At 32.6% G+C, this 63372-nt stretch overlaps 5 protein-coding genes and 1 long non-coding RNA gene across 9 annotated transcripts; 4 read left to right on the forward strand and 2 right to left on the reverse strand.

The window, feature by feature from the left end:
* The first annotated feature begins 13341 nt into the window (after positions 1-13341).
* On the forward strand, positions 13342-17679 carry LOC100809892 (probable beta-1,4-xylosyltransferase IRX9H). Its single transcript, XM_003526472.5, has 4 exons — positions 13342-14497; positions 16437-16686; positions 16828-17029; positions 17254-17679. The coding sequence occupies exons 1-3, from the start codon at positions 13674-13676 to the stop codon at positions 16996-16998; spliced, it is 1245 nt and encodes a 414-aa protein (XP_003526520.1). The 5' UTR covers positions 13342-13673; the 3' UTR covers positions 16999-17029; positions 17254-17679.
* A 1803-nt stretch (positions 17680-19482) lies between these two features.
* LOC100810420 (uncharacterized) lies at positions 19483-44559 on the reverse strand. Of its 3 annotated transcripts, XM_014776176.2 has the most exons (27): positions 44106-44557; positions 43479-43638; positions 42860-42952; positions 41780-41882; positions 41427-41592; positions 35401-35575; positions 34633-34761; positions 33895-34521; positions 33163-33786; positions 32473-32538; positions 31348-31461; positions 31018-31263; positions 28861-28908; positions 28626-28772; positions 28043-28198; positions 27871-27933; positions 26971-27081; positions 26780-26863; positions 26642-26689; positions 24373-24447; positions 24031-24126; positions 22908-22988; positions 22759-22830; positions 22331-22375; positions 22170-22253; positions 21598-21701; positions 19483-20031 (listed from the first exon to the last, which is right to left on the reverse strand). In XM_014776176.2, the coding sequence occupies exons 1-27, from the start codon at positions 44306-44308 to the stop codon at positions 19917-19919; spliced, it is 4035 nt and encodes a 1344-aa protein (XP_014631662.1). In that variant the 5' UTR covers positions 44309-44557; the 3' UTR covers positions 19483-19916. The 3 variants fall into 3 exon arrangements, with proteins under 3 accessions (XP_014631662.1, XP_014631663.1, XP_006581044.1); XM_014776177.2 differs by lacking the exon at positions 28043-28198; XM_006580981.4 differs by lacking the exons at positions 19483-20031; positions 21598-21701; positions 22170-22253; ... (17 more) ...; positions 34633-34761; positions 35401-35575 and having other exon boundaries at positions 38924-41592; positions 44106-44559.
* Positions 44560-47579: 3020 nt separating this feature from the next.
* LOC100527748 (uncharacterized) lies at positions 47580-49090 on the forward strand. The gene is given in 3 exon segments (NM_001249881.2): positions 47580-47958; positions 48045-48106; positions 48801-49090. Coding segments are annotated over 3 exon segments (528 nt in total). The 5' UTR covers positions 47580-47625; the 3' UTR covers positions 48934-49090.
* Positions 49091-49562: 472 nt separating this feature from the next.
* On the reverse strand, positions 49563-53136 carry LOC100789390 (phosphoenolpyruvate carboxykinase (ATP) 2). Of its 2 annotated transcripts, XM_014776934.2 has the most exons (8): positions 52811-53136; positions 52360-52460; positions 51898-52196; positions 51610-51783; positions 51437-51502; positions 51079-51257; positions 50824-50993; positions 49563-50742 (listed from the first exon to the last, which is right to left on the reverse strand). In XM_014776934.2, exons 2-8 carry the CDS (start codon positions 52368-52370, stop codon positions 50541-50543), a joined length of 1101 nt encoding a protein of 366 aa, XP_014632420.2. In that variant the 5' UTR covers positions 52371-52460; positions 52811-53136; the 3' UTR covers positions 49563-50540. The 2 variants fall into 2 exon arrangements, with proteins under 2 accessions (XP_014632420.2, XP_040872300.1); XM_041016366.1 differs by lacking the exon at positions 51437-51502 and having other exon boundaries at positions 52811-53134.
* On the forward strand, positions 51067-51619 carry LOC121175043 (uncharacterized). The gene is made up of 2 exons (XR_005891967.1): positions 51067-51272; positions 51440-51619. It is a non-coding gene; the product is annotated as an uncharacterized lncRNA (long non-coding RNA).
* Positions 53137-57092: 3956 nt separating the features above from the next.
* On the forward strand, positions 57093-60180 carry LOC100810957 (glutamyl-tRNA reductase 1, chloroplastic). Its single transcript, XM_003526474.5, has 3 exons — positions 57093-57660; positions 58429-58670; positions 58747-60180. The coding sequence occupies exons 1-3, from the start codon at positions 57423-57425 to the stop codon at positions 59875-59877; spliced, it is 1611 nt and encodes a 536-aa protein (XP_003526522.1). The 5' UTR covers positions 57093-57422; the 3' UTR covers positions 59878-60180.
* Positions 60181-63372: the final 3192 nt, after the last annotated feature.

Genomic DNA, 63372 nt, shown 5'->3' on the forward strand with positions numbered 1-63372 from the left:
TGGTTGTGGGGAGAAAAAAGAAGATAATAGGTAAGAAGAAAAATAGGTAAGAAATAAGGTGGAAATAAGGATGATTTGATTGAAGAGAAATATATAAAAAAAAAGAATAAAAATAGAATGATAGAATTTATGAAAATATAATTTTACCCTTTTAAGATTAATATGTTTTTTTCCTGCACAATTAACTTAAGAAAGAAAACGAGGATAACAACGTAAAATACCAAATTTCCTTATCTGAGAATGGAAGTCTGCATCGGTGGATTGCCCCGGTTTTTTCAAAAGAAATCTCACTCTTATTCTTAACCAAATCACCCTGTCACCCTTTCATTCTTCCTCTTCCCTCCTTCACTTTCTTGCGCATGTACCTAACTTGCCAATAAGGGGTCCCCTGTTTTTTTTTTTTAATTCCATTTTTTAATATATGTAATATAATATTTTTATAATAAATTAGTTATTTTTATTTAAAGATTTTGATTAACGAAATAATAGTATTAAAGTATTAATTTTTTATTTTATTTTATTTCTTGAAAAAAATCATTCCCTTTTATAGTATTCATTAAAAAAATAATGATATTTGATGTTATTTATTTTCTTTGTTAGTATATTTTCCTTTTAAAAAATAAATTATTTTTATTTTAAAGGTTATAAATATTTACCTTTGTAACCAAATGATTTTATTATCTTTTCTTTTATATTGATTTGATTAAAATTAATTTGAGGAATTAATTGTTATTTATAATTAATCATAGACATTGTCTATCAGATAAAGTTATATTACACAAGAAATTGATAACCAAATTTTGGAGACATACTTATGAGTATGAGTGTATGAGTCTTTTTTTTCTTTCTAAATCACATATATCATCCATTTGAAGCAATTCTATTCAAGATGGATAGGATCATTATGAATATCAAAACTCTTCCTCCAAGTATTTAATACAACTGTTTATCCAATATTTGAATTTAAAACCTCTAGTTAAGTTTAAAAAAATCTCACATAAGTTAAATCACGTGTTTGATAATTACAATGTATAAGTCTAATTTTAAATTTATGAAACTAAACCTCATTATATAAAATTTAGAAAAACAAATTAAATATTAAGTTATACTATACCAAACATTTATTGAAATTTATTTTAATAAATTTTGGGTTTTTTTATAAAATAAATAATTGATTAATTTTTATATTTCAAAATCATCTAAATTATATTTGGCCTCCCTACTTTTTAGGGCTGGGTTCGCCCATGAAGACATATCACATAGATGTTTACCAAATATTTTTCATATTAGAAAATTTGTGAATGCCATTTCATCCCTAAAAATATATAAAGGTATAAAATTGGTGTGAAAAGCAAGTATATATAGAAATAATAAAACAGAAATTCTTATGAGGATGTTAAGTTGGCCGTGGGGTGTGAATGACAATGTCTGACATGGCCCTCCCTAAAGCTAGCCCTACATTTACGCCAATGTGCAGCAAAGCTCCCAACCCAAAGTCTTCGTTTACGGCCAATGATTTTCGAGGGAGCTCTTATGGAATGCACGTATCGATCGCACGGCTCAGAGATGGCAGAATGCGTTCCTTTTTGAACTAATATATTAGTACTAGTACTTATTACTTATTATTAGATAGATATAGATTCATGCATCCACCGTTCTTGCCTTCCATTTATTCCACCCATCCCATAGGGATTTGATTTGCTAATTGCTAGCTAGGTGTCTTGTGTAGCTAGAAGAACTTGACTAGCCAGGGTACCAATCATTGTAGTATAAGGCGCAAGATTATCTCTCAATTGTGACACATGCACCATCTTAGTTGTCAATTTGTCATTTATCCATAATCAACATCATCCATCAATGTTCACAACCAACAGAGAACTACAAACTACACTGATCATCATATTTTCATACTTATTAGCACGACATTAGTAAAAGTCATATCATTCTATCCTTGGAAGCACACATTTGTTCTATATATGAATGAATGTCGTGTTAATTTATAAACAAAAGATTTTTTTTAATTATAATATAATTTATATTTTCAAAATTATTTTTTGATATTATTGTTTGATTTAAAACCAATGGTACGTAGATATAAACAAGCTTGGGGACGATTTCAAAAGGATTGAGCATGGCATAGGAAGGGTTTAGTATGTTGAATGGTAGGAAAATTTGATAATGATCACCTCCACAGACTCTTTGACGCTCAACTTTGGAATAAGAGAAATAAAATAAAAAGTGAAGATTAAGAAGTTCATATATAAAGGGTAATACATCTTTATATAGTGATGATTTTGGCGGAAAAAATATTATGTACTCTGAGAGCATGTGACCTACGAAGCTTATTAATAAGGAGGAAATCCATGCAATTTTTGTGATATAGAGTAGAAAGTACATTTAAGAATGTGTTGCTGAACTTGCTCATAATTGAATGTAGAGTTAAAAATTCAGGTGAAAAGTATAAAAAGTAATGACATTATCTATCTGGATTCTGGAGAATGAATATGAGCATGAGGAGGCTAAGGCTATAGTACGCCGTGTTGACTAGAAGAAGCAGTAGGAGGAATGAATAATTCGAGTGAAGGACGAAGAAAGAAGAGCACGCTGCCAATAGAATAGGTTACTATGTGCAAGTACTATTCAACGTTGAAAAGATGCCGATCGTGTGGTATTCAGCAGTAGCATAGCATATATCACTAGATGTGTTTACTCATGGTGGCCCATTGCGGGGCCTAGTACATTTCTTATCATGTTAGTCCAGTATCATTTATCAGTTACACGCTGCCTGCGTTGCCCCACAAGTGGAGTTGTTTATAGATCTATTTTTACATTTGAAAAAGCAAGATGATTTAAACAAAACAAAAAGTATCAGAGATATTTGTGATGCTAAAAAAAAAAAGTTTTTTCGAATAATTATACGTTTTCGGCTATATTATATGATAATGTTAGACTACTTTAAAGAGATAACATGAAAATTTTAGGTATCTTTGATCATTACCCTAACATATTATATAAATTATTAAATAATATTGGCTGGTATTTGTTCTGTCAATTATAGATCATCGATCTTGCGCCAGGCTAGAGCAAAATATATTCAAACTTAATTTTTATTGACCTAATTTGCACTTTTTATGTAGTTATTTGGTGACTAGAGAGTGTTTAATTGGCCACTCTCTCTATATATAGTAGAATTTGATACATATAAAAATAGTATATAACATAGTGAATAAGTTTTATTTTATGTTTAATATATTTTGAAGTAAAACTCAAGACATAAAAACTAACATTATATATTTTAATTATAAAAAAATGTATAAAATAAATTGGTTCATTATTTTATTTTGTGTGCATAACACATCGCAAGAATGATATCATTGATATGAATAGCATTGGCTCGATGTTTTTTTTCTTTCTTTTCAAAACGGGTCCCTTCTACTTTACATGCATGGGCGTAGTACAGTTGGACCATTTTCATGCCTTCTGCCACATCCATTAAACGAACTGTCATATAGGAAAGCCATAGGATAAGAGAATGTAATAACTTTGATGGAGAATCCAGAAAGGAATTGTCATGCCTGGCAAAAGGCGCCTTTAAGCTTTATAATCGCTATGGGCCATGGAGAGGTTTTGTTCTTTTTATTAAAACAAGTCATTTCACTCCAAATGAGAACTGGCCCTCCCTTCATTTTGGGAAGAAGATGATGCAAACTATTTGTTTGTCTTCCAACAAGACGGGAACTTATCCAAGAGATCAGAAAAGGGGTTACTCTGGTTTTTTTTATTTTTTTATTATCATAATATTATTATTAGTGTAAAATATTTATATACTAATCAATGATTAATCTATGTCAGATAATCTGACTCGCCACTCTTAAAAATTAGAAAAATCTTGTATTTTAACCTTTAAAATTTAGTTTTGAGCCTATACCTTGAGTTTCTCTTTTGTTTTCTTTTTAAATATTACTTAGTTTCTTTTTTATTTTCTTTTTAATTACTAGCCTATTCAAAGCTTTTTAATTGGAAAAAAAAATAACAACTAGAAGTCCATAGTCAAAATTCAAAGGCTTTATAGTGTGAACCAATAATGACACATAATAGAGCCACACACTTCAGCCACTATCTTAATTAGGAGAAGAGAGAGGCGACACATAAACAAATTTTAGGTTTATAAACTTTTGGCTTACTCTCATTTCAGTTTTGAATATTACAAACATAACTCTTTTCTGAATGGTATAAGTAAATGTAAATCTATCTTAAAAGAGTACAAAATTAGGGAGAATAAGTGTTAGTCTTAGTGCGTACTGTGTTAGCTTATTAATTAGCTAGGATATGGATGAAGACGCAGATTTTCTGCAAAACACGTAGATATATATAGCATACAGTACGGTTAAATTAATTAAAGTGTGTTAATTTAATGAAAGGGATGTATGTCCCTTCAATAAGTCTAACTTAGAAAGTAAAGAGATACTCTGGAATTGGGAAAAGGAATAAAAGGGTAAAAATATATTGGGAAGTCGAGGAAGGTTAGATATAATTAGGCTTTGTTTATGCTATTCTCTAAATTATTTAGACGAAGTTTGTTATTATCGAAATAAAAACAAAACTTAGATTAAGTTCTTTATATTTTTATCATCAAATTTTTTAATTGGTATCTTTTTAGAGGTAAATTTGTTTAAAACACAATTAGGCATTAAATATAAATATCTCTATTAATACATTGTGTAAGAACAGTTCTTTTTACTAACTTAAAACGTACATGATTGCTTTGCCCATATAATTTTGTTTTAGTTGAAGTGAAAGTAAAGCAAAAAGAATATGTCAAATTGCCAATTAATTGCCACCGCCTCCCCAATATAGTACGTAGTGGTTGTTTGAGATTTAATCAGTTTTTTTTTTGTAGCATTTGACCCATTTCCATTTGTTGTCGTGGTTTGACCATCTGTCTTGCTGGGGTCGGATGGCCTACTATTAAAATATGAGCATAATTAATTCCTTGAATTCGTATTTAATTAATAACTGACTGAGAATGAAAAACGAATTGAAGAAAAGGAAATCCGCTATATACACCAATCAATGTTTGCTTAGATACTAAAACTAATTCATTAAGAAAAAGCACCAACAGAAAGAGATGAAAAGTGATCAAACAGATTCTAACACAATTGGCATAGCTCTTTTTTTCCTTTTTTTTTTTAAAAAATAATTTGTAAGTGGGGTTTACAATGTGCAAAGGCAATAGCCATCATTCTAACGATATGTTATTAGCTACACATAAGAATTAATGATGATGACCTCGGATCTTCGTAGTGAAACGCAATGATTATAGGTTTTTTTAAAACGCTAACGATAAAAGATTAGAATTAAAATGTAATTTTTGTTTTTTTATTTTTTTTAAATCTGTAATTTTATTCATTTTATTTTTTAATTGAGACATTTTATTTTATTTTTATTTTTAACAAATCCATGTTTTTAATATTTCTAGTTTTTAATTAAGACGTTTTGTCTTCCACTTCTAAAAATCTACCACGTTAGATTTCTGGGTTAATTTCAAACTTGCTGACGTTATATTTTTTTTAATTCTTTTTTTAATAAATTAATTTTATTAGTAATTAAGTAATTTAAAAAAACATCTTGTCATGTGTATAATAAACAAATAATTGTCCGTAACATTTACAAAATACATAAATTAGCATTTGAAATTGGATATAAGAATTTTTAAAAGTGAATGATAAAATATTTCATTTAAAAAATAAAGGACTAAAATTGTGATTTAAAAAAATGAAGAATGAAAATTTTCAATTAAAAATTGGAAAAACTAAAAGCATGAATTAAAAAAATCAGAATGGTAAAAATTACATTTTAACCAAAAGATTAAAAGTCAAATTCTTGAGACTAAATTGAATGAATTGAATTGCCCTAGAAAATAATATGCCTTCTTTAAGAATCCTGCACACCTAGAAATTTGGGATATGGAAGTTCTGTACATCGTTGCCATGCCACCATTGGATTGCAACAAAACGAAAAATTCAAGTTCGAATTCTAAATCCAAAGAGTAAAGAAGTTATCCGGTTAAGGGTCCAATAACAACAAAATGACTAAATAAGATAATTCTCAGCTAAGAAATGAAAGAGAGGAAAAAAAAAAAGTATAAGATCATATATATCGATCTTTTTGTCTTTCAAGTAAAGAGTTTTGACTTGAATTTGGACCAAGTTATGTGGTTTGTGCGTAATGCATTCTTCTTGGCATTGAGTAATACAGAAGCATGCGTGCCTATATATGGTCATTAACATTCCAATCACCTACGTGCGTGTCAAACATGTATCTTAGAAGCTAAGACAATCAAGAAGAGTAAGACATGAACTCCGTCGACTAAAAGGCAAAAATATTATTTACATTGCACAAGTCAGATTGTTTGGATTAACCAAATCGATAACGGAAAGAAGGAACAGGCTCTATTAACTATACATTATATAGTGCAAAGCATAAACTTGTAGTTATTTTTATGAAGCTCTAGAATTTCTCATTTTTTCGAAAGATTGTTCAGCTTATCTTGGTTGATGATCGTAACAATGTAAGCCCATGAATTGAGAGGGAATGATAACAAACACAATATGAGTTAGAACTCTTAATTCATATAGGTAGAGGCTTTGTGAGTTGAATTGAGCAAACTCCTGCTAGTCTGCATATTGCACCAGTCCTTTGGACCGTGGCCTGGCCTGCATGAATTTCACATTAAGATTTAAGATAATTAAAAGTTTTTTCTAGCTAACCCCAGTCATAATATGCTTTCTTCTTCATTCCATGAGAGAGTGTGGATTGAGGAGTTCCTAATCAGGTCTCGTACGTCACTTTTACAAACATTTAATAATTAGTTTTCACATTGTATTAATAAATAAGATAGTATGATAAAATGATTAAATCTTATTATATGTCTATGATAAAATATAGGTTAATGTCTATTAGTAAATAATACATCAAAGAATATCTAAATTTTGTGAAATTTGATATACATAATCATAAATATAATATCAAATGATTTAATGTTAGATTGATTAGTTTCGTACAAAGGGAAAAGGTTTTTCAACTAGTATCAAGCTTATATGTGTTTGAACTTTGAAGTAAATCTTATATTTGGATTTCTAATTAAGGCTTTCACTTTTGTACGAAAACATGCTGGAAAAAAAAAAAGCTCAAAATTTGGTTTAAAGGTTTGCGGCCCAGCCTCATTTTCAGTAGCGATGCCTTTCGGCCCTTTCCTTTAAGATGGAGAGAGGTTGGGCTAAATGGCCTATGGATTATTTCATGCATAATTTTTTAAGGAAAAAAAGAGAGAAATTATGGTCATTATTTCCTGCAATCGGTAAATTACTTCCTGCACCTTCATAATTTTGTGTATCTCCAAATTGCCCTTCCATTGTCAATCCTTCATGTCCATCAACACCAGTAGCGCCCCTTCAAATTGCACCTTCTTTGTTGTTCTCTCGACGACCCAAATTCTTCAAAGTTCGACTTGCCGGTCTAAACTCAATGGCCATTAGAGATCCAACTCTATCCATGACAGCAATCTAACTTGGGATCGAGTCCGGAACCGTTGGAGGTGTCAACGACTCTAATGCAGAGAATAAGGCACAAATGGAGTTGGGGGCAGTAATAGAGGTGTAAAAGAAGAGCTCGGTGGAGTCATGGCTGCCTTGGCGTTATGTCTTGCCACGTGCTGCTTTGGGACTTTTAAGCACAAACACGACCCCATTTTGGCATTGCACCTTCATTTCCAGATACGTGAATTCGCAAGATACAATTTTTTTTATAATTCCATAAAAACAATTTTTAGACTTATGCTAATTGTTGGGATAAATATAAGGGAAAAATTCATAAACTAAAGTCTTAATATTTTAGGTTAAAATTTATTTATGAGATTGCTGATCTATTGATGTAAATCTGTCCGTGTTTATTCCCTTGATTACACAGTAATGTAATGTAATTTATCACAAATTTCTCCACAGGTTTCAAAGCAGAGTTACCAAAGAACATTATCCATTCCGTAAGACATCCAGTAACAAAACTTGCAGAGGAAAATAACAAGACTAGAAATCCAACACTAATCAAGCCACAAATTCCTTCCCGACATCAGAAGCCAATTAAAGTTTGTAGTAAAGTGACCGCACCCAACGGAACCAATATCGACACCGCGCACCAAACACTAGCCAACAGAGGAATTAGGTGACGAATTGAATGCCAAGTTAAGCTAGCAGAATCACGGTTACAAATTAAAGTGACACTTTTGCTCCCTCCCGGATTTCAAACCACGCCACAAACATCAATCGTCTCTAATCGAACCCCTCGTCAAAACAGTGCCATCACCGTTTAATCGCACCTAGACGACATCGACCCATGAGCAAACAAAACCAACCCGTGCATCTAAATGTGGGATCTATCTCCTTTCTTTAATTGGCCGCGTCATTATTCATTAACAAACACTAGTAGTTAACAAATAGCCACAAGGATATTGTTATGTACGAGAGTAGGTCTATCCAGTAATTTAGAGAGAGCTCAAGGTGTTCAACATCAACATTTATTATCAAAGAAAAGAGCGACGTACATCTAAGGCAGAATCTTTGGATGGAGCAAAAGAAGAAAACGAGTGGGAAGAAATTACTCTAGCGAGGTGTTATAAGGAAATTCTCTCAAAACGAGGAAATCATTTTTAACTTGTTATGATTGAGAAGGTATTCAGTTATAAAAAGAAATGCAAACAACAATAACAATGCGACGAATTCCTATCTGAGAGATTATTGATGGAGATAGGGCTCTGTGGTGTGTGTAAGTGCAATCTTTATGGGGCTCACATAGTCACATTCGCATGTCAGCCAGCATATATAAAAGCAATTACATGCTGGATTTTGATTTCTATTCATTTTTTTTTGTCGGAAGAGGATATGTACCGACACTTTAACAAAGTTATCTTAATGTTTTGTTTTATTTTATTTTATTGTTTCCTACGGTTATTAACTTATTATATTAAGGCAAGAAATGCTCATGATTATTATATCTAATCTAATAGAAGGTCAAACGTGTTGTCCACAAAAATAAATTAATGCATAAAAAGGAACAAAACTTGGAAATTCCCACGTTTTCAACTTAAAAGGTGTATTTCTCCTCACATGCAACTACCTAATTTTGGGTCATATAAATGGTTGCTTCTTTTGTTTTTTATCTTTTTAAATCAGACCCAAGATTTGGACAGTTTTTTTCATTTTATTTAAAAATATTTTAACTCTGAAAGAAAAGGATTATATTTTCGTTAAAAAAAAACAGAATTCATTGTGTGAATTTTTGTGTGCAAATGATATTTTAATTTGTACATAATATAAAAACTATATGCTAATCATAGTTGAATTAAAATTATTTATTTAATGCGCAAGGCAATCACTTATTGGCCACTGTATAACCCCATTTTGAGTCAAGTTGCAAACATAAATTACTAACATCATTTTTTAAAATAAATGAGAAAATTAAATTAAAAAATAAAATAAAGGATGACAACTCAAAGGTCTAATTTATCCATGATTGCCCCCTTTGTTATACATTTTTTGGATATATATATATATATATATATATATATATATATATATATATATATATATATGTAACATGTATTAAATGTATATACATATATATATAACAATTAATTTTTAATTCATAATAGATTTTTAACAAATATAGATTTATATGAAAATTTATATTTTAAAAAATTATTTATTGTATTTAATATATAAAACATTTAATAATACAGTTTAAGCTAATTGTATACTATATTTAATTTAATAAATATCGTAAGTGATATATCATGAGAAGACTTGACGTTGCAACAAAGTTAAATATATAGTATATAGACAAAGGAAATGACATTATTAAATATTTAAATATTATTTTCTCAAACATAATATATTTAATATTTTGAGGTTAAATTGTAATTTTTGTTTTTCTATTTTTTTAAATCTGTTATTTAGTCTTTTTAATTTTTAATTGAGATATTTTTTCTTCTACTTTTTTAAAAAATTAAAATTTTAGTTCTTCTACTTTAAAAAAAATTACAATTATAGAATCTTTTTTCAATTTCAGACTTGATTATGTATTTTTTTAATTTTTTTAAATAAATTAAACTTATTAGAAATTAAATAATCTAAAAAAAATATTTATCATGTGGATAATAAATAAATACATGTAAATCAATATTTACAAAATATATATATTAACGTTTGAAATTGATCACAAAGATTACAATTACAAATTTCTCAAAAGTGAAATATTTTAATTAAAAAATAAGAGATTAAAATCACTAATTTTTTTAAAGTAAAAGATGAAATATATTCATTAAAAATAAGAAGACTAAAATCAAATATTTAAATAAATAGAGGGAAAAAATTTAATTTTAACTTACTTCTTGTTATACACGGTATGTATTTAAAATGAGTTTATTTATATTTAAAATGCAGTCAAAAAATATGATTATATATTACATTCACTAAAAATATTATATTTATTAAATGATAAAACTTTGGAAATACATTGTTATACATTTATGTATTTTTTCTGTTTAGATATGTTTTATACAACATTTCTTTAAAAAACAATAATTCTTTTAATGAATTAAAACATATGTTACACTTATTAAATTTAATAAATAAAAAATTGTATAGCAAATGTAATAGTTTGTGATGATTATATAAAAAAGTTTTGCATTATCAATGCATTATTTTATCATAAGTCCATTATATTTAATTTATATAATTATATTTATAGGTTTATTTTTATATCATAAGTTCAAAAAATGCATACTGTATTTATTAAATTTAATAAAAATATTTGAATATCATAATAACTTTCTAAACTTCTTCTCGAGAAGGTTATTATCGAAACTTGCTATATATGAAAAGTGATATACATTTATTAAACATATACTAGTAATACATTTATTAAATCTAATAGTCGTGATAGAAATTGCATTATCCAGCATTCATATTAGATCATTAATGAAACCATTAGCGACAAATATTGAGAAACCGGAATTAATTCGGAAAGCCATGTATTCTTTCCATTAATCACGCAAATATAATGTTGTTAAAAAGCTAGTGCATATACTATGTAGTATAATACATCTATATATGTTTAGATTTTTTGGTTTTTCGGTTTTCTGTGGTTACACCTCTTTGCATGCGGGACTTTTTGCATTGGCACGTGTGCGAGAGTGATTCTAAAGTAGCTCTCGATTTGGTTCGTTCAGGAGTCAACAGTACACTCATCCTTATGCTCCGTTGGTTGATAGCATTCGGTCCTTCAATGGAATCTTTCCTTTAATCATATCTTTCGTGAGGGAAATAGTGTTGCTGATTGCTTGGCGGGGGATAGCCCCTCTCTTGACCGACTTGCCTACGAATTAAACTCAAATTAAGTTTTTGTTTACATGCATTCAAAATGAAATCCATTTTCAGATATCATGGTCTTGTTGATTTGAAGATTTGTTGAAGCCTCAAGTCAATGACCTAGTTGATAGTTATTGCAATGAGTGGCTATACTTATGCTTCAACTATAGGGATAGAACCATCATGAAATCACATGTTTGCTGCGACAACCTCACCTTCTGCATTATGAATACATGCATGCTCGCTCTTAGGCCACAAGCACAAGAATCGGATAGTACTATGCGTCAATATTGCACTTTAAGTTTAAGGTGTCCGTGGCAGTGTAATTTGCACTAATGTGTATCAAAAGATATACGAGTAGACTGGTGCTGCTGGGACACGCTTTCCACTAAATAATATCTTTCTCAGCACACAAAGATAAAGGAATTGGTTTCTCCACACATCATCATCCCAGGTCGGCGATGCCATAAACACTAGAGGCTGGAAATAAAATTCAATTGCTAGCTGCTACTTAAATTAATATCTAATAAGAGAGATCACACAATCATTCAGGTTCTCATCTTTTTTAACAATGTGCAATGTCGCTCCAACAAGCATATTGCAGCCAAATATTCATCACGTGCGAACAGCCAAAAAAAAAACATGCCTAGAAGATTCAAAATCAGTAGAACGAAGGGACATGTTACTTGACACTGAACTCCTTTCGTGGACATAGAATTTATAGTTGAATTTAGTATTAATTTCATCATTTATAATACAAAGACTATTCTTTTATTAATAAGTAGAAGAATTTTAAGAAAGAGAGGGGTAACCCAACTCATTCAAATCATACGTTAGATAGAGGTTATTAAATAATTGGTTAAGTTTAAATTTTAGCCTCCCTATAATTTTAAATATGGAATGGTGGTCTCCTATCTCTAAGTCTTATTATTTTAAAAAATAAGTAATTTTGTTATTTTTGTTAGTTGACCATTTAAAGTTAACTTTTATGTAACATGTTGATGTTAACGTTAAACTTGTATAAGCAATTATTGTGACGCTTATATAAGAAAAATTAAATAAAATAAAAAATAAAAAGTATTTTAATAAAAGTTAAACTCATAATTCTTTATTTATATACAAAGCAATAAACCATTAAGATACTTGTTTTATTTAGTTAAATATATTAATATTACTTTTTATGTATTATTATTCAAGAGTTATTTTTTCAAATTATAAAAATTTATAAATTAAAATTTTAATTTTACGTTAATAAAATTAGAGTAAAAATAATATATATATTAAAATCAATTTAAAAAAAATATGTAAATAATTTACATATTAATTTATGAAATTTAATTATAAACTAGTAAAATAAAAATAAAAAATCTAAACTATAGAAAATAAAAACATATAAAATGATATAAAATAAAATTGAAAAGATTTATATATTACGTATATTTTAATTATAATTTTTTTTATGATTTAAAAAAAATTAATAAATTTTGATTAATAATAAATAAAAAATAATATTAATGTAATTAACTAAATAAAACAAGTGTATAAGTGATGTATTATCTTATCTTGTTTATAAATAAAAGATCATAAATTCAATTTATATTTAAAAAAAAATATTTTTTTATTTTATTTAATATTTTTTTTTACATAAACACGGTATCAATTTTCTACCTAAATTCCACGTCAAATATAACCAAACTTGCTTACTTTTGACGACTAAATGTTTTAATTTAGCCTATATAATTTTAACGGACACAAGATTGATAATTTTTTTTTGGAAAATATATATTTTTAAAATTGGAGAATTTTTTGTTTATTTTATTATACTTGTACTATTATAACCAGCTTTTGTTGTTTGAATAAAAAAAAAAAAAAACTGGCTTTTATTGTTTTTCTGATTTTCTCGGTTGCCCTTGGCCACGTACACGTGTTTTAATTTTTGTTTCTGGGAGGCGGACCGGATCTTTGACCCGACTCCGAACCGGATGTAGATTTTGCAGTGATTGCTTTCTTTCTCGCTTAATCTGACTGAGAATACAGAAAATCGGAAGCAACTCATAACTCTGAACATTGAGCAATAGATCTCTCTTCTCTTTCTTTCCCGTTTCTCTCTTCAAAACACTTTCGCAGTGTTTTCGATCCATCGATCTTTGTCCCATTCTTTTCAACCTCCACTCGTTTCCCTTCCCTCCCTCGTGTAGCGGTTCTTTTCAATTTCAGTTACCGCCATATTTTTCATTTTTTCTTATATTAATGGCCTCGTTCCGACGGACTCTGTCGCCGGCGTATCCCGATCGCCAGTACCTTAACGGTTCGTTTTCAGTCTCCTCTCCGTCGCACAAGCTCCCGTCCTCAAACGCAAAATACTCCTCGCCGCTGCCGGAGATTGCGGCGGCGTTTCGTCGTCTCGCCGGCGGAGTGTTCACGCGCCGGCACGGTCGGAAAGGCCAGTGGAGGCGCGTGGCATTCAGGTGCGTGCTTTGCTTCTTCGTAGGGTTCTTGCTGGGCATGTTCCCGTTCGGCCACGTGTCGGAGGACGTTCGCTCGCACGAAATCTCGTTTGAGATGAAGCCGCCGCCGCTGCCGCGCGCCGCCGCGAACAACGCGCAGCAGCTGCTCCGGGAAGAACGCGTGCTGCGGAATCGCGTGGAGAGAGAGGGTTTCGTGGTCGATCCGGTGAGTTTAAGCGCCGAGAGGGAGTGGCAGAGCGAGAGGTTCGATTTCGCGCCGAAGAAGCCGCTGATTGTGGTGACGCCGACGTACGAGCGCACGTTTCAGGCGTATTTCCTGAATCGGCTGGGGCAGGTGCTGCGGCTGGTGCCGCCGCCGGTGGTGTGGATTGTGGTGGAGATGAAGGCGGCGTCGATGGAGACAGCGGAGGTGCTGAGGAAGACGGGCGTGATGTATAGGCATTTGGTGTGCAATAAGAATTTGACGGATGTGAAGGACAGAGGGGTTCATCAGAGGAACACAGCGTTGGAACACATTGAGCATCATAGGCTTGATGGAATTGTTTACTTTGCGGATGATGATAATGTGTATTCTCTCGAGTTGTTTGACGCCTTGAGAGATATCAGGTACTTACTTTGCTTCTCTCAGTTAGTTTATTGGAGTGTTGGTTTTTTGTTATTATTTGTATTTTTTTCCTTTGGATTTCTGATTAGTTCTGTCGTAGTGATGGGTTTGCATTTTGCATCTGATCCGTGTTAACTTACATTTTCTGGAGAGTTGGTTGTTGCGAGAGTATGAGACGTAGATTTTGCCTCTTGTTGGTTTGTTTGTTGCCTAAGTTAGGTACCATTGTCTGATTCGTCTCTAAGCAGTTGACATGCCTGTTTTTTTGGTGGCATTTGGCTTTTAGGTTCCGCTTCTTGTAAACATCTAAAAGGTTGTTCCAATTCTTGGGGACTAACGTGTTTTGAGGAGCAAATTAAGGAGTTTACTTCTTTTTTGTTTAGGTTTTATTTTAATAATTATATGGCTAAATTTGAATGATTTGTTTTAGGATATTGGCTTCTCTTGGTAATATAGAAGTTATAACTGCCCTTTTTTGCAGTGTTAATTCATACTTTCTTTTACTTTTAAAAATATATATAGGCTCAATATATATAAACTTTGCAACAAGCATTTTATAAGAAAAGAACTAGGAAGGTAAATAAATCAACCTTTGGAGAAATTAGACAAGAGTTTCTAAAATAGCTAAAGTGCATAAGTTGATTGTACTTTTGTCTTGGCAAAGCTTTTAATATACTTTTTGAATTCTTGCTCCAAATTCTGCTATGTCCCAGTTTTTTCAGTAGAGCAGAAACAATGGTGAAACACTTTTTGGTTTGTGGTTTCTTGAAGGCATGACATGAGCTATATATTTGGTAACTAGCATTATGAAACATGTATTCTAGAGTTCTGTCTTTCACTTGTGCTAAGACTCGGAGAGGATTTTTCTTTTTTGTGCATCCTTGAAGTATTGGGGAGCTTTTATTTTTATTTTTGTGCTCTCAATCAATCTGTTTTCACTCATAATAATAATGTTATCTTGTTTTTACTTTGTTTCCTGTTTTCAAGAATTTATAAGGGAAAGGGTGAAAACAACAAAAATCTAGTTTTCACCATTTTCTTTGCCAATTCTTGAAAACAGGAAACAAAGTAAGATGACATTTATGTAATCATTAGAGAAAACATGTCAGCTGAATGAACTAACCAAATGCACCTTTACATTTTCCCGTTTTAGTTAAACTAAAGTTTAGGGGGAAAGGAGGTTCCATTCCAATGTTAGAGCATGTCCCAAGCCTCAATGACAGTTCACAGTGGTACTAATAAATGACCTACCAATGAAGGATAACCTTTAAGTATAAACAGTACCTTTTTGCTAACGCTAGTTGATTTTACTAGTTGAGCCAACCATCGTTGACAATGACGTTATCCCTTTGATTATGTCTTGACTGCATTTCCCTTTTGTTGAAGAAATATAATCAAAATTGTCTTTTTCATAATTGAGGTAGGGCCAAACACAATTTTAAAGAAGTTCTAAAAAATAAAATTGAACTTTTTTCTTTAATGAAAGGAAAAACAAAAAAAGAACAGAGCTTCCATAGAGGCTAATTGGATGAAAATGAGCTTTGTTGGCAATATTGTCTTCTGTATGGTTTAAAAGTAGTTTTTAAGTTTTAAAAAAAACTAAACAATTACCTCACACCTTTATCTTTATTTATGAAGATTTCATTTTTAACACATAACATCTAAGTAGCTTTTAAGATTAAGAAAAAAAAGGTCAGGCCAGACACTACCTATTGTATAAATGAATTCAAGTATTTGGAATTGTTAATGCTAAGCTTTCTTTGAGTCATATCTATCAGTTTTCTACTTGTGCAGCATATATTAATGGTGTTTTCATGTCAACCACCGTTTTATCAGCCATTCTGCACATCATTCAATTTTTAACCATTCTTCCTTTATAAATTGTGTCCTCTCACTTGTACATTTATATTCCTATGTTCTAATGTTGAACTGGTTTTGTAGCCGCTTTGGCACTTGGCCTGTTGCCATGCTTGTGCCAAGCAAGAACAAGGCCATTTTGGAGGGTCCTGTATGCAATGCAAGCCAAGTGATTGGATGGCATACAAATGAGAAAAGTAAAAGACTTCGTAGATTTCATGTTGATATGTCTGGATTTGCATTCAACAGCACAATCTTGTGGGATCCAAAACGATGGCAACGCCCTTCTTCAAATCCCATACGACAGTTAGACACAGTGAAGGAGGGTTTTCAAGTATGCCTCCTATTGTCACTCTTTAATCTGTCCCTACCTATTAATATGTTCAGATGTCCTTGCTATTTCATATTTTTAGCCATTTAATATCATATGCAATTCTTATAATCATTAAACTGATATGACTTTTGGGTTTGACAGGAGACCACCTTTATAGAACAATTGGTGGAAGATGAAAGTCAAATGGAAGGTTCACCTCCTGGTTGTTCAAAAATATTGAATTGGCATCTCCATTTGACTGCCCATAATATAGTTTACCCAAAAGGTTGGGTGCTTCAGAAAAACCTAGATGCTGTCATACCTGTCAAGTAATCCTCCACCAATTTTATTGTGTGTGTGATAGGTATGACCTGATTTGTAATGTTGCATATAGAATCATATCTGTAATTCTTAGCAAATGCAGAATGCGGTTCACTTATAAATTCAAATTTTATAGTGATACTACAGAAAATAATAAGTTTGTCACCTCTTTGGCCTCACAACAACTTGAAATTCATGTAGTTTGAGAAATTCTTAATGGTTTAACCTCATGGAAGACGAAATTAACTTAGCTTTTGTTCATGACAGTTTGCCCATATTTGGTATTGGTTCATCACTGAATAGATGGACGCATGAGATAGCCAGCATTGGCACTAATGCATTGTGTCGCCGGGCAAGACAGGAACAGGAACAGGTTATTGATTTTGTTCCCCAAGTTTCTTGCACAAAAATATTTGCAAGGGAAAATTTTGTCTGTTGTAAAGTATGCTGCCTTATTTCTTTGAGAGAATTAGATCCTCCGAGAAGAACAAAAAATTGTTTTAATCGACTTGTTTGATTTTCAACATTATATACAGCTATGTATATAGGTGGATTCATCTGGGGGCTAAGTTGATGTTGAACAATATTGTTTCTGATTTAGGCCATACATCAATATTTGCTGAGGGAAATTTCTCAAATGTACTCCACTGTTAATATTTCTTATTATTCTTTCAATTGATGGAATTCTTCCCAGTACTTGCTTAATTTTGATGAACTTCATTTTAGTTTGCCGTGTACCATGCGAAGCAGTTGAAAAGGAAAAACCCAAATTCTGGGCATGTATCGCATTTGGAGACTGATAGGAGACAATTATCTATTTTACTTGTTAAAAGGACAAAAAAGCAAAGATAAAATTTGAGACAGCAAGACATAATGGCCAAATCGATAGATGCTATTTCAACTGCCATGCTAAATGAACCCTAATTTCTAAACCCTTAAATTTGAACCCATCTCAGGAAAAAATAGATGAGAATGGATTTTGACAATTTGCCCGCTACCCTATATACCTCGTGAAACAATTTATTTTGGGTTTAAGTGGAGTCAAAATTGATGTCGACATGCCAGCAAATAATTTTATCAGTTTTGTTTCAAAAACTATACTATATCATAGACAATTAGTTAAGAAAATTTAACTCAATTGGTTCAATAGAGTCTGCCAGTCATTGTAAAATAAATCACGTGACACTCGTTGATTCTCAAGGATATAACAAAACATCATAGGCAATTATGTCAAGCTCATGCATGCCCCATTAGTCCTTAATTAACTTAGAATATTTGAAGTCAAACAGCCTGCAATATTACGCTTGAGGCAATGTACCTCAAAATTGCCACTTTTTTTGTACAGTATCTTTTTTTTTTGGTAAAGTTGTTACTTTACTGTTTTAACTTTTAAGATAACTATGATTTAAAAATTACATATAAATATAATTAAATATTCTTAATTTTAAAAAATATATAATAATGTTCAACTAGATTATTTATTCATTTATTCCGTTAGTGTTCATACTTGATAAAAATAAAATATATAATTTACAAAGTTAATGTATTATAGTCTCTAGTGAAATAATAAAATAAATAAAATATAAGGGATGTTTATTTTAGAATAAATAAATGCTTCATAAAAACTAACTTTTAAAATTTTTATTTTGATATTTTAAATACTATCAATTTATTAATTTTATTTTTAATTTATTAATATTTTTATTTAAACATATGTGAGACCTTTTTATTTTTGTTTTTATTATTATTATCATTAACTCGACCAACAAACCATACTTTGCACAGGAAAGAATATCACGATATAAATTATAAATTAAAAACAATGCAATTTCAATGTAACAAAATAAATAAATAAAAAGTAAATCATGATAAAAAGTTACACAAGTTAATCTAGCAAAACAAAAGTGTTAGAATAAGTGAGTTATTGAGACTCCTTTTAAATTGATGCAAAACATAATTTGTTTGCTCACAATAATAATATTTATTATACAATTTGAATAACATTTTAAAACTAAAAGATGACAAAAAAAACTTATAATTTTAATGAAATTAATTCAAAATAATTTGTATTTTATTTTAATTAATAATTAAGAATAAAAATTAAAAAGACTAGTACCAAAGTCTTACTTTAAAATCATAAATATGATATATAACTTATTTTCGTTACAAACTTTTTCAGGTTGCAATTATCAATTGAATGATGAATAATCAATGTAATTATATATGATATACCACTAAATATTTTTATTTATACACATGAATATTTAGTGGTATATAATGTTGAGATGACATGTTAACAATTTATTATTATTCTCTCAAAAAAAAATCTTTCTGAGTAGAAAGACCCATTGTCTTTTTCACATTCTCATATTTTAACTGCTCAATTAAATGTAATAATTATTCCCCGAGGGTATAATTTTCTTCGTTTTGGCAAGTCATTCCCAAGGCGGGAAACAATTAAGACATGAAAATCAGAGTGAGACATTAAGGAAGGGCTTTCAGAGACTTAATTTCATTTTAGCATTATCATATCGCCTGGAGATGAGGACTATGCAACCACATACACGAGGATAGTTCATAGTTCATCCCCCAGAAAAGGCAGGAATATAACATCAAAATTGAATGAATAATATTACAATGAAAAAAAAAATAACCACAAAAAAGAAAGAAAACTATGATACATTCCTACAAGCAGGCTGGGGGTGGATGCACTGGATTTCCTGAAAACTTGATCCGACTGGATGCATGCCCCTATGTTCGCAGGGTCACAGACTCTAGAAAGGCGGGGCATTTGGGATCAAAGTCACCACAAAAATTGTTTGTGTATCATCTCTTTGGATGCCAAGAAACCCTAGAAGTCGATCAATCTCCTCGACAACAATTTTCAATTGGTCTGATTTTTCACTAAATTCCTGTTAGTAACTTTACTATCACGTCAGAGTTGCTTCGTGAAGTGAAGAACTTGTGTCAGAAGAGTGTAACGAAGATGACAAATGTTGCTGCACATGAGTTTCATTTGCAAGACCCAGAACTGCTAAAGTTGATCTGCACATGGTTATAGGATACTTTAGTTGACTACAACAAAATTTCGACCTAGCTTCTCACAGAATGCAAAGGAGAAACTAAAACTAGAGATTATAGTATGTTCGTTTATCTTCTGCTAGAATTTTTAAAATAACCACCCTTGAAAAGTTAATTAGTGCAAGATTTTGATTTACAGTGTCAAAGGACCAAGTAGACTAGAAAACAAATCAGGTAAAGATCTTATCCTTTGATCTTTGATACCAAAACATATTTACTACTTCGGTAATAAAAGCCAACAACATAAAATCATTAGATATTTATGGTATCAGTAGACCACATAAAGAACCTCTTGAGCAGTTTCTCCCACCTTTGGTTTTTGGCCCAAAAGTGCCTCCCACCCAACCAAATTTCATTTTCTTTCTAGATTTTAATTAATTTGTTTCCTGGGATCATATTACAAGCTTCAATTTAACATTCTAATTTTGAGATAGTGAGTTTTTTCCTTGAGCAGGAATATAAGCAAAGTACACAGTATACAGCTCCTGCTAGCAATTTAGGTATTAACACTCCATAAACTGAAAGGAAAAAAATATGTAGCCGGATGAGGTGTACCCAAACTTTACAGCAAAAGGTTCTAGGAAATTTTAACAAGAAACCAAAAATTTAGTAGTTATTTGATTGGCACAAAAAGCATAGGGGGCGTCAAAGATTAATTATAAGACAATGAGTTCTTTTTTGGTTAAGAAAGCTTTTCATTTTAGACTAAAAAATGTACTCAGAAGAGGCACTCAAAATTCACTGCACAAAAAACATTCATGAATGCCTCTTTTCTAACATTTTTTTTATCTCTACTATGACATACGAGCAACTTTGAAGTGATCCCCTAATAATTCTTTTACAAAATCAAATCCCTCAATTATTTTAGTTTAACAAGTCAAATTCTTCCATCAGCTTGCCATCCAATTGCTAATAGAAATAACTGACATAGCATACAATTTTTGGATGTGGCATAGTATGTTGTAGAGTGAGGGCTAGTTTGTTTAAACTTAAAAAGGTGATTTAAAAAGTGTTTTTTTTTAAAAAGCAATTTTTTGAGCAGATAGGATTTACTTCTTAAAAAAAGCATAAAACTACTATTTTTTTTAATAAAAACAGTTTAGACAAACATGTCAAAAAGTAGAAGACTACTTATTTTATTAAAAAATGTTTTTCTAAAATAAACTTGAACAAACGGTTAGTCACTTGATAGACCATTATGACTAGTAATTACAATGCATGATCCATTTTTTATTTATTTATGCTTTCATTAAATTATTTAATTATACATGTCACGGTATGTCCTTACAAACTCAGAAGCATGTTGTTATGATGTAACATCTGAAAATCATGTGTCGCGTAATAAGGCTATTGTTGTGTCATTTATTTCCTTAGTAAATGGGTGGTAGACTGACGGCAGGACCAAATTTAGCTAATTAGAAAATTTAGGGGGGACTTGATTGGAGCAAAAAAAAGTATTCAGGGACCAAATCACAGAGGAATAAAAAATGCAATTAAGCCTTTCAAATAATCATATCTAGAAAAGCTTACCTACTAAGTGATGATTTTACAGTTGGTTGGCTGGCATAAGAAGCAAGGGGACCTCTGAGATTAGCATGCCTGTTGAGTGCACTTTCCAGTTGTTGAGGTGGCAACTGTGAGGAGAACACAAAAAAGGTTATTGTTGGAAACTATTAAATGGCATCTAGATAAATGTATAAGCTAACAATAGTTTCATGTAATTACAGTAATTAGGATAGAATTAATCTGTGTATTTATTAATTTTAGTCCATATAGTTTATCACTGTTATGTAGTTTAGACACATGGATTTCAAAAATCTCGTTTTCTTTTCCTGTAACATGGTATTTAGATCCTAATAAGAGGCAACCCTCCCTAACATATGGTATTAAAAAGCATGTAAATAGTGTCTAAATACATTGTTATAGGCTAATAAAATCATGTAACTACAGTAATTACGATAACTTTGATTTGTCTATAATTCAGCTCTGCTGTGTGCTTTAGACGCACAGATTTCATAATGTATCTTGTTTTCTTTTCCTTTAACAGTTATGATTCAAGATAATAAAACAACAAGATGTAATGCAAGTTGAGAATGCACTACCTGCAATAATACATGAAAAGATCGTGGCTGTGTCTGATATACACACTTTAAGAAACCAACCCAAAGTTTTGGCATACGCCACACCTGCACTCAGTATAAAAGTAAAGTGTCAGCAGTCCAAAGTCTATTATCAGAGTAAGCTGAATTCCAGATAAGCATACCTGTCTAGACACAAGTTTTGAGAGTATCTCCATAACAAAGTCAACCTAAAAACAAAACATTGACATTAGAAGTATGAGTTGATGTTTTCTCCATGTCATCCCAGATGTGATCAACCTGAAAACAGACCTATCTTGAAAGGCAGGATTTCCTTTGAAAATAAAGAGAGAAATTGAGAAGAATCACTTATAGCATCACTAAAAGCACCACTCAGATACCTTTCTTATTACTGATCTATTATCAACTTCAGATTTTTTATATCATGAATATACTTGAAAATAAGGATTAAGCCAATTTTCAAGAAATTGGTTTAACCAATATATTTTGACACATTGGTTGAACCAATTTCTTAAAAATAAAAAGGCAGAAACTGAAAATATAGCATAATGAGCACAATGTCATAATACCAAAAGTTGAAAAATAAATTTACCAGTGCAGGAAAAGCATCAATTGCCTGAATAACTGTTCTCATGAAAAGTAGCGGCAGTGGAGTTTGATCAACCTGAAAATTTAAACAATAGAGCCATGAAGATTTGAAGTAAATCCAGTATTATTGGCCAATGCACTGAATCTCCTTACCATCTGGTTCAATGCCTTCGCCAGAACCTGTTGTGTGAACACTGTGCGTTGCTCAAAACAAGCCGAGCAAGCATCTGTTATCTGATGGTGCAAAAAAATAATTCAGAATTCACTGCTTACATTTTTTAGGTTGATAAAATATGACTTGTGCAACTAACATTGATGAATAAGATCACACAGCTAATCAGAATTAGGTTTTGTAACTGTAATAGCCTTATGGAAATATTTGGACTATAGTTGATGCAAAATTTGAATCCTAAGAACAAGTACACCACAAGACAATAATAGTGATTTGCATCTGCATTTTGTATAAACAATGCTAGAGCCTTTCAGCACAAGATAAGTAATGACTGCATTGTTTCAATACAATGCTACCATGACAAGTTGAAGGCAGCTAAAGAGTGGCAAAAGGTATTTTAAATTTCTAAGGGTAAGAATGCATGTCTTTTTGTCTTAAAATTGTGGTTTTTTCATGAGAAATTGAACCAGGTTATAAAAAAAAAGGCATCTGGAAAAGAACTGTTAACTGAACCAAGACAACACAACAGCAGTGCTTATGGGTGTTTTGATAGAGAAAAAGAACCAGTTTATTTATTTCTATTGAAGGAGGTGGGGGAGATCAGGAAAAACAATGAACAGTTAACTGCATGAAACATGATGAATCAAGGAAGGTGAGAGTTTAATGACCATAAAAAAGTCATACAGACTATATGCCAAACAGTTTAATGATTTGAACTACAACATTCTTAAGAAATACATTGACTAAAATTACAACAATACAGAGTTGTACATCAATTCAAATACAACCTACCAGATCTAATTCAATTAAAACTATCAATCGGATTAAGAAACGATCAGCTAAATTCTTTTAATAGCAAGGGACCTTGTTTACATCCTGATTATGATGCATCTAAAAAGTTTTTATTCTAACTTTAATACAAAACTCATAAGAATGTGAGATCCTCCAAAAGTATTGATAAATCACATTTTTCAGAGATCGTCAATAGTCAGCCATGAAGACAAAAACTCTTTTTTAATAAAAATAACATTTAATTTTGCCCCTAGATGCAGGGGAGAAGGGAAAGGGTACTTGAAGCATAAGTGTAGATGGTAGTAGACATGCCTTCTTAAGTGCAAGGCCATCCTTCTCTGGAACAATTCCATGGATTGCAACCAACACTTCTACAGGTGTTAAAGCTGGACCCGTATGAGCCGAACCCTGCCATCAACAGCATTAAATTCTTAGCCTATTGACGAAGGGAGAAGGTAAAGAAATGAACTTACAGTTAGAAAATTTTATTGGGGCGAACTTAAACACAAGCTCCCATGCACCCAAAAGGAACATGTATATTGATGCATGGAGTGTGAATGAAAGTGAAATCAATGCCCCAAACCCAAGGCATCCAAGAATGATAATCATAACAGATGATAAACTATGAAATCCAGCTAGAGAATTCACATATACCTGTAGTATGTGAGCAAGTGCTCTTTGAAACTTTTCCAATGGAAGATCAACAAGCCGAGGGAATATTGGTAAAACCTGCTACCATAAAAAAATCAAATTCAAGCTGATTAAAAAAAATATCTACTACTGATACGGCAAGAGCATGAGAACTAATATCACTATTAACATTTCATCATGTGCTTAAGATTACTGATACTATTTAAGGAGAAAATACTGAAACAGATGAAAATGACATCTTCCAACAAGCAGACATCAACTAATTTCCTCGGGTCAAAAGATGCTGGTAAGCAAACCAAGCATACTTTAACATAAATTCTAGTTCTAGAATAAAGTTTACCACCGAATCTAGATTTGACTTTGGAAAGATACTTTAAATAAATTAAACAACAAAATGAAAGGAAGCATATTGATTATAATCTTATCATCTGACAACTGTTATGGATAGGGATTCCCAATATATTTCATCTGATAACTTAAAAATGTTCTGGATAGGATCCTGAATCATGATACTAGTAACTGCTAATTATGAGTATAATTTGGAGATAAATTATACAGGAATTTGTAATTTTTCTCTCCTAATTCTTCCTTTTTAAGCAAATAATTGTTAAATTAACATCATTCAAGTTTTTGTGTAGAGAATATTAAAAGTGATGAATTTAGGATGCTTAGTGAGTAAAATAAAACCAAGAAAAACAGGATAATTAAGGAAAGCAAGGCTTATTAAGGAAAGCAAGCTAATTCAGGAAAGTAAAGGTAGGCTTAGCGCGAAAATCCCGCTTAGCACTAAGCTACTTTACACCTATAAAAGAAGAAGAGAGAAGGAAAAGACACAGAAATTCCAAGAGAATACAACTCCTTATCAAAGGCAAAGGCTAAAACAAGGAGAAACAAGCATTAAAAGTCATTTATTCCCTCCATTCGCTTTCTTATCTTCTTCCCCTTTACTAAATATTCTCCTCTTACAATTGTAAGGCCTCCATGACGATGAGAGGCTAATCCCCCTTTGTTGGGAACTTGACAGTCAATTATTCTTGATGTAATTTCTCTTTCTATCTATTTAATATTGTTACATTTGCATTATCCTTTCTTGTGCTTAATATTATTGTTTGTGGCTTGATCACCCATTTGCATGGTAAATTTTAAGGATAGTGTTGGGAAACATTATTTTCTAATAGAACTGGGAAAGGGTATCTAAATAAAGTCAATCACTAGGGATATGTTGATTTTTGTTTAGTCTGTTATACATCTCTATTCTTAATACAATTTACTATTTTAGCTCTGCAAAGGAATTTGGAAAAGAAAATAGATAAATTAGGTTCTTTCATGCGGGAGACCAAAATTAGAGTATATTAGTAGATGCAGGTGTAAATTAAAATATTTCTAAAGAAAAATCCTTAACATTACATCAAAGGATAATTTTGGTAGGCAAAGTTCTCAACATTCTCATCTTCTGAATTTACTTCTACAATATTATTGGGTTCTCTAATTTTTCTCTTTAATTAATCAATTTAAATTCTTGTTTAATTTCTCCTTTGATTTGATTTAATTTTCTGCCAATTTAAATTACCATTTTTTTCATAACCTTTTCAAATCAAATTTTCTTTAACTTCTTTTACTAATAAAATATTCATCTCTGCCAACGTACGAAGTCCCTATGGATTCGACACTCAGACTTTCGTTTTAACTTTACTACTTAGGACAAATTGGTGCACTTGTCAATCCATCAACAAATACCTTTTTTTTTCTAACCATGCATACTTTATGATGGTGAATGCCAGCATTTTTAAAAGAATTTACTGATCTAACTTTGTCAGATCTAAGAGTAAGAAGAAAGCAGAAGATTGTCTATAATGAGAAATAACTAAAACAAGATGTGAAATGAAACACCCTAAATGCTAATATAAAATGGATTTCATGATCCTTGCACTCACAATGGTTTGGAGATTAGTATGAAAAAAAAAAAAAAAAACTTCGTACCTCATTGTCCAGAGGCTCTTCGCTATGCGAAGGTATGGGGGAGGGATATTGTACGCAGCCTTACCCTTGCATATGCAAAGAGGCTGTTTCCGGATTCGAACCCATGACCAACAAGTCACCAAGGCACAACTTTACCGCTGCACCAGGGCTCGCCCTCGGAGATTAGTATGAAAATTCCTTAAATATTTTATATGCCAGAAGAAGAGGCCCCATACAATAATTTTATTTTAAAAGAAAATTTAGCAAGAATATAAATAGAAAAGTAATAGAAGAAGAAAGATATCAATATGACCTCTTGTTTGGAAAGCGAAGACAGTAACGGAACAAGAATTGTAACATCCTGCAATGGAGGACTAGCATAAATAAGAAAAGAAACAAAAATATAACCATTGGTGGAAAAGTTTACATTGCTTTTGGCTGCTATACATACCTTAAATTTAGTTTCATACAAACGTTTAACGGTAGATATCAAATCAGAAGATGGCGTCGTGTCTTGTGTCAATATTTGCAGTACCTTCAAGAAAACAACAGCAAAATTAATGTCCTCTTTTAATATTCTAGTAATCAACCTTCAATAATGGAACCAAATAGCCATAGTCAGGAATGAGAACAGGAAGCTACCAATGTCAGAAGATTTTCACTTCCTTGTGGTGGATCAGATATGATACGGAGCAATTCAGAATAAGATTGCCCTAACGCCCTCACAACAATAGGAATGTGGCGATGAAAAGCCTGCAAAAGCATGAGTAGAAAAAGTTAGAAGCATTAAACAAATAACTACTACTGCCAATAATAGCAGAAAAGAAAAATCACAATGCAAAAGGTAAAAAGGTGAACTCATTAAAAGCAGACGGCCATGATTCATATTCATAACCTTATGTGAAAAATCATGTTTTCATTGTGAAGCAACTAGTTACATGTGTATACTGTTTGGATTAAAGTTTGGAAACTTATGTTTGGGTTAAACCTAAGTTTGTAAACTGACTAACTGAGTTTGCAAAAGTCTCAAGTCACGCTTCTCCAAATCTAAGTTTCCAGGCAAAATTTTAACTCTCAAACATTTTTCTTTTTATCGGCCAAATGTTAGTTGTTAGCTTGTTAGTTTTTTTCGTTAATGGGAGGGATTTGAACCCGCGACCTCTCCCTTCCTTTTCTCCCTTCAACCATCAAGCCAACCTTATAACTCCTTTTACTCTCAAACATACTTTTGAGGGGGAACCAAACATGACCCCAAATTGATTTTTCTCTCAAACATACTTTTAGAATACTCCCACCAGAAAACCAAACATACCCTAATGCCCAATTCAATCAGAAAAATGACAATTCAGGCACATACTCTCAATCTCATACCGCATTTTTTGTCAAAGCTTATTTACTATGCTACAATGACCAGGGCAAAACTCCATCAGTCATGTGTGTTATGTTCAAAAATATTTAGATCCTACTGTGTGTTTACATGCATACTAATTCACTGTTTCCGACAACAATAGAACTGGTAAACATAATCAACAAAAAGAATACCTGTTTTACAGTTTTCGGGGCTTGCCCATACACGCTAAATACAATCTGAAGAAGACCGGATTTCTGCAAGTATATGAAACATACATCAGTGTTAACAAAACAGATGGAAAGTAATCATCATTGTAGTCATTGTCAAGAACTAAGCTTTGCATGAAGTATACATAAAACTAACCTTTGTACATAAAGCAAAAAACAAAGAAATGAGGCGTTGAGCTTCAGAAAATGATATAGATGGAACGCTTTGAATTGATGGTTTAGCAACTATAGCAGAGTCAATTTCAGAAATTGTGGATTCTACCTGTGAAGTACTTATTTCATGACTTTCAATCTGTAAAATTAAGTATACACTACCAATAATCAGTTTATCAGGCACAACAATGACCAAGCCACATCCCATTAACTGGGGAAGCTGTTTAAGCATGGAAAAACACCCAAAAAAGGATAAATAATTAGGAAAAAAAGAGATTTAAGACTAATTTTCAATTCGTATTTCATGAAATTTCACTAATGTCTTAAAACCGTAAACAAAAAGATACATAAAAAATAACAAATTAATTTCCAGATGTTTTATGCATCATAATGAATCTGACAAAAGTCAAATAGAATTTATAAGAAACAAGATTATTTTGGGACAAGGTAGCTACGAGATCAGAATCAAATAACTCAATCAGATATATCAGAATTCTCCACACTCCACAGCAATCATCACAAGGAACATTAATTAGAGAAATGACACGAGAAAAATAGTACAACACCTCTGCCTCGGCTCTTTGTTCAGTATGTCCAGATTGCAAAAGACCTGTATCTGAAACTTCATGCTCTACCGCAGAAAGCAGCATTTTTGTTGCAAATTTTTCAACATCTCCTGATATGTAATTAAGCTGAAAGAGCTTGTTTGTCACCTGTCAAACATAAGCAAGAGCATTCAGTTACATTATTAATTAGCATTCTGTCAGATTTCACACCACCAAAAGCTTTTGCAGTTTATACCAGCCGAATAGCTTTTGCTCGAATATCATCCTGTGGGTGAACAGCACACTGCCATAGTAAATCAATACATTAGACATTGGAAAGATATCACAGTAAAATGTTTACATGAGAGGAAAAGGAAAACCAAGGTTAAGAAAACAGGCAAACAAATGACAGTTTAAATATTGGCCATTTTAAAAAATACTGATGGACTTGGTACTCAAATACATAGAAAGCAAAATATTTTTATTTAAAAGTATTGGAAAAAAATAATGGTGAGTGGTGAGCAAGCCTTGGCACAACAGTAAAGTTGCTTCCTTCTGACCAGGTCACATCCTAGAAATAGCCTCTGCTTGCAAGGGTAAGGCCACATAGTCTACCCTCCCCAGTCCCTATACCCTTCTTGGTGGGAGTCTCACGCACAACTCGCCTTTTTTATTGGGAATCTTAGAATTTGGGCTTAAGGCCTGACTCAACCCACAAAACCACCTTATAAAGTTTTAGAATGTGGGTTTGGGTCTAACTCAACCCCAAAAGCTAGCTCATAGAGTGAGGATTGCCCCCCACTTATATATTCTACCTCTGCCTTATCTCTAGCCAATGTGGGACTTGAATTTTTTCCAATACACCCCCTCACGCCCAGCACTTCTGGCTTAGTGCATGGATAATATGGTGGATGGCCCATTTAGTGGATCTAGGATAGACTCTGATATTATCAGTATATGTCATTGTATAACTGTGAGAACTGTCCAAGCTTTATAAACTCTATATAAGTCATATCTCTAGTCCATATGAGACTAAACCACTACTCTTGAGTAAGGCAGCCTCCAAAGAAGCCGCATGTCTGCAACTAAGGCATAGGGGTGACCAAAATTAAGACAGCTTTCCAACAGGGAATGATAATGGGAAACAAAAAACCAAGCTTATAAAACATGCAATCAATAGAAGGGAAAAATTGATATTTGAAGGCTACAACAAATCAATAATGAATCACTGAAACAATCCTCTAGAGATTTTACACACAAGCAACTAGCAACCTCAAGTTTCACTAGACTATCTTTGAGAGGCTACAATGCAGCAATTGCACTGGTGCAACAACTATGTTGCAATTTCTGGACTTCGGATTGAATAAGTTGGGCGGATTTACTTTTTGTATGTTTTCTTGGGTCAACCTTGAGGAGATATTAGTATAGCATCAATTGAGGAAAAACAGACAGAAAATCGGTAAAGGCGATTTTGACATGTACAAAGAAGGCCACTAGAAGAACCTGTGAGGAGAGTAAATTGCATGGTTTAGTCCTATGAAAAGGGGGAGAGGGAGACCAAGAAGGACATTAGAGAAAGTTGTTAAGAAGGACATTAGAGAAAGTTGTTAAGAGGAATCCCATGATGAATAATATTTTTGAAGATTTGGTCTTTAACCGAGCCAAATGGCATCATGTAATTCATGTAGCCGACGTGACATCACTTAGTGGGATAAGACTTCTGTTATTATTGTTTTTTTCTTGGGTCAAAATTAAATTTGATCTAGTAGTTCAGAAACCGTCACATAGTTGGATTAGTAAACCAAAATGTAACATAGTGCTGCTACCAAGCATTGATATACAAATAGAAAGCTTAATAAGTAATAAAGCTCAGCAACATGTGTTGAATGACCCACTGCCAACTATTGGCATGTCCAGGGAAAAAACAGACAGTAAACTAGCTGTGATGATGAAACAAGGAATAATTACTATCACCGTAGTCTTCACTGTTGCAGAGACCTAGTGCACTACTGGTTTTACTCTATCTCAAATCATTTCTAAGTTTGATATATAATGTGTACATATGGTACAGCAAAACTAATGAAGCTACCTGAAATGTTGTCTAAATGGTTGCATAGAAACAGTCCAGTCAATCAAACATAACTTTAAATTCTTTTAATGCTAAAAATGCAATCACAATTCATAACTCTATTGAAACCTTATTAAAGGGACACGAGAATCGGATGGTTTTCACCCCAAATTATTTAGACCTTCAGGCATTTTCATGTCCAATTATTACTATTAAAGTACATGTCAAAGTGCTAGCCTCCAATATGCCAGAGATGCATGACTATAAATTAATAGCCAAGAAGATAGCATACACTATCTAAATGACACATATTCTGCTGCTAGAGTCTCATGAATGACAGCTAACCTTCAATGCTATTCCTAAGCAGGCTTGACGATTTTGCGGACGCCCCAAAATTAAACTCCAGATAGCACCTAGGCCTTGAGTCACACGTTCAATGTCACGGATAATTTTTCCATCATGACCAATAACATCAGAATAGCAGAGATCGTTCAAAATCTTCAAGGATGACTCTGGCAAAAGTGGGACTTCACCAAGAAGTCTACTAAAAGACTTGTCTGAAGCTGGAAAAGAATCCAACAAAGTTTTGGCCTACAAGGAAGTAGTATATCCAACTTTTATAACAAAAACATAGAAAATTCTTAAATAAGACCAAACAACTAATTGTGAGCATACCACTCCCAGGAGAAATTTTTCATATAAAACAGCAGAAGATGAAGCATTTCCCACTGAATCCACTATCATGAGGGAGTGCAGATGATACAAAACATGCAGTACAAGTTCATGCCCCTGAAAATCCGTTAGTAAGTAATAAGTTAGAATTATACAAAAGAGATTAATGAACAGAAACAATTTTTAGAGACACATCTGTAAATGGAATCGTAATCTGCAACAATAAGCATTAAAATTGACTCTAGAATCCAGACAAAAGTTGTGTCTAAGCAGTAAGCAACATTGTCTAAAGCAATACTTGTAAAAAATAGAGGTGATAAAACAGAACTCTTCTTTACCAACTAGCCACCCTTTTGAAATTCTTCATTCTTCAGAACAATAGCCATGATTCCACACCACCCTAACGTATGCAGATTTGAAGAATTGATAAAGAAAAGTTCAAACCTTAATCCAGATTGCTCTATATCTGTTTATCATGTTCCCAAACATACTTTATTGCTCATTTTATACTACTAAGTAAAAACTTATATATGAGCCTCAAATTTCAAATACTAAACTATTGTATGTTTTAGCCGGGCAGTATAAACTTGCAATGGCACATGCACTAAGAAGTTTTTAATAGTTAATCTATGGTCTGAGGTAGAGACTTGGCACAATTGTAAGGTTGTTGCTTTGTGACTTGGATGTTACCAATTCAAACAATCCTCTCTCCACTCACAGGGGTAATGCACACATCTACCCTCCCCAAACCCCACTAGGTGGGACCCTTTGCACTGTGCCACCCTTTTTTTATAATCTGTGATCTATCTACAAAAAAGATCCAATAAATTCAAACTTAATAACATGATTTGTTTCGCAAATGTAGTGGAAATTTACCAGTTTCTCGTTATTTTAATATAATTTCATTTATTACTTATGATCATCAGATAGCAAAAGAATATATGAACCATAAAATACCATCATATACATTTTACGCCTCCTTCAATTAATGTGTGTGTGTGTGTGTATGTCTAGTCTATTCCATAATATAAAAATAATGTGCAATTCTGTTACTCCTTGACAGCTAAAAAGTAGAAAGAAAATTGTTTAACAAATTACAACAGATTTTTTAAAATGCAGACAGGGCACCTTTCGCCAGTGGTCTTCCAGGATGTGTTTTTGCAGCATCATAATAAACTCATCGTTGTCATCAATCTGCAAGGGAGGGCCAATATAGTATTTAATCATGCAATTTAGAATTCACAAAGACAAGAAATAATTGAAGTGGGTGCATGCTCCAAAGTTCCTTATGTTGTACATAATTTGCTCATAGAGAGCTTGAATTACAGCCAAATGAGCCAATTCTTTTACGTCAAGTGAATAGCTGCAGTTTAGTGCTTCATTTAAGTAAATATGCCTCTTCCATTTTTCATTGTTAAAGTAGCAAAAAAAGATGAAACTTTGTATGCATTCTTTAGTAAGCTTTTGCAAAATATATATATATATATATATATATATATATATATAAAAAAAAAAAACTTTTAGAATGTGGGTTTGGGCCTAACTCAACCCCAAAAGCCACATTCTAAGATAAACAAACACATTTATTTACTAAAAATCTTCTTTCTTCTATAAACTTGCAATCTAAATTTTCTTAGTTGTGCCTCTGAATTTCTTATAGTAGCATATAAATGATTATTAACTAAACATTAAGAGATGCAATCATTTGAATACAGATGTTAAACACGGGAAAGATATATATATTTAAAAAAACAGTAATTTGATATCTTTGATAGAAATAAAATCTTGGAACACTAAAAAGAAGAAACAATTTTCTACCTGTGCAACTAGTCGAGCAAGTAGTGGCATGGAAAACTGCTGACAATCGGTCCCATGCAAATGTTTGTATGAATCAATTATACGCATAACAGCCATGTTTTTCACCTTACTTTCCTGTTCTTTAGATAGTTCAATATAAGGTGGAAGTTGTGGTAACTCCAGACAGGTGTCTTCCAATGTAGATTCAACTTGAACATCAAGAGAAAACTGATCAAACTCGAAAATTGATGAATCTGTCCCAATTGTTTCAGTATCATCTGGCAACTTCACTGTACTTGGATCCTCATCTCTTAAATAAGTAGAAGAAAGTGGGAGATCCAAGGAAGTATCTGCTTCTGTAATCTGATGAATATCTCCAAGCCTTTCCAGATCCTCTGTTTTTGGAGTTAGCCGATCAGGTCCTGAAACTGGGGAACCTTCAGAGACAATATCATCATTTATTATTTTGACCGTCAGATCTGATGGAGTATTGTCATCAGCAGTCCCAACAGGAAGTGAAACAGGCTTAATGGAAGACACAGGTTCATCAAACACTAATTTTGTGGCCCCAGTATCATCTGCAATTGATGCAGTTGCTTCTCCAGGAGTTACCACTACACGTCGTGGATCCAGGCGCCGGGGATCCTGAAAATTTGAACCAGATGGTTCAAGGTAACAGGTTGTATTTTAAAATTATCTATATTGAAATATTGACTAGTAGAGCCAACTCATACAAAGAAAACATGGATTTACCCGTCGTGGATCACGTTTAGAATCAGCAGGCTGGTTACTGAAGCTGGAGGTGTCAGATGGCAATGAAGTGGTAGCAGTAGCAGTGACAGTGGTTGAAGTTGAAGGGAATGAAGCTTGGGCAGTACCAGACAAGGACTGGACAGAATTTATTGGAACAGAAGCTGCTATAACCTGTGATTGACTGACTTGGGAGCTTAATTGTCGTGTTACTGGTAAATTCCCAATCCTCGCTAGTGGTGGGGGAGTATTAGGCAAGTGCTTCATATTAGTTATGACAATATCAGCCAACAGATCAGGATGAATCTTTGAAATGAGAATTTCAAGAGATTCAGCACCTCTCTCTCCTTCAGCAAGTAAAGCACCAATCACAGCAATCATTTGCTCCACAGCAGTTAGTTCGCTATCCAGCACAGGAACATTAGCTGATACTCCATTAACAGAGTTAACATCCTGCCCAGAATCATTTATTTGAGTTGGTAAAGTAGAGTGAGAGTCAGAACCAGAACCAGAACGAATCCGCTTAGAGATGGTATCATGACCATTGGCCAATTGTTCATTATCTAGAGGAACAGGTCTTTTTCTAGATAATTCCCCTGAAACAGGTGACTGAGCTGATGGTTGATCATCCTGAAAGTCAAAAATCAAATTGAATGTGATATAAGTGAAGGGAAAAAATCATAACTTCTGCTCAATGTCAGTAGCTTACTTTGCAGCAAAAAATAGCAAGTCACCACCTACCTTGCTAACCCGTGCATCGCGGGTAGAACGATCACCATTTTTAATCATTTTGTCGACTTGCCGAATGACCTGATCAGCAGCATCCCCCGCATTCATAGCTCGTAGGCTCCTTATTAGTCTTTCTCTAGACTGCAAAATATTAATAAAAAATTTATTTGAGATAATGAGTCTATCATGGTTAGTCACATAACACATGTCCATGTCCTTTAAACCTTTATGCAAGGATCCCGATAAGAAAATTATCTTCACAGTATTCTTCCTACCCGTGCTAGCTAGTATGCCCTTTGTTCTTAATTATAAAATGCTTAATTGTGTGCTAAAATTGAAAAGAAAATGGCACACTTATTGAAACATGGGAATACAGTAACTGAGTACATGAAAAATTATAGTCAAACCCTACATGACATATTCTAGGATTCCATCTGCAAGGAAACATGAAGTTAAAGCACTATCCATCAACAAGGAATAGTTTCTCTAAAGTAGAAGGAGTTCCAGTTTGAGAAATATCTGAGGAAAATCTTCAAGAAGTAGGACCACAAATTCTATGCTTAGTACTGATATGTAATTTGGGTGTGTAATGATATATATGAAAAACTCGCAATTTTTGCATAATACAAATGCACAATACATCGTAATGATTCCATTTGGCCAACATTTCACAGATACAAAGTAAATCTGAGGCCCAATATGTCTTACCATACATTAAGGTGAGAAGTGTGTCAGACAGTTTAAGTTGGAGGCTCGAATATAAAATACAAGCACATTTACCTCCAGTATTGGTGAATAAGTGCACCTAAGAAATCCCAAAAAAGCTGTTCTTAAGGAGTACTGAATACTAGTAACATGACATCCTTTCACTGTTTGAAAATTTGGATCAAAATCAAGCAATGCTGAAAGAATAGTTTCATAGTGTTGTGGCCTTTTCCTTGTGATGGCTGCTAAACTGTCAAAAACAAACATTTTAGAGGGTTAGGTTTGACATGACAATGACAGGAGGCAAGAGAAGCAAAACAGTATCTAAACCACAACAACTACAAATAATGTCAGGGAGCAACATAAAAGTAAAGCAAACACCAAGAAAATTTAAATCCAAGTACTTGGGGCGAAAGCATATCAATAAAGGCACATTCATTCAGAATTCTAGCTACAAACAATGTAACTGAAAACCGTCAATGAGAATATTTGTTTGGAGTGTCAATAACCAAAATCACTCAAAGCATTGCATTTAAGTGATCCTAACTGGCATTTTCTTTCAAAATCATATTTAACAACCTAGTGGATATTTGCATGCTTAAGTAGTGGACAACTACTTTTAAAGAATGTTAAAAACAACCTGACTGAATCACATGCCAGGTGTTCAAAAAGCTCTTATTAAAATTTTGGTTATCGTTATTGTTTCAATTAATTAAGAATTCATCTATAATGAGCTGATCAAGGAATTTAGGTATTTAACTTATACTTTCCGGAAAACATAGAAAGTGTAGAAGCAATGGGAAACTGACTCAAGCAATAGGTGATGTAGAGATCTTTTTTCTTCCTATTTATAATTGCCAGAGCACTTTTAGACTAACATATTTTAGAGAGAGAAAAATTAGTCACAGTGCTGAACTATTTGCTTATTCATATGTTCCATTTGTACCTTTTGCCAAATCTGAGGGTTTTTATATTTGCAATTTATAAACAAAGAATAAGAAATATACAAATGTAGAAGATAAGATATCCCTAAGGGAAAAAAGACACGAAAAAAAATACTAAAAGGGAAAGAATAAATCAAGAACCATGCAACAGAGCATGCCAATCTCTCCGAAGATCTATCAAACACACTTCCCTAAAAAAACAATTGACAGAGCATCACAAAGAAACAAGAAAAACTACATAGATCCCAAATGATCTCAAGAGAAGACAGCTGAACAGGGAAAATTCTGGCATTTCTTTCCAACCAAATACACCAAACAACAAACTGAGAGCAATCATAAATTTTTTGGCATCTCTGGCAGTATTATTTGTTTATCTGAAGAAAGTTATTCAAAATAAGACAAACAAACAACTTCATACTGCAATTCCCTCACTTCATGCTCTTAACACTCTAACTTATATCTTCTATTCATTTCATATAAACCAAGCTAAAGGAACAGTGTTATTGGCCATGTAACACAGTAAAACTGAAACACAATATAAGGAACTCGAGAAAAGTATGCTTCAATGCTAAACTGAACCAATTAAGCCAGTCCTCAAACCTCAGTTTTCATCACAAACCAGAGTTAAATATGCCCAACTTCTATCCTAGATAAAATAATATGCACAAGACATTTAAAGGGGAAGAACAAAAGACTTTTAGAAGCTGCTGTGGCTGGCCAGATATAAGAATACATAACCATTACTAAAAATAAAGGCAGAGAGGAATGTAGTGAATTGCAGAAATAACATAACCATAAATTAAACACATCATATAATGATAAATGAGCACGTTATATTTTTCTTATATTTATTTACTGAAATTGGGGGTGGAAGCTGGTCACCAACTATTAAAATGAAACTTTATTATAATTCAACAGTGACATTTATTAAATTGCCATGAAAAGATGGTCAAATAAACATGTCATTGCACTAGGAAAGAACACTAGTGGCTATGATTAAAAATTTAAAATTTGTCTTAGTATTCAAATTCATGTATCCTTTAAAAATAGTTTGCATGCAGAAACTTAAAGAACAAAAAGAAAATATCCAAAATTAAATAAAACAAGCCCTTGTCAATGCTAGACTACAAAACAATACATTACCAAAGGCAAAGCTGTGATGAAGAATAATCCAGTATGGCCAATTTCTTATAAGATGCAAACTAATAAATAAGATTTTTTCACAAATCCATTCTATGTTGAGAAACAGATTACCATTATGCAGAGAAAAAAGAAAAAGGGTGAGCACAGAATGGCAAAGGTAAAGATTATCTAAAGCAGTTTCAGTTGAACATTTATTGAAACAAAACAAGTTCGTAAAATATGGAAGTATGATTAAACAGAGACCAGTACTTTTCTTCAAGGCAATGCATTGCAATTTTTCTATTGGACACATAACAAGGGTTTCAAAAGTCAGAACAAAAGGAGGATCTCAACAACCCAAAACAAAGAACAAAAAAAGTGGGGGAAATAGAGGGGTATGTAATTGCTCTGTAGATAAATAAGCTGGATATAGCAATTACATTTCTATCACTAAGAGGAGTAAAAAGAATTAAAAAAAATATCTAGAATTCAACAATTTATGCTCCTGTTTCTGCAAGATTCTATTATTTTCAAAAATAACAGGCTAACAGACAGATCTCAGGCAACTAGACAGATCTCAGGCAACTAAACAGTTCAACATCTGGCATAACATGAGTCCTGATTAGCATTAAAGAATAAAATCATCAATATTTTCAGGATAACTAAGTGAAAAAAGGTAAAATAATGGAGTAAGCCTCTATAGCTTACAATGAATAAAACAAACCCCAGGGTATGGACAGCACATACAAACTCAGCCAAAATCGTTGCTACCACTAGAACCTCAATAAGCCAGCTGCTAGACAATATCAAATAACCATGACCATATCTGGTTGACATGTTTAGAAGCTTTTAAAGTTTAGAAGCAAAGCCTTATGATTCACCAAAGGTTTTCCTTATGTTGTCAAACAGTTTTAAATAAAAATATGCATGCAGCCACAGAGCAAAGATAAATCATTCTTCTCAATTGTCATTTTCCTTTGATTTGTATACATTAAATCTATATCCCTTACTAGCACTATGCATTGTCATAAAGAGGGTAGCATATGTGAAAATGAATCCCCTCTGCTAATTTAAAAACTGGTTAGAGCTCAATGAAAAATTTATATTATTTAATACTTATTATTGCGGAGTTTTTAAGAATCTAATATTTCAAAACAGCAATGCATATAGTAGTGGAATTTTCATTATGAAACCTTGACAAATAGTTATTGATATTCATTCAACCATTTATCATATTCCTTGCTTGCCGATACTTTTGGAGGGGAGAAGAATTGCTAGATAGCTTGGAAGAAACTCTAAATTGAATCTCCATGTCATGGGATTAATTTCAAAAGGCAGGTTTAAACTGCAAACCAGCTGTAGAACTGAAAAGGGATTCACAAAATATTTGCAATTTAGAAGCTGGTTGCCAGAACCAATCAAAGGATCAGCAGAACAGAAGTTTACTGGGTTAACTATGTAATGGTTCTAGCATTATTAATATGCTAACAAATGGAATGAAAAATCTACAAAAATGAGCCAAAACAAATATATAACACAAGAACACCAATATATAAATTGAATTATATTGAGGCACTAACTGTGCATCAGCTGTTATAAAATAATAGATACATCAACTGTGTATACGTTTACAGCATAAATTTTAAATAGTAAATGGTCTCTTAACAGTTTTCAATAATAAACTGCATCACTTGACGACCATGTTTCCTCGGTTCACGAGATGACCATTTTAATGCATTACTTTCGATTTCTACCACCCAGCCAACTGGCACTCCATAGTATAAATAATGAACCATGTTACAGTCTTATCAAGGTAACTTCCAATATATGAACCACCAATGCAGAAGTACCCAAGGCCACTAACTCCCAATAACGAACTGATCGGCATGCTGCAATGTTACTAAAAAAACAAGCAGTTGAACTTGTTTGATCCACGAATCCCTGCTTCAGTGGTCACTCCATTTTGAACATAGTAAAACCAGGGGCAAAATGCACAGTTATTTGCTCATTTTTTAAAGCCTTTCATCAATTTAAGACATCTAATCGCATCAATAATGATCAAGGCACAAGTGTATGATGTAATTATATTGATGTGAAATCCCAATGCAAAAAGATAGACTAGAATTTTAAGAAATACACTTGTAACCTTCCTGCATAGAAATGAGTAAGGCAGAACAAAAACACTTTCCAATATTTCAAACTTGTACAATCACATATATTGAATTGAATGTATTGCAGCTGCAACAAAGGTTTCAAGCTTTAGAACCATTGTGTGCTTGGAAACAAGGCATCTATACTTATAATTTGACAAGCAGCTAAACATATTAGCAGTGAATTCATTTACATGCAGACTAAATACAAATAAATAGAGATGAATCAAATAGAAGGGGCATAAGAGGGGGAAAAGGTTGACCAGTAAGGCATAGACATATACTTTGTGGCAATTGGATTTGACCTGATGTATTTTCTTTTCCCCAACGACTCGGTCGTATCTTTGTAGTCATCTTGTCTCGTACTCTTGTCTTGTCTTGATGAATTATTCTTTTAATCATGAAAAAATATGTACAAACAATCACAATTCCCCTCTGATTTTAGTTTCATTTTTGTTGTTATGCTTGGGAACCCACTTATAGTCCATAATTTGTATTATTTTTACTGCCCCTTTCCTCACCATCTGTAGATAAATTTCACAAGACCTCTAACCCAGCGACCACCCTTTTACAACTTTTTGTGACAAAATGGCAATATTTACAGTCAACATGTGGCACAGAGAAACAGTTGTTCGTACTTGTATGTTCAATGCCTTTTGAATTTCAGGACCATATAACAAACTCAGCATGATACTATAATATAAATGCAATTCATAAGTACCAATGAGGAAAAAAAAGTATCTTTATTTCATTAAAAAAAATCAATACCAGGAACTATTTCTTATATGTTTCAAGAAACAAACACAATCTAAAGGGCTCTACACAAACAATGTGGAGCCTCGAAAGCATGCAGCAACAATGAGAGTTGCAAGTGAATTTTGTTGAGCAAAATGAGGCCAAAAAAGACATACAGAAGAGACAGAAATATTAATTTCTCCCATAGCAGGGGGTAGACTCAAACAGGATCACACAAATCAATTCATAGTTTGAAGAGGAAATTTTTCCAAAAAAATAAACTGTACCAAGGACAACAGATAATTTGCTAAAAAGAATTTACCAGAGAACAGAATAAATGCAGAGTTCATCACAAAAATTATAAACTTCCAGCACATGCTATGAGGGATGACTTTAAGATCAATGATCCTAAGAATATAATTTCATATAGACATGTACACTTAATGGCACGCGTAACATTTAGTGGGTATCTACTTACGCGCATACAACTTAGTCCAGTTATCTATTTGGGTTCTGTTTCAACTGACACAGGCTAGATTCTCTGATTCTGTACCGTTAGAAAGATGGCTCTAACTATATATATTGTTTAAGATCTCGGATCATCCATTCAATTCCATACAAGTTTTAGCTACTGCTTTCAGATCAAATATCTCTCCCTTTAGTTTTGTCACTTTCTCTCATGTTCTCTATATTCATAAATCTATCCATAAAGGGTCTTGTTAATCAGTGTCTCGAGGGTATTGATTAAGGAACATTAAGTACACCCTATTAATTAAATGCTTCTAGTTAGTAGTTAGTTAAAAAAGTGAGTGTTAATTGTTAAATGATTCTTGCCTTCCTGTTGCCTTTATTAAAAGAGTATGCCTGGGAGAACAACAATCTAAATAAAAAAATTTAAAGGAAGTAAAAAAACAACATAAGAAAATAAATAAATAAAATAAAATAAAAATGTTAATCAGCCCACTGTTGTGCCAACAGTAATGTTCAGACAATAAAGGAAAACAAGCATTTATATGCAACCACAACTACATATATTCAAGGAGTGGCCTACCAGACAATTTCCACAGGATCTATTATCAGGAAAAGAAAATACACAAAATGCTAATAATATGCAAACACAGGTCATTGGCTGATACCACATAAAACTCACCAATTTACAACTGCAATAGTCAAGCAACCAGGAAGACTGCCAACAGACTGCAATAAATTTAATAGAATGCCAATAGTCCTATTTGCATCTGACATGAGCACCACTGGATCAAGAACAGGGTGAGGGTGACCAACCAACCATGAGACATTAACAGCTTGCCTAATTCCTGTATTTTGATCAGTGTTAACATTATAATGTATGAAAAGATAATTATTAACAAAACAAATCAATTTCCTATCCTAAACTGGAACTTTTAAGTAAATATTGTGTTGCAAGAAAGCAATGTAGTCTATGTCAAATCATTAAACTCAGGTATGCATTAAACTCGTCAAATGTGAAGAGCAGTGCAGTACCTTTTGCGGCTAATTTCTCAGCATCATTGAAGTCAGATGAAAAGAGTAATACAAACATTTCCAAGAATTTCAGTGCCAGCAACTTTATTCCAACAGAACCAGGCTACAATACCAAGCAAATTAATTCTCCCATCAGAAATAAAATAAAGCCCATTGCTGCCACCACCACAAGTTCAAGTTAAAAAGAATGGCCATTAAGATTCCAAACAGGGATTAAAACGATGAAGTTGTACCGTGGATTGATAGAAACTTAGAACTTGATTAGTTATACGCATTATCAGTGGTGCGCAACCTAAAATCTCAGCAGATGACTTTCAGAAACATATAAACACATATTTTAAGATCAAAAGCTAGCAAACAGGTTTAAATTAATTTTGTATCACAAAATTTGTTTGCTGCAAAGGAGTTGCCATTCAAGGAGCAAGGATCCTGTGCTACAGATTTTTTAATGATTTGACTTTTTCTATATTAAAAAAATGTACAGTATCAGTGTATGAGAAGAGTTCAGCCAACAAGAGGTGTCAACTCATTGTCTTGGCCCGTGTCTGAACCAGAAAAATATTTTTTCAAAATTTTAATTCAGACACTTTAAGAGGCATGTCTGACACATGTCCAAGGCATGTCTGAGACATGCCAGTGTCACAACAGTGTCTAACACACAGATAAGCCAATCTGATGCATCGTCTGTAATTTATTGCTCCCGTCTAAGGAAAAGCACCACAGATAAGTAAATATTCAAAATCATAAACCACACAGACCTGATAACATTGCACTCAATGATAGAAAACTCGAGAATAGAGATGTCTCTCAATAGTTGCCTATGATTGTAGACAAATGTCTGATAAAGCTTTTAAAACCAGAGACTTCTTTGCTAAAGTTCGATTGAATTTCAAATATTAATTAATTGCATGATTAAAAAAGTTGAACATAGTTGATTAGGATATTCCAAAGTAATATACCACCTTCCAGAAGCTAACGATTTCAGAAGATAGTAAAACTTAACAAGACATGACATACATGTGCAATAGTCCCCAAGCAATTATGGCAACAAAAATGGGTTAAAAATCAAAAGCTAATTACCTCCAGAGCAATCCCAAAAACGGCATCCTTGAACTTAAGCATCCACACCCAAATATCTTCTAGCCACCTCTCAACTTTACCATATTGTTGAAACTGTTTGGTTTTCCAAATTACAATCACTTGGTCAGTATCATACCACATACCAGAGTATGTAAAATAGGGGGAGTGAGATGGGCAGAGGCTCTTCATATTATATTAATGAATTTTCTTTAAAAAAAATTGGGCTCTTCATCTTAATGAAACTGTTTGGTTTTCCAGATTACTGTCAATATCATTAGTTCCTAATACATAAAATTTAGCACAATCAGTTAATGAAATGGGGGTGAGATGTATTCCTTATTTACTTAAAAAACAAACAGACAAAGGACACAGAAGGAGGTGAAAATCCATGTAACAATATTAATTCATTAAACAATCACAAATGATTAGAATTAACCACTATGGCAACACAGCATAAATCTGGTCTAAAGCCAAATTATAATTAGACCATAGAAACCACAGAAATCAATAACCTCATATCATTTCCATAGTTAATACACATGGATCATGCTAGATATTTGTGCCACTAACAATATCAGCATGCAACTATGATGTAAGGCAGAGGGATAAGAGAAATTACCTGCACAATCAACTCCTCAAAAATACTACAGAAGATATTTGTGCCACTAACAATAGACTGTTTTACAACAATTTCATCGTTGTCCCGTAAAAACGTTAATAGTACAGATATCAGCGTAGGAGATTGCTCAGCTGCTTTAAAACCAATCTCCTCAATTATCCTGAAATACAGCGAAGGAATCAAATTAAAAGATATATATATATATATATATATATATATATATATATATATATATATATATATATATATATATATATATATATATATCACTATCTCACCAGAAGCTGCTAGAAGTTATGGATGGAGACAAACAAGCTACTAAACTCGAGAGGGGAAAATTGCACCCAGGAAACAAACTCTCACGGCATAAACAGAAGCTATCACTTCAGAAGTCAACTAAAAAGTGTAACAAAATGTACACGAAAAAAAAAAACAGCAACCAGAAATGTTGCCCTACAGCATTGCCCTAAACCACCAATTTCATAAATAACACGCGAAATAACCAATTGCCAATTCGAGAAAAAAAAAAAACATAAACAACTAAAAAAGCGCAACCACATCAAGTTTAGAGATCCAATAAAGAGAAAAAAAATTGGGAAAAAAAACAAAACAGAAGTAGGAACTAACTGAATGAGCAATTTGCGAACGAGGCTTTCGGGAGAAGACTGAAGCTCGAGCAAGTAAGGGAAGAGGTCGGCAGCGAGGGAGGGGTCGATGGAGAGAAGAAGGTCTTTGGCTTGTTTTAACGATGAGGTTTTAACGGCGAGGTCACCGTGGTTGTTGGCCGCGGCGAGGAGAGAGAGGACTTGGTCCCTGGTAGGAGCGGCCATGTGTGTGCGTGTGTTAGGGTTTCGGAATGGATGGAGAAGGTTTATCTAATGTTGGAAGCGACGAAGAAGATGAAGAAGATGAATACGAATTGGAATTTAAGCAAACAACTAGGCGGGCTGAATCTTAATCACAGTCACTCCCGTATTGAGACGATGCGGAATTGCGCATTGAGATTGCTGAGTAACAAATTTATCCACCCATGTTGAATTGAACGCAGATTATTATTATTATCAACTGAAATTAAATTTTGTCTACACCTTCTTTTTTTTTTCTTTCTTTTATTTATAAATATATAAATAATAAATAATATACCAACTTGTAATTAATTTTCATTTTTTTATTCATTCGCATTTAAATACGTTGTCTATGTTACATAGAAAAATATATTGTCTTTTTATTAATTTGAATGGAACCGAACTAAGACTAATTATAAGTTATATACTTCGAATCTTATAAAAAACAATTAAAAAAATATTTCATTCAAGATGTTGTCAAATTCTTTAGGAGAAACTATCTGTTCACAAAATTTTAAAATATTTTATACCTCTAATATGATAAAAAAAAATATTCTTGTAATGTTCATTTCAGCTATATAGTTTGAATCATATCAATAATGGTCGGTTGTAATTGAGACTTGAACTCATTGGGCATTTGCTTAGGGGATGTGTGTGAAAAAAATTATTGTTAGGAAGAGACAATCTATTTATGAGTGAGTAAATTTCTAAAAATAGTTAAAAAATCTTGGAAGGATCTGTTTTACGGATAATTTTTTTAATGTCAAAAATATTTTTCCCGGATATATTACAAAAAAATGTGGTCGGTTAACTATTAAAAATTGTTGGAAATATTTTTTATATGTCTAAAAATAATTAAAATATGTGTTTGATGACATTTTTCTTGAGAATATATATAATACTACTTTCATTTTTTTATATAAGAAAACAAATAATATTTTTTTAAAATATAAAAACATATGATTACTTTTAAGTATAATAATTTCTAATTTTTTCCTATACTATTTTTTTTGTAAAAATTATTAATAAGTTATAGTATTCATTGGTGAAAAAAACTATCCCTTGAAAAATAAGTAGTGTCATTAAATATAATCACCACTTAAACCAAACAATTTAATAGATATTTTTAGAATAAAATTTAAAGTTGTGATATCATAATTAAAAATAACTAACTTAATCATTTTTATTGGTGTTGACAAATTATATTTGTTTCTTAAAAATAAGAAGAGGAATCAAAGAAGTTCGACTCAATTAGTTGAGTGTATGTATTGTAGACCTCTTGATACTGCGTTCATTCCTTATACATTAAAAATAACTATCCCTCCTTGTACATTAAAAGTAAGAATGACATAACAATTAATTAAATATCCTTGTAGCACGCCTAATGTATATGGAAATTGTCATATATCACTAATTGGTTAGAGCAAAATGAGATTATAGAAATTTTAGATAGTGTTGCAAACACTATGCAAAATAAAATAAAATATAACATACATCAAAAAATATATTACCAATAGATCAATATTGAACCATAAGAGCAACAAATACATTATTCATTTACACGGTTAATTTGTCTATTAAAACAAGAGAATGGAAGGAGAAGTAAAAGATTATTGTGAGTTTGAGTATGGATTAAAAGAACATACATCAATAATGGTTTATAATAATGGTGATTTTTCATGCTCGTAGCTTTCTTCAAACCCTCTTAAACACTCTTCAAATTGTCTCAACCATTCACCAAATTATATTCAACATCATAAAAATGAAAGTGATGATTATCTATTTAGTTTAGTTATAAAGTGATTAGCCTTTCAAAGAAACATGAAGGTAATTTCTCAATTAGGCGATGAATAAAAGTCTAATGAAAATTATGTGGCTTTCATAGTATAGTAAAATTAGGAGCCTCTTTATGTTTATTCTTGCATCTAGATCATGTCTCAAAGAGAGGGGACTTGGCCCAAGAACACTCAAGTGTGAAAAGTGTAATTTGTCCTCCTTTTTAGGTCCAGCATAAGTTATATAGTAATGTCATATTTGTGTTGATTGTTTGACATTCGAACCTATGAATCTTAAGCTGATTAATCCAATAAGAATATAATGATACAAAATCTCTCACTCTCAAGTGCATAAGCATAAAATTACTTGAAAATAATGACTATCAACATACTATGGGAGAGGTACATTGTAAAAAAAACAAATCCCATGAGTTGTTCATATTAATTTTAGCAGTTACTTTAAAAAAATTACAATGTGAGTTTGTGATGTTTTATTTTGATAGGAATCTCATTTCATTTTATTAGGCTCTTAGTTTCCTACAATTATGTAAAATATTTTAGCAGAATAGTACATATTAGAATTTGATTACAATTTTTATTTTATTTTTTATTTAGACACAAATATCCTTTCAAGTTTTTAGTTTTATATTTTTTTATTTCTTATTGAATAAAGGTTAGTTATATTTTTGTTAAAAATAAGAACTCTAATGGTATGTTTGATTGAGTTGAAAGAAAATTAAAAAAAAGCAAATAAGTATAATGAAGTTCCTTCAAACTTTTTCTTCTTTATTGATTTTTTTTATTCAAGCAAACATAAAACAAATGATAATTTCTTTGTCTTAAAACCATTTGTACTCCACTTTGAATACAAACTAACAAAGTTGTAAGAGAAAGGTTAGTAATATACTTATTCATACACACTCTTACCGGTTAACATATATTGAAGCTATAAAATTAGGAGAGAAAGTAATTAAATAAGATTTGAATTTTGTGATTACAAATTAATTTCAATTAACGAAAAAAATGCATATTTAAAAGAATGTGTTAGAGACGGTGACCAGCTTGTAATAGATTGGTCCACATTTTTAGATATTTTCTAATATTTTATCTTTATTTTAAATTAATTACCAATATTTTTAAAGAAAACTATTAATAGTTAAAATAACATTCATTATTAAATTTAAAATACAATTTATGTATTAAAAATACTTGTTACATATATTGATTACAATGTAAGTTATATGTTTATTTATTCTAAGTTTAAATCATACAAAATAAATGTTTATCTTGAACATGTACATTGAGAAGTAAAGTTGAAAAAACAAATTAAGAAAATAAGATATAGATCTATAAAGATATAAGATGATAATTTGTGTTTAGATAACACATAGGCACATAGCGTATATAATAAAACTGAAAAGCGAAATTACAATTATAGGCTAGTTTCCCGGAATAAAAGAGCGAACAAGGGAACAAGAATTGTTATTGTTGTTGTAAGGCAAGTGAGCGTAGGTTGGAAGCAGAGAGATGGAAGGTTGGGACCCGAATACGAAGTCGACGCTGACACAGATCCCTCTGCTGACGACGAAGGCGGGTCCACGAGACGGAGCGGCATGGACGCAGAGGCTTAAGGAAGAGTACAAGGCTCTGATAGCGTACACGCAGATGAACAAGTCCAACGACAACGATTGGTTCCGTATCTCCGCCGCCAATCCGGAAGGCACTCGCTGGACCGGTAAATGCTGGTACGTTCACAACCTCCTCAAGTACGAATTCGACCTCCAATTCGATGTCCCCGTCACTTACCCTTCCACCGCCCCCGAACTCGAACTCCCTCAATTGGATGGCAAAACCCAAAAGGTTCTTTTCTTCTTCTTCTTCCTTTTTTTTTTATATATATCTTTTATTTGATTACAACGTTTTTAATTGGTCCCTCTTTTTTACAGATGTATAGGGGTGGAAAGATCTGCTTGACTGTGCACTTCAAGCCTCTCTGGGCCAAAAATTGGTATGCTATTCTTCTGAACAAACTATAATAAATTGAGCTTGTTTGTGAATTGAGGAATGGGTTTTACACTAAACTAGAAGCATCGTTATGCTAGATTATTAGGGTTTGTTATGCCATTCTTTTTTATAATTTGTGGAAATAGTACCTTGCTCTGAATATGAAATTGGTGTACAATGGACCAAGAAGAACTAGGAACTAACGGGGGTTTCAATAATTAGAACGCTCAAGGTCCCAACAATAATCAACTGGGAACCTTAGTTAAATGATCTTATTGATCAATCAAGCTGGATAATATACATATATAGGGTATCTAAACGTATCCGTTCTGCATCACTACTTGAACATCTCAGGTTGTTGTTGCAGCTTGCAAGGGCACATTAAGATAGCTTAATATGACACATTAACACTTGATTTTACTGTAGCGGAATATTGAAGTGGAGCTTACTATTTCAATTTCAAGAGTGATGTTATAATGATGATTTGAGATTGCTTCATTTACTGTTGCAATCTCTTTTGTTTTGACTGCGCGACCTAACTATGTTTTAAAACTGCAAAATTCTTTATGAAGATAAAGGAACTACTTTTGGGGATCAAATGACATTAATTTTGTGATAGAAGATTTTAGTGAGCATCCTCTTAACGTTTTACTGAATTTAAATAATGATATGTTTTCGTGCCTGACATTCTTTTACAGCCCCAGATTTGGTATTGCACATGCACTTTGCTTAGGTCTTGCACCGTGGCTTGCAGCAGAGGTTCCCATCCTCGTTGATTCTGGTATGATCAAGCACAAAGATGACACCGCAACCACATCAACTGAATCTTAGTTAGCATGTCTTGCTAAAACTGTAGAAGTATAATTTTGTTACCTGATTGGTCAAAGGAAATAAAATGAGCTGTTTGACCACAAATTTACAGGATCTTCCTTATGTATCCGCAGATATTGACATACTCTGGCAAATTAATATATATTGCATATGCAACATGGCTGATGAATTAGTGATTTTGATCTAAGCTTGATTCTCAATCAAATTGTCGGTTAAAAAGGGTTTTCTCTTTTCTATCGATGATAAATTTATAGGCTAATAATGATGGATTGTTTGAAACTACCAGAAAGGACAACGCTTGTTTGGACTCTAGACATGATGGCAAGTACAAAGAAAATGAAGTTTGGGTAAACTTGGTCCAAGTTTTGCGTTTATCACCTTTATGACTAATATTATTCTTCCCGAATTTTATTCACTTGGATTTCTCTTCTTGCATCTGCCTTTGTTGGAAATTTTTTATTTTTCCATTGCTTACCAAGAACTATTCAACATACTCAAGTTTGTTATTTTGTATTATTCAGCAAACTTTTTGTCTTTAATTACTGCTTTTTTCTATAACCAAATTTTATTTTGGCAGTGAAGTTGTAGAGAGGTGTCTTAATGTTATGATTTGTAGGCAAAAAGTTTGATACCGCTTGAGATTAGCCTTGTCTAATTATTTGTTATAACTGCAATTCCTTGTTCAGAGACTTGATGAAAGGATTTTAAGGTCTGATACCAGCCACACAGCTTATTGGTAAACCCCGTATTGCTCTAATGAATTGTGTGAAATGAGAACATCCATTCGCCGTTAATATATTTTGGAGATGCATAATAGGATGTTCCCCTTGCATTCACCAAACCTACCACTGGGTTTTGCTCGGAACCAGTAGCCACTACTTGTGTTTGTGGTGGTTTTTGAAGAGTTAGTTTAGTAGCAGCGTTGATATGGAGTGAAAGGCTGAGATTATTTCTTGGCACAAATTTAAGACTTGTTCAATAGAATTTTTTTGCCGTTCTCCCGACTCCTTTGTATAACAGGGGTTTCCTTTGCTGTGGACAGTTAGCAATTTAATTAGTCCAGCCCTGAAAAACAAACGGACGTTCATAGATTAGAGAGCTGATAAGCTCTTGATTTGTTTAGTGAAAGTTGGAAGTTAATTTTCGATTTCTTTCTGTTGAGTCAGTCTTTTTTTTTCACCCTCAATTGACTATTAGACCGGTGCTGTGCTTTTATAGCTTTTTATTCTCTTTCTTCTGCTTTATTGTAAGCAATTTTAAGTTTGCCTTGAATCACATATTAGTACCGTTAGGGGGGATAACCATTCTTAAACGAGAGCGATTTCTTGTCGGTGATAGTGACAACTTAAAACTAGCAAGTATCCTTCTCGAGTTGATGAGGGGATAAATATTCTAAGGAAAAAGTAGGGACTGTAACCTGACAAGTCCGAAATTCTCAATCATTAAACACTGGCAAATTAACAGATTTACGTATTGTCGAACTTGTCAATAATAAGGGGATCGTCTTATAGTCAAGCAAGCTAAATACAGTGAAAACCTTTAAGTAGAAGTAATCACCAAATGCTTTTGAACTTCATTTTTGTTTCGCTAAATTGGAAGTGCTCTCATCAGAATATAGGACCAGCAGAGACAATCTCTTCAGTCAACTTTTGATCCCCTCCTATCTTGTAGGTCGTGAATCCATCAAAATTCTTCTTGAATAGGCTTGCTAGTTTCAAGAGTGTATCTTGGTAGGTCTTCTTGTCAGACTGAATAGCATCAATGATTTTCCTAGTATACGCTAACTTAATTCGATTGCCTAATCCATGACTGCCAATTTATAGGGAAGAAAAGTTAGTTTAAGCAAGAAGAAAAGTGCCATGCAGATACTTTTGTCTTAAAAGTCCACACCTTCCTCCTGACCAGCCAGTATTGACAAGCCATCCAGTAGCCCCGTGCTTCTGCATCTTTTCGGCCAGCATTGCTGCATATTTGGTAGGGGGCATCATTATAAATGCTGCCCCGAAACAAGCAGAGAATGTAGCCTGTGGTTCTTTTATACCATCCTCTGTCCCTGCAACCTGTTTCATGCATTAAATTAACTATCAAAATAACTAGAGGACGGTAATGAAGGTATGTAATAGAAATGAAAGATATCATAAGTACCAGGGCTGTGTAGCCACTGATGAAATGGTACATTGTTTGGGCCAAGTTCAGCTTGCTTACTGGGGGGAGCACCCCAAATGCATCACAAGCTAGTAGGATGACATTCTTTGCATGGGGAGCAACACACGGTATCTTAGCATTGGGTATGTACTCAATAGGATATGCTGCACGAGTGTTCTCTGCAAAATCGAAAGGTCCAAACTATTATTCAGCATGAATCCCAAATTTTTGGTATCAACATGTGCGGTTTTGAAAAGCATTAGTACTAGAGTCCATCTATAGGATTCAGCTTTTTTGTTTTTTGTTTTTGCTTCCTTTAACATACCCTACTTGATCACATTTATTTTATTATACTTGCCAGTCACAGATTTGTCCGAGAAATCTACCTCTCGGGTATGCTCGTCAAAAACAACATTTTCGAGTACTGCAAACAGAGGCAGGTAAAGTAATTCTGTTAGGTTGGGTGGCACCATAGGCATAGAGTGTTTACGTTATGAAGGATAACTATTTTGTTGAATAAAAGATTGTTACCTGTCCCAAATTTGATGGCATTCCAGATGTCTGGTTCTTTATCCTTTGAAAGATCAACACATTTTGCATAGCAACCTCCTTCAATATTTGACACCCCATTTTCACTCCAGCAATGCTCATCATCTCCAATTAAATACCGGTTCTGATAGGTAGAAAGAGTTGTCTTTCCAGTACCTACGAGGATTACAGTATTAAAGGTATTGATGAAAACTCAACAAGATAAAAAACATTGATAGTCAGGTAATGACTCCTCTATTTAAAGGTATTCATCTATTCATCTATCTGCACCTGATAATCCAAAAAAGAGTGCAACATCGCCATCTTTGCCCATATTGGACCCGGAATGCAGGGAGAGAATATAGCGCTTGGGCATGAGGTAGTGCATTAAACCAAAGAGACCTTTTTTCATTTCCCCAGCATATTGTGTGCCAAGGATGACCATTTCTTTCCTTGCAATGTTGATGTCAATACTAGTTGATGAAGTCATGTAGTGTGTGTAACGATTACAAGGGAACAGTCCTGCATTGTATATAGTGAAGTCTGGAGTTCCAAATTCCTCTAGCTCTTTAGGAGTGGGTCGGATGCACCTGTCAAATTTTTATTTTTTTTTATCTTGTATTAATCACACTTGTGTATCTAACTCTTTTAGCATTTTTAGTGCCTATTAAACTTGGTTCTGAAGAGTGTAGGAATTATCTGGTAATGCTCAAAGAATAGTGTAGAAGAGAGGTAATTTGCCTCGTTACTCACATATTGTGCATAAATAGGGAATGATAAGCTCTTGCAGATACTATTCGGACTTTGATTCTGTGTTCTGGATCCCAATTCAGAAATTGATCATTCACATAAACCTGAACTCACATGTCAGAAGTACAATCATTAGTTAACTAGTTATGTCAATCTTTCAAAAATTACTCCAACGAGAAAGGTTGGTGCATCCAATGATCCATTAAATACTAATAGCATCTTGGAAAATGGTAAATTTTGAAGAAAGTTTGGTTAGTGTCGGAACTCTGTTATTAGGCAGCATAGTTGTGAAACAATAAAGAATGAAGTTCTGTACCAGAGAATTAAATCCCGTTCAGATTTGTGACCCGACTTTCCTCATGGAACCAGCACACGACAACTTGGAAACACGCACTCCAGTATAAGTAAAAAACCGTTAATCTACGGGAGTGTGAATTAATTAATAATTAGGTACCTGATGGATTGGAGTTGCTGAGAGGGGTGCTGTCGTCGTGGCACACTTCGGAATCCGTTTGGATCATTGGCAACCCTCGACGCCCATTGTTAGATGTATTTCTCCTCAAACTCACACTACTATCTGATCCATTCTCTGTTATTCTCTCCATTTCTTGAGTTCTCAACGCTTAATGCAATGCAATTGTCATTCACCTTCGTGCCTACACTTTTATATGACACTAGGCTTCAGTTTACCCCCCCTCTGGTTCGCCTCCTCCGGTTAAGCTGACCATGGTTTAATTGATGTAAGTAATAATAAGTTAATTAAATGATATTTTGATAATTGATACTGAAAAATATCTAATTATTTTAAAAATTATATTTATAACTCATTAATTAATACGATAAAAATTTTAACATTAAAAGTGTATGAATATTAAACTCTTATAACAATTAATAAATAATTTTTCATGCATGAAAGAATAATGAATATTTGAATTATATATTTAACTCGTGTTAGAAAAAAAATTACACATAGCCGTTATGTTATTTAATTAAAAAAATAAAATAAAACTAAATCACATTAAATTTATCTAATGTTGGAAAATACAAATCAGTGTAATTATAGAAATAAATATTTACTGTAATTATAAAAAAAATTGCTGAAAATAAATATGTATGAGTTGAAACAAACACACTCTGTGTTTTTGTAAAAGAACAGGACGGCAAGAGAGAAATTTGGGGTGAGAATATAGTTGTGAACACCAATTAACCCATTTCTATTTTTCTCGGTGTCTATAGCATTTCTGACCCAATCTATAACTCCTGGTATTATATGTGGGCCCAGTCCAGGCCTCCTGGTAATTTACAAGGGCTCATCCCATAACTCTAACTTAGAGCTTCAAAGCCTGGTTCTCTTTGAACAGAACAAGAAAAAAAAAAACAAAAAAAAATGTGGCTAAACTAATCCAAAGTTCAGAACCCCCTCATTCCTTGCACAGTAATAGATCATCTCAGCCTCAACTCATGTCATGTTCCTTTTTTCCGTTTTTTGAAAAAAACAAAACACTATTATTTACCCTGCTCAGAGGACAAAATTATTAAATATTCTTGGACCACTGCAATTTCTATGTGAAACGTAATCAATCCTTTTTTCTTATTAATTTAAGAAATAAATTAATAACACCTAATTTCGTCTTATGTGAAGATTAATTGGATCTCATCAAGATCACATTGAGCAAAGTGAGCGTTTTAACATTTTTATTTTTTGCCAAAACTGCAGCTAATTTCACTGAAAATAACTATGTTAAAATTGTAATTCACAACTACAAAGTTCAGTTCAGTCATACAAAATAAAGAATGCTCAATTTGTGTTAGCAAAACAAGTTCATTTTTTTGGGCTCCAAAATCTCTTACCTTTCAAGTTTCAACTATATGCTTACCTGTCTATCTTCCAAACATTTGAAAAAGGCAATTTTCGCGTTTGAGACTCTACAATACTTCGATTAAAAATTAGGTTAAATTGTATTTTTGATGTCATTAGTTTTTCAAATTCATAATTTTTTCTCTTGTTAAATTTTAATTGTAATATTTGATCCCCTAATTTTATAAATTGGTGATTTTGATCTTCCTAATAAATTATTAACAAAGAATTATAATTAATTGAGTTATTAAGTTAATTATAAATTAATCAAAATTATTAATTATTAAAAAATTGAATAAAAAATTATTAATCATAATTTTCTACAACACTTTGTTATTACTCTTATATGCAAACACCTCTTATATCTTCACTATCACACGTGATTCCATTGATATTAACGTCGCATTAGGATTAGTAGTCTTTTATTAATTTTTGTTAAATAATTAATAAATTTAATTTAATTTATAATTAATTTAATATCTCTGATAATCATAATTATTAGTTAATAATTTATAGGAGAACTAAAATTATAAATTTATAAAATTAAAGAATTAAATGTTACAATTAAAAATTAAAAAGACTAAAACTATAGATTTAAAATATTAGGATGACCAAAAATTACGGGCAAACTATGTTGACAATAGCCTGTACTCTGTAACTTCGTGATGATAATTTCTTTAAAAATGTAACCATGCTGGCAGAAAAATTTGCAACAATTATAAGCAAAACTAAGGATCTCAACATGAATTAACTGTAAAAGGGCTAAGCAGCTTTGTGCCTTTATTTTATTTTATAATTATAATACTTAAAAACTATGAATTGCTATACCAAATTCTAGGTCGCGCATAGTTGGCTACACAGCGCGCACGCTAAGATCAAATGTCTTTTGGAAACCATGGGCCATGAGGAGTTAACAATGAGGGCCCGAGAAGTAGGCAGAAAGCTGAACATAAATGGAAAGAAGGTAATTTCAAGCAAAAGACTTACCAATTAATTCAACACAATTCCTAATCATAATCATAATTTGATGCAAAAAAATGAGAATCATGGAGCATTAGTCAGGTCCTTAGAAAGACATGTGTAGAGGCATATCTCATCAGCTTGTGTACAGCAGACATAAATGCTTAATTCATAAGGCTGAAGGACAAAAGAACGATGGTATTATATACAGATGTTAGGCTTTGATAGACCTTAGCAGCCATTGGACTGATATCAAGGCAAGACTGTCGTTACTATATACAGATGTTGGGCTTTGATAGCCTATGGCAGTCGTTGGACTAATATTTCTGAATCAACTTGACAACTTGCTTGGTAATGAAACTCTGCTACTCCATGGTTGCCCATTTTCCCATTTATTTTCTTTATTATATCTTCTTCATCCTAAAAATGGAAACTTATTGTTGGTCTTGACAATTGAAGATGATCACTCCAAGCAATATGTTTTTAGTTACTTCTTACCAAACGTTTTAGGTGGCTTCAAATCAAAATTAAAGTCTTGGATTCCTTATTTAATATCTTGAATTCCAATTTTGTAGATGAACAAAAATATGATGGGAGAAACACCTACTATTGGTTAACTAGATTTCTGATAAAAATTAATCATGGATAAAATTAGTAAATACTTTATAATCCACAACAATAATATGGTGACTAAAAAAATAAAATTAAAGTGGTGTATGTTTTCAATAATTTGATAAAATTCAAAAGAAAAAGATATTATGAGTCAAATATTGTAAAAAAGAAATTATAATTTTTTTTATTAATATTAAATTTATTGATTTAACTATTGGTTTATGTGTTATTATCATCATGATTATATATATAAAATTTGACACAATTTTAACTTTAACTCATTATCGGTTAAAATAATTTAATTGGGTCGTAAGAAAAATATCTTCAACTTTATCTATATAAAATAACTTCATTCCAATTTTAGTTAAAGCATTTTTAGTTTAAATTTAATCAAAGTATCTTTGGTTCAACCTTGTCACAACATCTTCCACTTATCATTGGTTAAGATATCTTTAGTTTAATCATGATTAGGGCATTTGTGGTTTGAACTTAATTAGAGATTTTTAGCTTGATCTTACCTAGAATATCTTAGTTCATATTCATCTCGGATTATCTTTAACGCATGGATCTTATATCTTTTTTTTGGCCTTGTTGAGTTTTTTTTTTACGTTAAATTTTTGCTTTTTTGGACCTCTTTTACCTCGGATCACATAGGTTAGGGCCTGGTAAGAGTTGAGTTTCCCATTTTGACAGCTTATACTCACGCACACTTGGGAAGACAACACAGGGATATTTTGGACTAACACATGTTTTAGCTAAACCCAACCCAAGTTCAATTTTCACGTACATCTTTTTGCATGTAAGAAAAATCTTTTAAGACCTAGGCTCTGTTTGGAAGAGCTTATAACCAACTTATTTGGACTCAGATTATAAGTGTTTGTTAAAGGGTTTGGAAAAAGCTTACAAGATATCTTACCACAGCTCCATTAGATGTTTTTAGCTTATTTTCATAAACTTTTCAAAAATAGCTTATAAGAGTAGTTTATGCAAAGTTTATGAAAAAATCTACACTCGAATCCAACCAGAGAAAAAATATATAAAGCAGGTGTATTTTTTTTTTTCATTTCTTTCCTCCAATTACATATTTTTTCTCTCATTTCTTCACCGATCACTCAAATGAATATAAACAAAATTTACTATCTCTTTGATCCATATATATATATATATTTCAATTTTTACTTTTAGTTTCTAATCACGTAAGAATATCTATGATACAAAAACTCAATGACCTGTCATATGATCAACTGTTTTTAAAAAATGAAGAATTAAAACACAGTTTACCCAAAAAGATTAAATGCGTTTTTTTTTCCAATTATGAAGACAATAAAGAGATGAGAGAGAAGCGAGGAGGAGAAGGAGTGTGGATAAAGCATGTGCAGCACCCGCCAATAAGAACTCAGAAATCTCTCGTTATACACAACACATACCCTTTTTCGAATCAACGCCACCCGCCCAAAGACCAAACTGAGTCCGAGAGAGAGAGAGAGAGAAGGAGGGTCAACATTTCACAACTCAATTTTGCAATTTCCCCTTTCCTTTTTCTACTGCCCCTCCTCTCCCTCCCTCTCTCGTTTAACATCTTCCATTCCCTTCCTCTCTCTGTGTATTCTAGGGTTAGGGTTCTTCTGACTCCACAATGGCCGTTTCAACCACTTTCTCCGCTCCCAAATTGGAGGCCCTATTCCTCAAATGCTCTTCCTCCTCTTCCTCACCATCGCCTTCAAGGGCATCATTCACCACTTTTCCCCGCCAAAACAGAAGAACCCTCATTCAGAGAGGGTTTATTCGCTGCGACGCTCTGGCCTCTGATGCATCATCGGTTGCTCCAAATAATGCCACCGCTCTTGAGCAGCTCAAGATTTCTGCAGCTGATAGTAAGTCCTCTTCCATTTTCTCTCTTTGCCTTCAACATTTGGTCAATTGGGTACCTCCATTTCCCCATCAATGCGAATTTTGTCCCCGTAATTTTATATTCTTTCTTTGTTGAATTAAACTTTTCCTTATGGTTCTGGTGTAAATAACTTTAAGCACGGGCATTAGTCTTTGGACTGCAGAGAATTTCTTCACATACTTAACTCTGGAGTTATTGGGCGATCGCACTGTTTAATCTAAACGTTGAATACTTTTCAAGGCTTGAAATGTTAGAAGCTTGCAGCTTTACCTGGCATCATATTATTACTATTTAATTAGTATGCAAGCTATTCCTTTGTATTTAAAGGTTCAAGTTTTGCACCTTAACGTTTTCTTTCTTTCTTTCTTTCTTTTTTAATTTTTTGTCGCTGATGGTTTGCTTCACTCCAGGAGATCTATTCTTGTTTCAAACTTGTTTGCAGTTTTCATTTACTGGTCATTTCTGATTATGTTGTTAAAAAGATTAACAAAGAAAAAAAAAAGAAGGAAATGAAGTTTGAAGGTTCAATTGTTTGGGCTTTTTGTGCTTCATGACCACAATTATGAATCTAAACTGTAGTCTATAGATTTGTAGCTTTCAGGAACTGTGGCAAGGTCCTGAAGGATATTTATACCCTAGGAAATAAACAAAGGCAGGACTACATGGCTTTCTTTGGTTGATTTGTGCTGATTAATTATCTGAAACTTTCTAGTTGCAGCTTCTAAATAATTCATGCAATTAACTTTAACAGGATATACAAAGGAAAGGAGCAGCATTATTGTCATTGGGCTCAGTGTGCACACTGCACCTGTGGAAATGCGTGAAAAACTTGCCATTCCAGAAGCCGAATGGCCAAGAGCTATTGCAGAGCTGTGTAGTCTTAATCATATTGAAGAAGCAGCTATTCTGAGCACCTGCAACCGAATGGAGATATATGTTGTTGCCCTGTCCCAACATCGTGGTGTCAAAGAAGTCATGGAATGGATGTCAAAAGTAAGCGTTGAGTTTCTTTCACAGATGGTATTTGTAGTGCATGGCTAAATATTTAAAATGCTGTCCTTTTTCACAGACAAGTTCCATCCATGTTTCAGAGCTTAGCCAGCACCGGTTTTTACTTTACAACAATGATGCCACGCAGCATCTTTTTGAAGTATCAGCAGGTCTTGACTCTCTTGTTTTGGGGGAAGGTCAAATTCTTGCTCAGGTTAAGCAAGTTGTCAAAGTGGGACAAGGAGTTAGTGGCTTTGGAAGAAACATTAGTGGGCTATTCAAGCATGCAATTACTGTTGGGAAAAGGGTTAGAACTGAGACTAATATTGCTTCTGGGGCAGTTTCTGTTAGCTCAGCTGCCGTTGAGTTGGCCTATATGAAGCTACTTGAAGCCTCACATGATAATGCAAGGATGTTGGTTGTTGGGGCTGGCAAGATGGGAAAGCTTGTGATCAAACATTTGGTGGCAAAAAGTTGCAAAAAGATGGTGGTTGTCAATAGAACTGAGGAGAGAGTTGCTGCAATACGTGAAGAACTGAAGGATATTGAGATTATCTACAAACCTCTTTCAGAAATGCTCACCTGTGCTGGCGAAGCAGATGTAGTTTTCACCAGTACTGCTTCAGAAAGCCCATTATTCTTGAAACATCATGTCAAGGACCTTCCTCCTGCAAATCAAGATGTTGGAGGCCGTCGCTTTTTCATTGATATCTCTGTTCCCCGGAATGTGGGTTCATGTGTCTCAGACCTTGAGTCTGTGCGAGTATACAATGTCGATGACCTTAAAGAGGTTGTGGCTGCCAATAAAGAGGATCGTCTAAGAAAAGCAATGGAAGCACAGGCAATCATTGCTGAAGAATCTAAGCAATTTGAAGCTTGGAGGGACTCGCTGGAAACTGTTCCTACTATTAAGAAATTGAGGGCTTATGCTGAAAGAATCAGGCTTGCTGAGCTTGAGAAGTGCTTAGGTAAGATGGGTGATGATATACCAAAGAAAACACGGAGAGCTGTGGATGATCTTAGTCGGGGTATAGTTAACAAGTTGCTTCATGGTCCAATGCAACATTTAAGGTGTGATGGGAACGACAGCCGGACTCTTAGTGAGACACTGGAGAACATGCATGCTTTGAATAGGATGTTCAACCTTGAGACGGAAATATCTGTTTTGGAGGAGAAGATTCGAGCAAAGGTCGAACAAAACCAGAAATGAAATCTAACCCCAATTTCATTGATCATACTGATTTATTTTCTCCTTTAGAATAAGAGGAAACATCCTCACCTTTTAGGATTAATGATCCTGTAATATTTAGTTGCATAGTTGAAACAGCTGAAGTCTCCATGAGGTCGGTCCCTGTGTCTGCTTGGCCTAACTCGTTTGTGTTTTTTGGGTCATCCTTCTTCAATGTGTTCTTCCGCATCCATCTGTCTTTGTATTATAAAAAATGAAATGTTTTGGTGAGCTTTGTGTTTACATCGAATAATATTGTTATAAGATTGTCCCCATATCGGGAAATTAATTGTAAGTACCGAGTTTCTAATTTCTGCAATAGAGACAAGATTGGTGAGCTGTGTATTTGCATCGAAGGGAATTCTTTATTCATAGCTGCGATTGCTCACTTTTTAAGTGTTTTTGATTTCGTAAACCATGTATTTGGAATCAATCTCTAGTTTATCTACAAGCATGATTCTCGGGGTGCTGCTTTCTGGTGTTGTACACGGTTAGAATAGCAAACCCGACTTTAATGAGGGATTAAGGGTGGCCCTGCCAGCAATTTCTAGCTAAAGTAATGAAATCACAAAAGTTTGTTAAAGTGGGAGGAGATACATTAAAATAAAAAGAAACTCGTGTGAAAAAGCTAGAGAAAAAATTACTCCAGCAATTCAGCGTGGCAGCTAATTCACTTCAGAACTCCAGTGATGAAAAAGAGCTTCAAAAAGTATTATTAAAGAATGTGTTAATATTCTTTTTTTATGAATATTCCTTTCCTTTTTATTTGTCTATTTGAAAGTAAATTTTCTTTTTATTCATGTATGTATTTACTGTTAAGACAACATTATCGTATATCATCAATTTTTAAATGTTTTATACATGTATCTTAAATGAAAGAGAAATAATAATTAGAGGAAATATTGGAGTAATAAATTACGGAAAAATTAATTAATAAGAGATAATAAAAAAAATAGAACACAAATAATTTTGATATAAATAAAGATATTAATTATATTTTTCAATTTGTGTTATTACCTTAAAGGACAATAGAAAAAGAACAAGAATAGTATATTATTTATTTTATAGAATTTACTGATTAAAATAATTTTATAAGTTTTGTTATGATTAATTTCTAAAAAACTTAGAATTCGAAATCTTGTTTAGGAAATCCACTCCCAATTCCACTTAACCAACCACATATTTGGCCCAACACATTTACATTCAAAGATGGCAAATTTCCCCATCTGGGGTAGTTTTAGAAACTATTTCCCCAGATGGGGTCGTTTCTAAAATAATTGCAGCATGGGGCAGTTTTTTACGTGCATGGAAGACCCAAACCGGTGTCAGTGAGCAACCCGCCAGATGCAATGGCGATATGACCGTGCAGAGCCTAAGTCGCTAGTCCTAATGGCGATACGCAGAAGCAGCTGGGAACCGCCAGTCAAACTGGCGAGTTCCATGGTACAGGCGTGCAGGCGCTTTTGCAGGGGTGCAGGAGCTTGCTTGGCGGGTTGCACAAGAAGAAATAGCCATCACCAATGGCAGTTTGTTGGCTATAAATACCAGTGCTCACGTTTTGAACTTGAACTCACGTTTTCAGCTCCAAATTAGAAATAAATCTTTCATTGCTCACGGCTTCAAATTAGAAATTTCTTTCTTCTTTCATTGTATGCTGAGAGCTCTAGTTGTGTGTGGTCAGTGACTTAGAGTTTTCTGAATACAGAAAGAGCCTTGAGTTTTGTAAGTGTGTAGGGATTTCTATTTTAAATTTGTTTGGTTGAAGTTAAATATTTGAATTAGGTTTATAATTTTGAAATTAATAATTTGTGTTATAATTTTTGTAACCTATATTTTTATAGCAGTTAGAAGGTATACTTTTTAGTAACTCTTTAATTAAATTAGTTTTATATTTTTATTTCGTAATATCCCATAAAATAATTTGTATTATTTATTTTTAAGTAATTTTTTGTAGCAGTTTCAATGTATAAATTTTATGAAATTTTTAATTAAATTAGTTTTATATTTTATATGATTGTTTGTGTGTATAAAATAGAAGAAATTTGTCATCAAAATTTTAATTGGTTTAAAATTTGGTTCTTGAGAGTTAAATTTGTGAATGAAGTTCGTAAATTTCTGTCAAATAAATTATATTATAAGATATTTTTGAAGTAATTTTTTAGACCAATTTGAAATTATAATTGTTAATAATTTTTTAATTAAATTAATTTTATATTTTATATCCCTTGTTTGTGTGTATAAAAGAGAAGAAATATGTCATGATATTTATTTAAATAAAAAAAATTTGAGTCTTGAAAAAAGTTGGTAAATATGAAAAAAATTATATAACAGTCAAAATAATTGTAATTGATAATAAATTTTTGTTATAATTTTATGTAAGTAATTATTTATAGAAGTAAATATGAAAAAAATTATATATAGGTCAAAAAAATTTGGTTCTTTAATTAGAAGTAGATTTTTGCTTTAAAGTAATTTTTTGAAGTAATTTTTTTATTTCTTAGTTTGCAGTAAAATAATTTATAACATAATTTTCTTGTAATAATTTATAATTAAAACTAGATTTAAGGTTTAAGAAAATTTTTTTAACTAATTTTTTTTATTTCTTAGTTTCCAGTAAAATAATTTGTATTTGTATTATAATTTTTTTAAAGTAATTTTTAATTAAAACTAGATTTTAGCTTTCAAGTTATTTTTTGTAAGTAATTTTTTTTTCTTAGTTTCCAGTAAAATGAATTATATAATAAATTTTTAAAGTAATTTTTAATTAAAAGTGAATTTCAGCTTTGAAGTAATTTTTTATATTTGTTAGTTTGCAGTAAAATAATTTGTATTATAAATTTTTTAAGTAATTTTTAATTAAAACTACATTTCAACTTTCAAGTAATTTTTTTAAGTAATTTTTTTTATTTCTTAGTTTGCAGTAAAATAATTTGTATTTTGAATTTATTATGAATAATTAATTAAAATATTGTTTTTGTAGGTACACGATGAATTCGGTTATAACAGTGTTGTATTTCAATGGAAGGGTATATGAAGATAATGATGGTGTAATATTTGAAGGCAGTAAAAAAGCGATTCAGATTAAACGTGGAATTAGTTTCAATGCTTTGAAGAAAAAAATTGGAGACAAGGTAAAGTTAGAAAATAATGAAATTATTTCTGCTATCAGTTGCAGACATATCAGTGTCATGGCCCTCGAAAGGATACTGATACATCTGCGAAGGATACTGAGCAAATGTTGGTGGCGTGTAATACATTCCATGACCACGCTGCTCCATATGTTGGGAAAAATCTTCCGCTTGAACAATCTCCCTTCGTCTGTCAAAACCTCGAGTTTCAACACTTGACTGAAGCATGTGAAACTCTTGTGGGGGAAATCGACGCTCTGATGCTGGACCATGTGCCACAGGCTCAGTGATCCTCTCTTGCTCTTGGGATAAAATCGCTAACTTTTCCACATATGGCACGAGATCATCA

This window comes from Glycine max, chromosome 6 (genome assembly GCF_000004515.6).
Source record: "Glycine max cultivar Williams 82 chromosome 6, Glycine_max_v4.0, whole genome shotgun sequence".
NCBI lineage: Eukaryota > Viridiplantae > Streptophyta > Magnoliopsida > Fabales > Fabaceae > Glycine > Glycine max.

What these genes read in the sequence shown, in the direction of transcription:
- LOC100809892 (XM_003526472.5), top strand. Translation starts at nt 13,674, where the DNA reads ATGGCCTCGTTCCGACGGACTCTGTCGCCGGCGTATCCCGATCGCCAG. An exon ending in GACGCCTTGAGAGATATCAG is followed by an intron (nt 14,498 to 16,436) that starts GTACTTACTTTG and finishes CTGGTTTTGTAG; the next exon opens with CCGCTTTGGCACTTGGCCTG. An exon ending in CAGTGAAGGAGGGTTTTCAA is followed by an intron (nt 16,687 to 16,827) that starts GTATGCCTCCTA and finishes TGGGTTTGACAG; the next exon opens with GAGACCACCTTTATAGAACA.
- LOC100810420 (XM_014776176.2), bottom strand. Translation starts at nt 44,308, where the DNA reads ATGGCCGCTCCTACCAGGGACCAAGTCCTCTCTCTCCTCGCCGCGGCC. An exon ending in TTGAGGAGTTGATTGTGCAG is followed by an intron (nt 42,953 to 43,478) that starts GTAATTTCTCTT and finishes AAAACCAAACAG; the next exon opens with TTTCAACAATATGGTAAAGT. An exon ending in ACTATTGCAGTTGTAAATTG is followed by an intron (nt 35,576 to 41,426) that starts GTGAGTTTTATG and finishes TGTTTTTGACAG; the next exon opens with TTTAGCAGCCATCACAAGGA.
- LOC100789390 (XM_014776934.2), bottom strand. An exon ending in ACTCTTTTTTGGATTATCAG is followed by an intron (nt 51,784 to 51,897) that starts GTGCAGATAGAT and finishes TAATCCTCGTAG; the next exon opens with GTACTGGAAAGACAACTCTT. An exon ending in TGCCATCAAATTTGGGACAG is followed by an intron (nt 51,503 to 51,609) that starts GTAACAATCTTT and finishes CTCTGTTTGCAG; the next exon opens with TACTCGAAAATGTTGTTTTT.
- LOC100810957 (XM_003526474.5), top strand. Translation starts at nt 57,423, where the DNA reads ATGGCCGTTTCAACCACTTTCTCCGCTCCCAAATTGGAGGCCCTATTC. An exon ending in CAAGATTTCTGCAGCTGATA is followed by an intron (nt 57,661 to 58,428) that starts GTAAGTCCTCTT and finishes TAACTTTAACAG; the next exon opens with GATATACAAAGGAAAGGAGC. An exon ending in TCATGGAATGGATGTCAAAA is followed by an intron (nt 58,671 to 58,746) that starts GTAAGCGTTGAG and finishes CCTTTTTCACAG; the next exon opens with ACAAGTTCCATCCATGTTTC.